Consider the following 67384-nt stretch of genomic DNA (forward strand, 5'->3'; position numbering starts at 1 on the left):
AAGGACTTCGGTTTTTACTCTGAGTGGACAGGAAGGCAGTGGAGGGACGTGACGTGAGATGGCTGGATTTAAACCTCAGCAGGAGTGCCCTGGCTGCTGAGCTGAAAGCACTGAGGGGGAAAGGGGAGAGATGGAGAATGGCAGGGAGCGTGCAGAGAGAAAACATGAGCAACAATGGCAACAGGAGCACATGGGAAACTGCAAGGAAATGGGCAAATTTTTTGAGACTAAGCTGACAGGATTTGGAGATGGTTTTGTGCTTGGAACATTAGAGCAGTCAAGGATCAGTCCAGGGTTTTAGCCAGAGCAATTCAGAGGTGGAGTTGTAGCCATCAGGGAGGGGAGAGTGTGAGCAAAGCTGGTCTGGGGGAGAAATGGGGAGTTCTGTTTCAGATAACGTTAGTTCTAAGATTCCTGTTTGCCTTTGAAGTGAGTTGAGGAAGGTGACTGGAAATTCAACTTTGGGCTTCATCAAAATATCAATGACATTGAATGAAATCCACAGGGAGTAGAGATGAAAAGAGAACAAAAGCTGGGACTGCAGCTCTCCAGCCTCAAGAGGCGAAGGGACCAGCAAGGGCTAGAGGGCTGGGAAGATAAGGACAGACACAGATCCATGGAACAGAAAAGAGATTCCAGGGTTAGACCTGCACCTATGTGGTCAGTTGGGTTTTGAGATGCCTAGGTTGGAGGAAAGACCATCTTTAAAGAATAAATAAATAAAGGGGGGTGTGGGGTGGGTGCTGGGACAATGGGGTATTCATATGTAAAAACATGAACCTTGCCCCATATCTCACAGCGTATACAAAAATCAACTTGAAATGGACCATAGACCTAATTGTAAAACCTAAGGCTATCAAACGTCTAGGAATAGACATAGGAAAAAAATTTTGTGATCTTGGATAGACAAAGATTTCTTAGGACGTGTAGGGCACAAACCATTGAAAAGAGTCTTTAAAGGGCCTTGTCAAAAATTAAAATCTCTACTCTTCAATGACATCGCTAAGATAAAAAGATGAGCCACAAGTGGGAGATATGTTTTTTAAAACATATTTGTATCTAGAATGTAAAAAGACCTCTTACAGTTCAACGATAAGAAGACAACCCAAAAAAAAAAATGGGCAAAACATTTGAACACTTCACCAAAGAAGAAATATGATTGGCAAATAAAAACATAAAAGATATTCAACATCATTAGCCATTAGGGAAATGCAAATTAAAACCACAGTAGGCTGCCACCTCACACCTGGTGGGGATGTAAAATGGTACAATCGTTTGGGAAACAGGTGGGGGTTTCTTATCAAGTTAAGCATGTGGTTACGCCTGACTCAGCAATCCCACCCCTGGGTTAGAAAAGAAGATATATCTACACAGAGACTTGCACCCAAATTTTCATAGCAGATTTATTCCTAATAGCCAAAACCTGGAAAGAACTCACCTACCCATCAGCTAAATAGATAAACAAATTGTGATCAAGGCATACAATGGAATGTGAGTTAGCAATGAGAAGTAATGAACAATTTATACACACACAACATACACAATGCAATGTGGTAAGGGAAAGGAGCCAGGCGCAAAAGGCTGTGTGCTGTAGGAATCCATTTTTGTGACCTCTAAAGAGACAAAACTATAGGAATGAGAAGCAGATCCACGATCACCAGGAGTTGACAGCAAGGAGGGAACTGACCACACAGAGGCACAAGAGAACTTTCTTGGAGAGAGAAAATGTCCTGTATCTCATGTGGGTGGTGGCTACATAACTTCTACAATCATCGAAGCTCACTGATAAGTTCTTCTGTTCATGTTTAATTTATGCTTCAATATATCTCACTTAATATAGATAAAATGGGAGGAGAAGAACTGGGGAAAAGAGCCCCCATGGAAAGGTCCTATTTACACTGGGTTCACACCCACAGGAACGGATCAAGATTAAGAACGTCTTTCTGGTGGACATGCTTCAATCTGCCACAGTCTGTTCTTTGGACCCCAAAAAGACATGTTCTTTCCACAGGTGAAATACATTCATCCCTTCACGGCACCCCAACGGCCTTGTGCTATTTTAGAACCATGCTAAGACTCACCCCAGTCAGGTTTGGATGTGGTCCATTCTGGAGCACAATTCTTCCCTCTGATGGACTTTTGGAGCCTGGTTATTTCCTAATGAGGTATCTGCTTCCACTATACAATGGTGGGACAGGCATAGGATAAGCATTTCCATTCCAGAAGGGAGAAAACTGGAAAGAAAACAGGGGTCATGGGTCCCAGACAAGTCCAAAACCCAGCAGGGCAAGCCCCACTAGATTTCAAGGTCTGCGAGTCATCTCTGGATGGATGCCTCAGCCTCTAGGCCCTGTGCAGCACAGCCCCACCCCTTCCAAGCACTTTCTCTGGGACATGCTGTCCACAAACAAGGCCCTACTCTTTCAGAGCTTTGGGATGGTGGCCAGGCTCTCCGCAAATGCCTGTACACAGGTTCCATGTCCTCTAGCACCAGGGTGGCAGCACTCTCCCTGCAACCAGGGTGGTAGGCCCATCTCCTTCCAGTGCCGGGGGAGAAGGCCTGCTCTCTCCACATGTGGAAAGACTGCTGTCTTGGCCTGTGGACATCTGTTCCATCCAGACCTCTGCTTTCCCAGTTCCACCCTTGAAATCATGCTTCCTTCAATTTGTCCTTTCTATGACCCTTTCAGTCCAGGTTGGCAGTGGCTCTACACATACAGATTTGGGGGGGGGGGGGACTTGTTGGCTTTGTTTGTAGATCAAGGGGGTCCAAACCGTCAGATGAAAGAACTTTCCGCAGATCCTTCCTGGATAGCTGCACTTCCAATTCTGAATCTCCCTGACGTGATGGACTGGATCTGTGTTCAATCAACACCTCTTTAGCAAAGGGTTGTTCAGTGAAGCCCTCACATGGAGCCCTGTCCTCTAGCGATGTCCTTCCTGAAAGCTCAAGGAGGTCCCTGAAAGAGCCACTTCTGTCTCTAGTCTCAGAACACGCTACCTGAATAGACTGAGAATTTTCAAAATCATCAGTTTCTGATTCCTTCTTAAGAGCTTAATTCTCAGCTTATCCCTTTCTTCTCACACTTTACGATAAACTGCAAGGAGAAACCAGGCTACACCTTCTACACACTTAGATTGAAAATCTCCTCAGCTAAATATCCAAGTTCATCTCTTTCAAGTTCCATCTGCCATCTAAAATCAAGACACAATTTCTCCAAGTTCTCTACCACTTTACAGCAAGGATCGTCTTTCCTCCAGTTTCCAATAACACATTCATCATTTCCTACTAAAGCCACATTAGAAGTATCTTTTACATCCATATTTCCACCAATGGTCTCTTCAGAGCAATCTAGGCTTTTGCTATTAAGCACCTCAAAATTCTTTCAGCCTCCACCCCTTACCCAATTCCAAAGCTGTTTCCACATTTTTAGGTATTGGTGATAGCAGCATCCCACTCCTGGTACGAAAAATTGTTTTTGCTTCCAGCTGCGAAAAGAAATACCAGTGGATTGGCTTGAACAACAGGAATGTATTGGCTTATGGCTTTGCGGCCAGGAGAACTCCAAAATCAAGACATCAGCAGGGCAACGCTTTCTCCCATCCCACTGTGGCACTCTGGGACTGGCTGCCGGCAATCCCTGGTCCTTGGTTTATCTGTCACATCACAATGCACATGGCACTGTCTTCCCCTTTCTCCTCCAGTTCCCTGGACTTGCTTTCGCCCCTCCATGTGGTTTCTCTATAAGGCCTTCACTTATAGGACCAACACCCGCCCTGGTTCAGTTGGCCACGCCTTAACTAAAAATAACCTCATCAAAAGGTTCTGTTTACAATGGGTTCCACCCATAGGGGTGGATTAAGAGTAAGAACATGGGCTTCTGGGGTAGGATCCAGCCTTCCGTGGACAGAAAGGCTGAGTGGGGTGAGAGGGGACAGGCAAGGTGTGGAAGACTAGAAGATGCATTGAGGACATGGTCCTTGATAGGGAAGGGGCCAGAAGGGCTGCTGTATCCTGAATTGCCTACAGGGCTCCTCACAAAATCTCCCATACCACATGCTTGGAGGAACCACCTCCTCTACTGCCCCGAGGCCGTGGCACGAGGCCATCCCTGCTGTGTCCTCTGGGCCTGATGCTCTCCTGCTTTCCAGCCCAGCTCTGCCCAGCCCTCCTCCAGGAAGCTTTCCGAGATAACACCTCCCCACTCTGCTCCTTTCCCTGCTGCCCTCGAAAGCAGCCATCTTCGCAGGGGTTACTTCTAGGCTCCTTAAGGAAATTTAGCCGAGATTTTTCATTGTAAGTTTAAATTATTGCAAAGCACATAATTTCTGAAATGTAGATATTGACATTTTAAAATAAAACTGTTAAAAACTCTATTGCAAATGTGTATTCAATGAAATCTAAACATTATGGCAATGTTTTAGTTTCCAGCTGCTGTAACAAATACCATCCAATTGGGTGGGCTTAAAACAGGAATTTATTGGCTCATGGTTTCTAAGGCTAGGAGACTTCCTTCCCCCAGCCCCTCCTCCCCCATTACCCCTACAACCCTGCCCCCTCCCCCCTGACCTTTGACTCCCAGCTTCAGGCTGCTCCCCAAGGCTGCTCCTTCATCTGACTTTCACACTGCTTATAAAGGACTCCAGCAGTCCCAATGAAAGCCCAGCCTGAGCTGATTCAGGCGGGTCATACCTTTACTGGAGTAACCCATCCTGTCGATCCAGTTAAGGTGTGGCCCAATCAGAATGCGTTCCAAGACCAAGAACTTGTCCAAACGGTTCCATCCACCACAGATGATTCGATACCGTCCACCATCCATATAAAATGCATATAAATATATGGCAGTGAGTTCTCCTTTACCACTCAGTCGGGATGGTGGAGCGTATTTGAGACAGGTAAAGGCTATGCCTTTCATTTTTAATTGGGGAAGGGTTACTGGAAAGGAGAGGTGTGGCATGATACCTTCTCTGCAGGCCTGTTCTAAGACAGAGCAATTTTAGAAGATTGAGGTTCTGTAAATGGATTCCAATTAGACTATCTGCGCCTGCACATCTCTTAGAACACCCTTGAACCTTGGCCTGTGCTGCCCCGGATCGTAACCGCTGATGCCGAGCTCTGCTGCCTGGACTTCCTGCCCTGGTTTTCCTCTTGGGCTTTGTGTCATCTCCAGACAGGCAGAGCTGCCTCTGCGCAAGAGCAGGGGAGGACCAGCAAAACTGGCATTGCCCCTCCAGCAGCTGCATGCCGTGGTTTTCTCTCCTCCAAGTTGCAATTCCCTCGCTCTTGGCCCCTGGCTTTCCCACCCCACCAACTTCTCTGAGGATTGGAATAATCCAGTAATCCAGGGGAACAAATGACAGGTTGGTGTGGGTGGGCCCTGAAATGAAGCCACGTGGCAATCATGAACCAGGCCTCAGGCTCCTCGGCTCAGGATGGTCCTGACAGCCTGGAGACTTGTGGAGCTGCAGTGAGTGCTGAGTGAGGGAGACCCTGTGCCTGTGAGTTGAGAACCAGGCTGAGCCCGAGCTGTGAAAACCCAGCCATGGGGATGAACTGTGAAAACCCAGCCATGGGGACGCACAACCTCGGGGCCTTTGTGGAGCAGGAGGGAGGGAGCTGCCCCCCCCAGGGCTGCTACCACCTGCTGGGACCTGAGATTTCTTGGGATTTCTCTGTGAGATTCCTGCCACCAATCCCACCCCTTGCCAGGACCCAGGACAAAGACCACCAAGGCAGGCGGCTAGCCCAACAGGTGGGAAAGTTTTAATGAGCATCACAGAGGGGCGGAGTAAAAGGAAGACAATCTCCACATACCACTCTTTTTGCCACGCTTCTGGCCAGGCAGGAGGGAGGGGGCCCAGCCCTGCTTTGTTTGCTCTTTCCCAGGCACAGAGGCAGCTGGAGGGGAACCCCAGCCGTGCTCTTCCCAGAAGAAGAGCTAAGGGGAAGGCAGGAGGTCTCTGTTGCTGCTTCCAGGAACAAGGAGCCCTTCAGCAGCAGCTGACCTCGGGGGGTCGGGATAGACCCAGAATCGGGGGTGTCAGCGGGATCATCAGCTATTGGAATGGTAGATGGACCGAAAAGACGAAGGAAATTTTGGGGTCCCCTGACTGCATTGAGATGTCACAAGGGCCCCCCCCAGGACCAGCTAGCTCCAGGGACTGAGACCCTCACGGAGGCATCCCCAGACTGAGACACTCAGATGGGGACCCCGACTTCTCCCCAGAGGTCAGGAGAAATTCCCGGAGGAAGCTAGGACAGAGGCCCGGCCAGGGGGAGGGAGCTGGGGAGGGGTCTGGGGAAGGCTGGAGGCGGGCTGGTGCCTGGCAGGGTGGGGTGGGGGGCCCTAGCTGCCACCCTGCTGCTCCTGCTGGCGGACGAGGTTGGCGATGGGGCAGGTGATGCCACCAATCAAGGTCCAGTACTCGTCGAAGCTGATTCGCCCGTCGTGGTTGGCGTCCAGGTTCCGGATGAGCCTGTCAGCCGCCTTGCGGTTCCCCGTGTCCTGAGGGAGAGGCCAGTCACCAGCCACCCTCCCGGCAGCCGCCCCCGAGGCGCCCAGGCTGGGCTCCGGGCAGGGAAGGAAGTGGCCGGGCAGCCTCTGCCCTCGGAAAACACCAGCAGAGCCCTCAGCAGCTCGGGCCTGGGCCCGCCGGAGGGCAGAGGGGGGACGCCCTGCGGGAGGGGGACCCTGGAAGGACAGGGGCCCTGGGGGAAGGACATCCTGAGGGCCGGGGTGGGGCAGCCTCACCGTCAGCATGTGGTTGAGCTCTTTCTGAAGCATCTTGCGAAAGCTGCTCTTGCTGATCTTGTTTTTGACCAGGCTGTGCCTCGACACGTATTTGTAGAAGTTGTCCACCAGGACCACGACTGCCTTCTCCAGGTCCGTGTAGCAGTCCGCCATCTGCCCCCTCCTCACAGGGCCTGGCGACACCAGGGGGTGGGTGAAAAGAGCGCCCGTGGGCTCTACCCCGCCCCGCATCCACATCACCGCCCCGGGCCGCTGGGAAATGGGGAGCGATGACAGGTCGATGCGGGGGTGAGCCCTGGAATGAGGGCTATGCGGCTCCCCTAATCCAGGAACTCCCAGCTCAACTGCCTCGGCAGGTTCTCCAGGCCCTGCCCGAGCCCCAGGGGCCGGGGTGACAGCTCCTCCAAGCCCCAGTGAGAGAAAGAGGCTCCCATGGGAGGAGGAGAGAAATTGCGACAAAGCCAGAGGTCTAGGGCCCAGGGCCTCCCCAGTCCCTTCAACCCAGACGCCAGAGCAAGGAGTGCAGGGTCTCGGGCCAGGCTGCCCCTCTCTGGGAGAACACGAGGTCCTGAGCCATTGAGCCCGGCCCTGCAGGCCCACCAGCTGCGCCCCACTAGCCCCTCCCCCTTCAAAGCCACCCCAGCACCCAAGGAGGTCCCCGCCCCCAACCCCGCTACCTAAGGAGCCAGGCCCCGGCTGGAGATGGGCCGTGGGCACAGCGGCTGCCTGCCAGAGGCCACACACGGCCCCCTCGCCCCAGGACAAAGGGCACTCACAGTCCCAGCGGATCCAGCCTTCTGAATAACAGGATATGAGGGAGCAGGCGGATCTGGTCTGTGAGTCGCCGCCCATGCCCAGAGCCCCCCCAAGTCAACCCGGGCAAATCAGGCTCCCTCCCACCCCCAGGCCCCTTAATGAGCTGCAGCTGCCCTTGCCTGGCGGGTCCTGGCGGGGGGAGGTGGACGCAGCGCCGGCAGAGCCGCAGTCTGATTTAGATGGGGTGTGCCCGTCCAGCTGTCCAGGCTGCCACCTGCCTCTACCCCCTCCCACGCCGTCCTCCTGCCCCTCCACTTTCCGGGCTTGCACCCTGTCACCCGCTGTGGGCTGGCGGACCCCTCCTCAGTGCCCCCTCGTCTGCTCCCACAGACACGCCCGTCCTCACGGCATCTCCTCCAGCCCGCAGTGCCTAGCCCAGTGCTGTCGGGGCAGAGGCTCTGTCACTCTCACTCCTGCCTCCGGGTGTCTGAGGCCCCTGACTGCCCTTCTCAGCAGGTCTGGGCCCATGCTTTTCTGAAGCTCCTTCTGAAGGAAGGGCGAGACCCTGAAGGTCCAGGCCGGAGAGTGGAAGGGGAGAGGGGTCAGGCTGGGGCAGCCCCCACCGGCCCCCGACCTCCTCTCCCGGCCTCACCGGCCTGGCCCCTCGGGCACCGTGACTGCAGGAAACCAGGCCTTCCTCCACAGGGCAATTTGTGAAGCGTTAAACCGTGTGGCCCAATGCCTGTATCTTTATGAGATGTTCGCACAAATCCTCTAACATCCACACAGGAGAAGGAAACGGATGTTTTAGTCCATGAGCTGCCTGCTCGGCTGCCCTTGGATGGTGTGGTCCAGCCCAGGACCAGCGTTCCCAGGGCTTGTTGGAGTCAGACCCATCTCAGAGGGTCTCAGGAGCGGGCCTCGGGGGCCAGGAGGGAGCTCAGAGGACCCCCACCCGCAGCCATCCCACTCCTGGTTCCCCCGTTCCTGCAGATGAGGAGTCCTGCAGGAACTACCTGGGAGAGGGAAAGGAAAAGCAGCTGCCTCTGCCCCTATCCCCTGCCCGCCCGCCTCACCTACCATGCCTTCTTCATCTACTCCCTTCTAACAGTCTTATTTCCTCTTTCCTCGGGACCCTACCCACACCCAGCCTCTGGCAGCAGCCAAGCAGGCGAGACACAAGGTTTTTCACACCCGCTGCCGGCTGTGCTGGGTGATCCCAGGGAAGGAGCTCAGTGTCTCTGGGCTTCTGTTCCGAGATCCTCTTCCCATAAACTACCCCCACCCCTTCCTGTGATCCTGGGATCTGACCATTAGACACGTGCTTTCCTGAAGCTTTTTCTAAAGGAAGCTTGTCAGAGTTGGAGTTGGACAGTCGGGTGTCCTCTTCCTTCTTCCCTCCCCTCGGGACCAAACCGGGCTCTGCCACCTCACCCCACCCATCCCTCAGCCAGGCCTGAGGGTTCCCAGGCAAGAGGTGGGGCCTGCTGCCCCATAAGCCTCTTCCTGGGAAGGATCAGGCTGCAGGCAGGACCTGCAGTGACTTTGCCATTGAGGTGAGAACAAAGGAGTTCAGGCGCAGGTTTTATTTTAGGAAGAAACAGAACCTCCTGGGCAGTGCTCAAGAGAGAAGCCACTGCTGTAAAGTGGGAATGGGGGAATAGGGTTTTTATTGCTTGGGGGAGTTGGGGACAGGGGTTAGGCAGGTTTTCATGCTTTTAGGAACGGGGCTAAACTGGGAGTTGGCAGCCTTCAGCTGGTGAAGTTTAAAATGTAAGCGCTGCCTTGGGTATATAGGGCTGTAACTACTGGAGGGCACAGACTGAGCAAGGGGAGTTTAGGCCTGAATGCAGCTGCTGGAGGGTGAAAAGGTGTGGGCTGAGGTGGGGGCAGCCCTTTGGAGTCTTTGCCAGGGTTGGTCACATCCTGGGGAAAGGGGCCTTGTCCTCCAGGCCTAGCAACAAGGGCAGATCCTGGCTGCACTGGAGTCTCCCAAAAAATCAGGAATGGGGGAGCAATTGTCCCCCAAAGGGCTATCTCACCTGGGGCCCCCAACCCTCTCCCCACAATGTGCTCATTGTCTCCTCGGCTGAGTCATCAGTGAGCAGCCCAGAGGCTTTCACCCCCGCCTGCCTCACCCCAGCTTGCTGACTTCTCCAAAAACCCGGCTGCAGCCGCACCCTCCCACCCCCAGGTTCTGGGCCCCACCCCCTCCCAGGGCCTCCCAACCCACTCCCACCCCTCAACTCCCCAGGCCCCTTCAGCCCAGAGGCCCGAGCCTCCACCACACCCTCCGAAGTTCGCCTTCTCGTCCCACCTCCACACATGCTTTCTGCACCTTGAATCATTTCTAAGAGCCGGGTAGGCCCCTGGGCTCCCCACTCCCATCACTGTTCACTCCAGACCAAGGTCCACAACTGACCCACGTTTTGATTCTCCGGGTCCCTTCCAACGCCCTGGGATTCATCCGCTCATTCATTCGCCATTCTTTGGCTCACTCATTCATTTGTGGACTCATTTATTCACTCTCATGCATTCACTTACATATGCATTCATTCACTCATTCCTTCCCTTGTTCATTCATTCATTCACCTACATTTCCTTTGATATGCAGAGATGGTGTCATCTAAAAGGCACTGATAATGCTTTACTCTTATTTGCCAGGCTGTTTGAAACAAATCTCTCCATCTACCACAGCCCCATTCTCAGCTCCTCTTTTTATGCTCTTCCCAGTTCCACGAAGCTGAATTCTCAGCCTCTCATAGTTATGCGCATGCCTCATCACTCCTACCGCCAAAGGACTTCCAGATGTCAGCTCACCCGCGCGCACACACACACACACACACACACACACACACACACACAGAACAAGGAAATCTGCCGTTCCTTATCCCCTCTTCCTCGGTAACCTGTCTCCCTTCCATCTACTGCTCTCGGAGAACCCGGCTCCTTTGACATTTTTTCCAGAAAAGAGGAATTGGGAGAGTTTGGTGTGAGTGCACACGTGTGCACACACATACATATGCATGTCTGCCCCGGCCTCACCCACACTCAGCAACCTCCTCACCAGCCAGTGGGAAAGGCTTGGTCTCCCGGCACCTCTGCCCTCACCTCCACCTGTCAGGGCTGGGCAAGGGCACTCCCGCAACGCTGGCGGCTCTGCCAAGCAAAGCAAGTCAAGCCAGGACCTGCCTGGTTCCTGAGGTAAAGGAGAAGCTGCGGAGGTCCGGCCCTCACCCTGTCCCGGGGCTCCCAGACACCCCCAGGGCCTCACCCAGGTTTCTGCCACCGTCCATCCCTGCCAGAGTCCCTCCCAGAGTGCACTGGGGCCTGCCGGGGGGCCTGCCTGAGTCCCGAGGTGGAGGACAAGCCCCTCGGCCCCTGCCCCTCTCCAGGGCCCTCAGGCTCCCTGGGGCCTCGCTGGCTCCTCCTGGGCCCTGTCCCTTCTCCCCAGCCACGGCTCCCAGAGCCCACTGAGGCCTGTCCCTGAGGTCTGAGCACCAGCCCCCACCCCCACCTGCATGCTTTGCTGTTTGGCTTGTTAAAGGAGACTCGGAGCAGCTGTGGGCCTGTCTCCGGGACCCACTGCCAGGGCTTGGGTTCCTGGACAGGAGCCCAGTCTGCTACGAGGTTGGGGAGGGTCAGGGAGGGCCGGGGAGGGCCTTCCCAGTCCCCCACTGCACCAGGACTCCCCAGTCTGGACCTCTCAGGAAAGTTAATAATCATCAAAATCTTCCAGCTCTGCCTCTGGCAGGCCCCTTTGCCTAGCCCTGCTTCAGTGGCCCCCTCTCCCGGCCTCCCGAGCCTGCTGGGCCTCTCCGGCAGCCCCCCGACCTCTCAGGCTGGGCCCGGGGCGCTCACCTGCCTCCTCAGCCCACCTCCTCTCCAGCAGGGCTCCGGGGCCTGTGCTCCGCCAAGCTCCCCGCGAAGTCCGTCCGGCTCCCGCTGCACTCCCAGAATCTGCCCCACTCCCACCGGCCTGGCCCTCCGGCTCCTCCCCGCTGCACTCCCAGAACCTGCCCCACTCCCACCGGCCTGGCCGAGCTGGCTGGGTGGGGAGATAGCGACTGAGCTCCCTCTAGACTTGGCCCTTGGGTTGGGCCCTTGTTAAAGGAAAACACACCTTTTTCACACTCCTCCACCCCACTCCGGAGGGAGTGGTGGAAGCTGGCACTCCCCCAACCCCAGCCTCCTAGCCCCCCAGGGCCTGAGCAGAGCAGGACAGGGGAGAGAAAGGGAGGGACTGTCACCTGCCCTCCTCGCCTCGGTCCCTGGGAGCCCGGTTTCGGGGATCCCCAACAGGTCAGTTCAGTTAGCACCCGGCCAGCCTAGCGGGCCACAGAACCTTCCTTGCTGTTGGACTTTAAGGAACGGCCCCTGATTTCTGTGGGCTCAAGACGGAGGCAAACGCCAGGAACCGGAGCCTGGCTCCTTGGGCTTCCATGCCCAGTTTGCTCCATCAGGGGCTTTCCTGAGACTCTTCTCTAGGATCTCCCAAGTGCCGCAGAGGGCTTCTCCAGAAGGCCCCTCCACTCCGTCCCCAAGATCCCCAGGGAAAAGGTGTGATGCGGCCTCCTTGCGGAGAGGTCACAGCTGAAACCCAGAGAGAGGAACCCACTCCCGCTCCAACAGCATGGCTTCTGATCCCTCAGCGCTCCCTACGTGCCAGGCCCCCTGCTAAGTTCTCACCCCTAGCAATCCTGTGAGGGAGGCACTAGTAGTAGCCCATTTCTCAGAGGAGGAAACTGATCATCTGAGAGCATTGCTCACTGAGAACCCCCCAGATAGTAAGTGGCAGAACTGGACGTCAAACCCAGCCCTGTTAGCAGCGTTCTCAGCCCCAGGTTTCCCTTGGCCAATCGTCGACCAGGCCCCAGGACACCTGCGTCCACGTGCTTTTCCCCGGCTGTGCTGGCACCACCTCGTCAGAGGGCCAGGCCACTGGCAAGGAAGACTCTGTCCTTCAGAGAGGACCAGGGCTCCCACCTTTGGGGCCTCTGGGGTAAAGAGAAAAGGAGGATCCCCGTCCCGTTCTAGTGCCAACGAGCCCACCCCTGCGTGTCCCACCCCACCCGTCCACTCTCTGCCGTCCCCCTCCAGCCCCTCACCTTGGCCCTCTGGGGCGGGAGAGGCAGCCAATCAAGACAACACCTTTCATTTTTTCCATTTTTTATTAATCAAATGATAAAAATTTAAAAAAAGAAAGAAAAGGAAAAACCATCATTCTATAAATGCCCAAGCACCCAGAGGGCCCCCTCACCCCCAAATTCACACCCTCTTCTCTTCTCACCCCAGAGCCCCTCTTCCCTGCCCTCGTGCCTGCAGCTCTGCAGGGAGGGAGGGACAGTACCGGGTAGATTTTTACAGTTTGGACTGGGGGAGAAATCAGGAAGAGTGGGTTCTCGGAGACCCTTTACATTACCAAATATCTAACCCTATTCCCAGCCCCATTCCTCAAATCATTCCCCAGATCCCAGCTGCTCTCTGCTCCCCACTACCAATTTCCTTGGCCCTTACACCCTTCTTATGCCTCGTGGTCCCTCAAGATCCATCTCTGGCCCCAACCCCCGCCCCCAGCCTCCCTCCGGGTGGACCACTGGCCCCATTAGCGCCATACAGCTCCCAGGAGCAAAGCCCGGGGAGACCCTGGAGCGGGTAATGGCTCTGAGCCTTGAGAGGTGAGGACAGGTGTAGACTGAGGAGTAGGATGGCGAGAAGAGTTTTATTTCCAGGCCCACAGTCTCTAAGGTCCCCTTTCCCCAACATCCCCCCTAAAATTGCAAGGCCAGGATCTCAGCTCCCTGGGGCAGGACTCTCCAGTTTCACACTCCTGGCTGCTTCTCCGATCAGCTCCCAGAAACTCCCAAACTCCAGCTTCGAGTCCTTACAGCCATCCAGGCTGGCGATTTTCTCTTCCAGTCCACAGTTGCTCTGAGGGAAGGGAAGGCACCCAGAGGTTCAGCCAAAGCAGGTCTCCAAATCTTCCCACTCCACCCTGCCCCGGGGCGGACGCAGCACCTAAGTCTCCCTGGCACTGGCAAGGCGGAGGGGATGGGGGTTGCCAGTGCCGGGAGTTGTGGCAGCAGGGGTGGGGGCCCAGAGCACGTGCTTAGGAAGTCAGGGGCCTGGCTGGGGCAGGGTCCCCTCCTTTAGTACCGGCATGAGGTGGGGCAGCTGCTGGGTGACCAGGTCCCGCAGCTCGGAGGGAGTCATTGTCTCCTTGCCACCCTCCACCGAGTACTGGTGGAAGTTCTTGATGAGGGTCTCAATGGCTCTCTCCACGTCACTGAATTCCTGGGCATCCTGAGGGCAGAGAGCAGCACCCACAATCAGGCTGGGGCCCAGCAAAGCCAACAGAGCAAAAGAGAACTGGAAGGCACCCAGGCTGCCACCCACTCCCCAGCCCAGTGTCCAGCACCCTGCCCCACTGGCCTCCCTGCTGCGGCGGCCTCTTCCCTGAGCCACGTTGGGCTCGGCTGCTCCCCAGCACCTCTGCCCCCGCCCTCTCTCAGTCCCCAGGCAGGGCAGGTCCCAGCACGCAGTCTGGGCCTCCTCTTCCTGGGAAAGCTGCACCGGCATCAGCCTGTGTGGGCATCAGGGAGGGGGTCCGCTCTCAGGAGAAGGGTCTGAGGGGCAAGGCCAGGCCAAGGGGAGGGGCCAGAAGCCAGCGGCCAAGCACAGGCCCTCGAGGTGGAGGAGAGGAGCGTGGGAGCAGGAAAGCAGGCCAGGGGGACCGGGCCCACCTCGGCGTTGGCTGACCGGCACTGGCCCATTGTGACCTGGGTGCGTCTGTCCCTCTGCAGAGAGTGAACTCGTCCTACAGCCGGCCCCAGAGGAGCCGATGCTTCATGGTTTGCCTAGAGGAGGGGGACCAAAGTGAGGCGAGAACAGAGCATTTCCTTCTCAATACCTCCTTCTGGCTGTGCCCCATCCAGGGTCAGATCCAGACTCGCACAGGCTCCTGACCAGGCTCCGGGAGCTAAAGTCACAGCCCCCAGCCCAAGCCACGCGGAGGGAATCCCCGGGACCTCACGCGGCTTCCTTCCTCCCACCTCCTCCAGCCACCCACCTCTTTCTACACGCACGCACGCGTGCACACGTGCACACACACGCACGCCAGACTCCAGGACCTGCCCCCCCTGAGCCCTTTCCCTAGGAGTAAGGGGTAGAGTGGGCTCTGATTGGGGGGCAGCCCATTTAGGTGACAAGCCCTGGGCTTCCTTACCTGCCGGCCGCTGCTGAGACAGGACAGGAGGAGCCAACACACCTGAACTCAGCTCTTATACCTGGGGGAAGGGAGGGGAGGCAGGAGGCCAGGCCTCACCCCTAGGCCACCCTGCGATGACTGTGCTGGGTGCTGAGCCAACCCTATGGGCTCCACCCTCCATGGCCAGAGCTGCAGAGCCGCTGCTGCCCCCTGCTGCGGAGGGAGCCATGAGGGCTGGGCTGGGACGACAGGCGAGAGAGAAGAGGAGGGCTTTAGAAATCCCACGGGGTTGAGCCTGGGACGTGGAAGGGCCCGGGCGAACTGCGGGGCAGGGAAGTGGAGGTGGGATGAATAAGGGTCAGGGTCCCCAGTGAGCATGCCTACACACACACACACGCACACGCACACGCACGCACACACATGCACGCACATGCGCACACATGCACTCCTTCCAACCAGGGCCAGTTTGGATAAGGACACTCAGGCCTGCCCAGACTCTGAGACCCCCAGCCTCTCCCAGGGAGATGAATGGGGGGGGGGGAGGGTAGGAGGAAAGGCCAGAGAAGGGCAGCCTGGTAGGGGGCCCAGGGAGGGTGGAGTGTCCCGACTCCTCCCTCCTGGAAAGCTCAGCGGCTCAGGGTGTGCATTTGTGGGGCCCACGTGGGTTACCTGGCAGCTATTTACCTCTCCTGACTGGTTTGGCTGCCTTCTCCCTCCCTCTGAACCCACGCTTCCCCTAACCGGGTGACTGCGGAGCAAACGCCACCATCCCTGTTCCAGAACCCAGGCGCCCTCCCACCCACAGAGCGCCAGGGAGCCTGGGCTGCAGGTTGGGGAACCCAGCCTCAGTCTACCTCCAACCTTCGTGGGCACAGAGGCCGGGCACCTAGTAACTGCGGAGTGGGGGGTGGGAAGGGCAGAGGAGTCAGCACAGGTCAGGGCGAGGATGGGTGAGGAACTTGACCTCTGGGCTCCTCTCCTAGATTCTGAGACCACAGTACACCTCTCCATGGCCCTCCCCAGGTCTCCTTCTAAGGCACTTGCACTTTTCATCTTAGTCGGGGCCCTCTGAGAGCTACTCCGTGCAGGGACTCCTCCAAGAATGTCTCCTTCTGAGGGTCTCTCAACCTGGGGGCTTCTCGGTAGTGCCTCAGCCTGTGAGCTCTCTGAGGGATCTTGGTCTAGGGGTCCGCCCCTCCCAGGGCTTCTCACTGTGGGGTCCCACAGGGCAGGAGCCTCTCTGAAAGGTCTCAGCCAAATGGGCCCCCATGAGGTCTCTCGTCCGGCCACCCTTAGATGGGAGGTTTCAGTCTGAGACCCTTTCTTGGTATGTGGTGGGGAAACTCATCTCAGCTACAGGTTCCTCTGGACTAACAGCTGTCCCCAAGGGGTTCCACCCCACAGTGCTGTGGCATCAGCCCCTGAAGGCCGCGCCCTCTGAGCAGCCCCACCCCTCCTCCCCCTGGTGGAGAGCAGTGCAAACCACATGGCCCTCAAACCACAGGGGAAGCAGTCGCAATGCTGTACCCCAAGTCCACTTCTGGCAGCTTTGCCAACCTCATCCCAAAGTCCCTGAGTCAGAACCTCGTATCCATCCTTCTCCTCCACCCTTGCCGTGGACAGAGTGAGAAAAAGAAGACCTAGTGTTCCCAAACGCCCATCCAGGGAAGACTCAGAGGCTCTGAATTCAACCCAGATCTGCCTATTCTTGTCTTTGCTACTTAAGGCCTCTAAAATCTGTTTCCTCATCCTTAATACAGGACTTAAAGATAGTACTTATTTCAAATACCTGTGAGAATTAACTAAGTGTGGGGAAAAATCTTAAGCACTGCCCCTGGCACATGGTAAGCCCTCACTTTCATACATTCATTCATCAACCATTTATTTCATGAACTCCTACCATGTACCAGACCTGGAGTTAAGTGCTGCAAAATATTCAAAAAGGAACAACATCCCCAACCCTCTAGGAGCTCATCGTTTCCAGAGCCATCTATAAGTCACAGCAGAGCTTGCCCACCCCCTGGTCTTAGGAAAAGAAATCAAGTGGGCTTGAATAAGTGCTGCATTTGTATTTCGAAAGGGAGGCTTTATTTCATTTGGGGGGCGGAGGGTCCTGCCAGCCCTGCCCCACCCAGCCCACCCCAGCTGGCTTTACTTCTTCTGGACCTCCTGCACCTTCTCCTTCCTGATCTCCTTGGCCAGCTCCCCAATCAGCCTCCAGTACTCGTTGAATTTGAGCTCCGAGTCCTGATTCACGTCCAAGCTTCTCATCTTCTCATCTAGGGAGCCCACATCCTGGGAGACACCAAGGAGAAGGGTCAGGTCAGAAATGAAGGTTTTCGAAACCAGGAGAGACAAGAGAATTGCCAATGCCATTCTCTGAGGGAAGAGTCCGCAGAGAGTACCAAGGTAAGCGACCCTTGTCTTACAGATGAGGTCACAAGCCCAACACCGCACTGCCACGGTGCCTGACTACTGGGGAAGATGGGGGGATCTGATGTTTGGCACTTCACTTCCAGGAAATTGGAGGAATAGGGAGGAAGCTGCAGGAATCAATCCCCTCCCAAAAGCAGCAAGAGGATGGGCAGAAATTGTCCAAATGAACCGTTCTAAGGCTCCAGAGACCAGCGGAGTTCTGTGCAGCATCCAGGGAAGAAAAGGATGGAGAGACAGAGAAGCCACGATCAGACACTGCGAGTTACTCTTGGCATCCAAAAAACCAAGTGAAAAAAAAGCAGTTCAGCAGTGTAAATGAGAAATAAGAACCAATCATTAAGTAATAAAGAAGACATTCATGATAGCGACAAGAGAAATCTCAGTAGCATGGTTAGAATGAAAACCTGATGAGAAAGGTTTCAAGAGGAAATTACGGGTGGGGATTATTGGGAGAGGAAAAAGTGGAAACATTAAGTATAAATAACTCTTATTGCTTTTGAGGAGATTTTGCTATAAGGGGAAGCAGAGCTACAAAGTATGGCTGGAGGGGATGATAGGATTAAGGGGAAATTTATTCTATTTTTTTTAATGGAGAGATGATAGCGTATTTGTAAGGTGATTAAGAATTCTGATGATGCAAGAAAAAGGTCTATAATTGCAAGAGTGAAGTCTTTAAATAAGCGACAGGTTTGGGATGCAGGGCCCCAGCAGAGGGGATCAGAGGAGCAGAGACAGCATTCATGGTCACAGGAGGGCGTAGAATTTCCTTGTTGCTCCTATTTTCTCAGTAAAGAAGTAAAGTCAACAGAGAGACAGGGTGGGGTGGGGGGCAGGTAACGGAATTTGAGGAGAGGAATGTTGTGAAATCAGGATCTGAAAGAGCTGGGGAATGAATGGACCAGGGAAATGAAATAGAATTGCCGGGCGGGCGGTGTCAAGAGTCCCCTTGGGGCTTGTGGTTATAGATTTAAAGTGAGGCAAGTGGGCCTGGCTGAGTGCTTTTCTCCAGCCACATTCAGCTACACGGGTGCAGGCGCAGAATGTTGGATTTAACCAATAGGTTAACCAACAAGTTAATTTAGGTGGAATGTTGGATTTAACCAGGATTGAGAATTTGCGGGGCAAGTAGGACAAAGAAAGAGACAGAAGCAAAAGAGGTGAAGGAGTGATGATACTGAACCTTAGAACTCAAGCTGAATAAGAAGGGAAATGAGGACACAAGGGATGATGATGAAAAAAGGGTCAAGAGATTGGCAGTCCCAGTGGAGACAAGGAAATGCTGAAACGGAAGACGCAGATAGAGGAATAAAAATGGAAAGACAGGAGATGGAAGTTAGAGAAAGGAAGGCTTGAAATTGAGGTATTGGACGTGGTATAGGGTTTTGATTTACTTCTTTATTTTTCTTTTAGTAAAGAGAAGACCTAAAGCATGAATATAGGATTAGGATGCTGAGATACTGGAGGACAGAATCTTTGGAAGTGATTTAAGAAATCAAAGGGCTCGGGTGTCAGATGAATTGTCTGAGTGGGTTCTGAACCCACTGAGAATCACGCCAGAAGCAGTGATGTGATAAACAATAAGCTAAGGGCTGAAGGGGTACAGGGGAGAGCAATGAGAGAGGGGCAGGAGTATATGATCTTCCAAGGAGCCGGGAGACTTAGGAAGAAGGAAGAACTAAGACATGCAAACAGCAATGAAAAGCAGAAAGATCACCTGGGGCATTTCCGGGCCTGGAAGGAGGTGGAAGAATAAAACAGTTCAGGCTTGACAGGGCTGGAGGAAACGCGGCACCTTCAGAAGAGAGCCAGGCTTCCAGTAAGAAAACAAAGGGAAAACTCTAAGCCTGAGGACAAAGGGGGTTTTATAGCAGATAGACTATGAGTTTCAGAGATTCGTGTGTGTGTGTGTGTGTGTGTGTGTGTGTGTGTGTCTATGTTTAAATCCACATTCACACACTTTTATCTGCCTGGGAATTTTCAGACAAATTCTACAAGACCCTGTTAACAGCTTGTGAATAACAATGAAAGAATTTGAAATCCTGACTTCCACCTGTTAGGAAAGGGGTCAGGTGCACAGTTGGGGGGATTCTTAGATGGGTGGGAAGCACCCCAGCTGCTGCTTCAGGCCCCTCCTGCACTGAGATTCTTCCATTCCATGCATTTGGCAGTGCCCTTATTTCTGACAAGCTCTTTCCCACCGCCTCAGTTTCCAACACATGAAGCGAGGAGGTCAGGCCATGTTTCCTCTCTTGGCTTTTCTTCTAATTCTGCCTGGTGTCTGAACCTTCTGGAAGCCCGCTCTGTGCTGGGCAGCAGCAGAGCTGCGCAGGCAGAACACAGAAACCCAACAGGCATGGGGGGGTGGAGCACAGCGTCCACCGCACACTCCCGCTTGCACGGACACAGTATTCCTTGCTTACCTAACCACACACACAGGCACACGGCACACGCCAGACGAAAACCCAGCACCATGTACACACGGAGCCACCCACACCCTTCTCCCCATTCACACCTGTCGTCACACGAATCAGCTCACACGCGCAGGGCCTTAGGTACTCTCAGGCCTGCAGACCCTGGCCTACCTTGAGCAGGTGAGGCAACTGCTCAGTGGCCAGTTCCTTAAACTCCTGGGCGCTGAGGCTGCCCTTCCGGCCCTCCCGCCCTGCAAAGGTGAAGAAGGTGGTGACAACCGTCTCGATGGCAGCCTCCAGCTCAGTCAGCGGTTCGGCCGCCATTGGGGCGCTGGGCTGGAGCTGCCGCCCTCCAGGGGCTGACCTGTGGGATGGGGAAGGCACAGAAGGGAGAGTCAGGGAGCCTGGGACCTAGGACCAGGCCAGAGCGCTCCCTGCCCTGGCACGGCCACCTCAGGAATCTGCCTGGGAAGGGAGAAGGGGCCAGGGGGCCCGGTAGCAGTATCTCAATGTAGGAGGTGGGGAGGTGGGTTTTCATTTCCAGAACCCCTTCCTTGAGAGGCCGCACAGTCTGGGGATCCTTTTTTAAGTGTTTATGTCTGTTGTCAGTCTGGAGGCCCCTCGGTAGAGGCAGCTCTCATCTGGGCACCCCTTTGTGGAGCAGTCCCTCGGGGGGTTGTCCAAGAGCCGCTTCCTGAAGTCTCTCACCCGGCCAGCCGCAGAGGGTCATAAGGTTGTTTGTCTCCGAAACGTGTTTGTGTTCAGACCCGGGCGTGCACCCGCAGCGCTCCGCCCCCGCACCCTGACCACTCTTCCCAGAAGAGGAGCCCAGGGTCTGGCCGGTGCCCAGCTGCAGCCAGGGCGGCTCAGGCTGTCTCCTCCCTAGTCCCCGCCCGCCTCCCCTCAGGCACAGGTGCTGGGGCGGCTGCACAGAGGGCTGAGCCCAGGCCCCCGCGGCCCCCCCCCCCCCCCCCGCACCCGTCTCCAGCTGCAGGGGGCCTGGGCAGGACTGTGCTGGCCCTCGCGCCCACAGAGGGCCTGGGAGGGGAGGGTGTGGACACCCACAGCCCCGGGGAGGGGGCTCGGACTGAAGCAAGGGCACGTGCCCGGTCACCCCTCATGCGCCCATCCGTCCACACCCGCCACCCATCCCTGCACAGACTGCTGCTTGCTCTCTCCAAGCCACTTCCGGGATCCCCGTCGGAGATGCCTCCGGGGGAGGGAGCTGGAGCCCCGGGGAGGAAAGAGGGTGCCCAGGTTCTCCGGAGAGGAAGGGGGATGCGACTCACCAGGGCTAGGAGATGGGGTGCAACGAGCAGGAGCCTCGGGGCTGAGGTTTATAGGCGTCTGGGGAGGGAGGAGCCAGCGGCTCGCAAGCCCCGCGGGGCGAGTTTCCTCCGCGGGTTTTCTGGCGGGTGCCGCCCCGCCCCGCCCCCGGCCCGGAGGCCCCGCCCCCGAGCCCCCCCCCGTCGGGGACGCGCCCCCCCCCGCCCCGCCCGCCCCGCCCCCACTTGGGGCTCCCCGAGCTGCCTGGACAGACCCCGCCCAGCGGGGACCCGACCGTCCCAACACCTGGGAGCGCGCTAATCACCCCCCGCCCACCCCCACCCACCCCTGCCCTCCAATCGGGAGCCCAGAGACGCCCCATCAGAGAAACACCACAAATGCCCCCTCAGAATGAAACCCCACAAAGAAAGAGGTCCAGACTGACATCCCCAAGGAAGAGTCCCCGCATTGAATCTCTCAGAGGGATCACAGCCTGAACCCCAGGGAGATGCCCTAAAACTAACTTACTCACTGAGGGTCCTCAGGGGTCCGCGTGGAGGAGACCTGGGCTCCGAGGCCCTCAGAGTGGTCCTCGCTGAACAGCAGGGCTCAGCCGTGGCAGGGGCTCCACTGCCCAGCGCGGGTGAGGCGCCCCAGGGTCCCCCCCAGACCTGCCTTCCCCACCTCCCCTCCTCCTGTGTGCCCGCATGCTGGTGCCCAGCGAGGGAGAAGGGGAGCAGAACATGGCTGGGGAAGAGAACACAGGGTGGCCTGTTCCAGCCTGGAACACAGAGGGCGCCTCTGTCCACTCCTGGCCCCTTGCCCTACTGGGTGTCCGTGAGGGGGTGGAGCCGCGGGGGGGGCAGCGGGGTAAGGACGACTGAAGACAGGTCTCCCCACACAGCTCTGAAGCCACATTAGCAGCCTGGCCTGGCTGTCCAGAACCTGCTGTCATCTGCAGCCGGAGCTGACCGTGAGTACCCTGCCCCACCGAGCCAGGTCCCGGCCCAGGCCAACTGGGGGATAGGGGGCTTCAGAGGGGCTCCAAGGCTCTGGGGACAAGGACATTGTGGCAGACTGAGGGTCCAGGAGGAGTTCATCAGGATGGCAACAAGGTGGGGTTCGGGGGAGATAGGTTTTGGAAGGTGGTAAGGAGAGGCAGGTAAAGGTCAAGAGAGATGTGGGAGCATGGCAGGCAAGGAAACCAATGAGGTGCCTGCCCCTGAGCCCCAGGCCACAGGCCCCCACCAAGGAGCCCTCGAGTCCCCTGCCAGCTCTCCCTCAATCTCCCAGGAACCGAGGTGGGCACCCAGCCCTCCCTGTGCTTCCACTGGGTTAGAACAAGAGAACAGATAGACCCACTGCTTCTGGCCCCAGCCTCAGTCTCTGCCACCTCTGCCCACCCTGCCAAGAGCTCAGGTCCCAGGGAAGTCTGGAGGTGGCAGGGTGTGGTCATGTGATACCAGGAAGAAGGGGTACAAGGATATTGTACCCACTTCCAATTCCATCCCCACATGGCCTCCTCTTTCTCCTCCTCCCCTCTCTTGGCCTAGAAATCCAGACTCCTCTTTCTCTGTTCTCTTTGTTTGCCCATACCCACCCCCACCCCCACACTGCCGAAGAGCTCCTTTCAGAACTCCCCAGCACAAAACCCCAGCCTTCTCGAGGGCTCCAGGTGCCCCTCCTGGATGAGGCTGGAAACCGAGCCACCAGCACCTTCCCTCACACGCCCCCTTATCCTCTCCATCAGCCCCAGCTTGGATTCCATCTCTCCTCTGTCTCTGTGACAAATGCTTCTCATGTCCGGAGTTCAGGTGACACTCACAAGGGCCCCATTGAAGAGTTGGGATGTCATACGATCAGGGCCCATTGTTCAGCCCCCCACCCCGGGAAGGATGGGGACATCTGATCTGAGACATCTGAGCTGCCCCCTGAGACTGGGGAGGGGCTGACAGCCCCAGAGACAAAGGAAAGAGACCCACTGGCTTGACGGTCTCCCCTCTCCAGCCTCAGCAGTCCTCTCCATTCTTCTTCTCCCTCCCAGCCCCTCAAAGGACCTCAGGAATTGAGTCTTTATCTTCCCCAATACACACCGGCCCCATTCCCCCTTCTCTCACTGTCCCCACATCAACCAGGCTAGGCCTGGGGAGACAAGGCCCTACAGGTCTCCCCTCCCCCTCCCTGGGAGCCCTGGCTCCAGGGATAAGCCTCAGACATTCCTGTCCGTTCCCACCATTCCTCCAAGGGAAAGGCTGATTCTGCAGAGATGCAAGAGGAGCTGAACCAGAGGCAATGAGAGGCCTACCTCAGGGAAGCCAAAATGACGTGTTCTGGAAAGAACAAAGTTGAGGGACCAAAAGGAGCCCCCAAGCTGCTGACAGATAGCTTAATGGCTGTGAAAACCCCCCAAGGAGTCTTAGGCCACTCACTCCGACTGTCTCCCCTCCATTCAGGCTCACCAAGAATAGCACACTGACTCCTTGCTAATGGTGGGCCACAGAGTCAAGACCATGGAAAGGACCCCAGCTCACTGTCCCCAATAGCACACAGAGCCCGGCTATGCGGGCAAATGAGGCGCAGGGTAAAAATAGATTCAGAGGCAGCCTGGCCAGGCCCTGTGACCACTTCTGCCTGCCCCACCCTCCTCAGGCCTCTAGAGCCAGCCCAGTCACTCTCTCTCCAATGCCCCAAACCCTGTCTGGCTGGAATATGGATTAACGGACCCAAAGAGCAGGACTGGATTTAGTTCTGCCTGAGTTTTCCCTATTATAATATCTCAGTGAAGGGTGAATTGCTGTGGGGCTCCCATCTCGTGAGGGTTCGGACTGTGGGGTAGAGCCAGGCTTGAGACCAAGATTCCTCCCCGCCACCCCAACCCCGGATGCCCTGGGTCTGGTCCCCCACTCACTTCCATGGCGTGTGTGCTTGTGTGTGGGGGTGAACAGGTGAGCTGCCGCAATGGGCTCTGAGCTGGAGACGGCCATGGAGACCCTCATCAACGTGTTCCACACCCATTCCGGCAAGGAGGGGGACAAGTACAAGCTGAGCAAGAAGGAGCTGAAAGAGCTGCTGCAGACCGAGCTCTCCGGCTTCCTGGACGTGAGTGGGCAGAGGGTGGGATGGGCAAGTGGGCAGAATGGGGTGGACACGCTCCTGTCATCTCCAGTCCCGCCCCACCCCACCCCCACTCAGCCCAGCCTTCTCCCTGCTCTCCTAGACCTCTCCTGAATTTTTTCCAGGCCCCCCTACTCTTCCTGGTGCAACTCAAAATGCCCTGGTTTACTTGCATCTGATGCGCCTTTTATCTAGCATATGGATAGAGGAGTAAAAAATACGGATACAAAATAAACAAATAATTGGGGGGGACAAAGGTTAAAATAAATCAGGCAGTTGGAAATACTAGTGGTCAATGAGAGGGAAGAGTAAGGAGTATGGTATGTATGAGTTTTTCTTTTCTCTTTTTATTCCATTTTCTGGAGAGATGCAAATGTTCTAAAAATCGATCATGGTGATGGATACCCAGCTATGTGATGATATTGTGAGCCACTGATTGTACATGTGTGGAATGTATGTGTGCTAAGATTCATCACCGAAAATATTTTTTAAAAACAACAAAAATGCCCTGGTTTCTTGATCACCTGTTAAGTGAAGGCTGTGTATAGATTCATCAATAACAAGGCCGGAAGTACAAAGAGCTCTTAGAGGTACCTGCAAGGGGATGGGAGAACATTAACCTGATTACAGTGGGATGGCTTTTCCAAGGACATGCCACTTGAGCCATGGATTTCCACTGGCAGGTTATTGGGGTAAATGAAGACATTTTAGGAGGCAGTATCAGCATGAATAAAAACATGAGAGAAGAAAAGAAGGTGGAGCATGCTAAGTTTAATTTGACTGGAGTGAAGGATGCACAAAATTAGGCCACAAAAGCAAACGGGGGCCCTACGGTAAAAGAGAACCTTCAGGATACAGTAGGAAGTACACAGACACTTTATTTTTATTTATTTATAGACCCAGATTTGCATTCTGACCCTATCACTTTCAAGCTGTGTGACTTTGGCAGCTTGCTTAACCACTGACTGTCAATTCGTTTCTTCTCTAAACTGGGAATAATGAAATCTACCTCTCATAAAAAAATCTATTTTTGTGAGGAATTAGACAATGCCTGTGGAGCTTGGCACATTGAAGGCACTCCGAGGATGGTCACAGCTGTGACCATCGTTACTCCGCGCTGTGGAGGAGCTCATCCTGTGGGCAACAGGAGCCCATGGGTATTGGGGTTTTGAGGAGGGGAGCACAGGAGTCCCATTCGATGTAGTTCTGCCTCCTTCTCAATCAACGACCCTCCTTGCTCCTAACTCAGCGTCAGGCACGCTGGACTCGCCGTGCCACCGCCTCTCCCCCTCTCCCCTTCTCCCCCACCCAGGCCCAGAAGGATGCGGACGCGGTGGACAAGGTGATGAAGGAACTGGATGAGAACGGAGACGGAGAAGTGGACTTCCAGGAGTACGTGGTGCTGGTGGCCGCCCTCACCGTGGCTTGTAACAACTTCTTCTGGGAGAACAGTTGAGCAGACACCCCCAGTGGGCAGCGCCCTTCCCCTCCACCCTGGCAGATCTGCCCTTTGATCCGGCTTACCTCCCACCCCCTTTCCCCTCCCCACGCTCCTCCCATCCCCATCAAGGGCACAAGAGTAGTGGGCCAGGCCTGCAAGTGCACTTACATTAAAGGCTCTTCTTTGGCCAGCCACCCACTGTCTGCCTCTTCTGTAGCCCAAATGTTGGAGAGCTGCTTACTTCCAATTTGCCTAATTTGGGGAGAGGCCTTACGCCGCCGGGAGGTGTCTTACTGGGGGGAGGGGGGGGCATATACAGTCCTACTTGAGAAATGCTCAAGGCCCATGAACGTGGGGTTTCAACTTTCCAGCTGGAAGCTTCTAAGCTATAGAGCCAGAAGAATCTCTCCCTCAACACTCAAGAATATTTACTGAAAACCCTAAGCTGGTGTTCTGAAGGAACCGGGGATAGAGCAGTGAACAAGACACAATTCCTGTCCTTACTGGACTTGGGCCATGTAAAGTCTAAAACGTGTGTGTGTTTAGACTACTAAACACACACAAAGCCACGTTCTAGGAAGGAAAATAAATGGCTCCTCATGAGTGCATACGGGGTAAAGGAAGAGATTCAGGATGAGTTCATTCCCTCATTCCTCAAACATAGGAGCACTTTGTTATGGACCAAACCACAGGGAAAACCCCACAGGTCTAGGGATGGGAGGTCCGGAAGGCAAGGGGGAAGGAGGGCGCGGAAGGGACACAAACGTCTCCCCTCCTCCCCAGTAAGGCTTAAACAGCACTCAGACCAACTGCGGGAGGGAAAGAAGTGGAGAGGAAAATACGGACGGGGATGTGTGTGTCCTAAAGCGGCCTCCGCGGCCCCGGCTGGCGGCACTTCTCAACGCTGAACCGGGCTTATGAGGATAAAGGAAAAAACAGTAAACGCCCCGGGTCCGGGGGTCCGGGGGAAAAAAACCGGGGAGAATCTCCAGTAAAGACTTTTAGATGGTCTGCCTTAACTGGGGAAAGGGCGACAGAACACAAGTTTCATTTTTCATCGGGGCACAAGCCCCTCTCAGCGTCCGTGACTAGCCACGACCCAGGGAGAGTACGGTGCTAAGTCCTGACGCCACGGGCCAGAACACCCGTCCGCCCCGATCCCGGGTCCGCTAGCCACGCCCCCTCGCCGTCCGAGCGCGGCGTAGTTACGCAAACGTGCCTCGGCAAAACCCCACCTTCTCCCTCGAGCCCCACCCCTGGCCCCCGCGCGGGCGTACCACAAACGTTTCCCCGCCCCCCGGTTGTGCGCGGATCTGACGTCTGATGTAATGGCGTCGACGCCATTTTAGCCGGCCCCACTCCGCACCGGGCGTGGCGGCCATTTTGTTTTGGACACCGAGCGGGAGTTGGTGGCAGCTGTGGTAGCACGGACGAAAGGAAGGAAAGGGCAGGCCGGGTGAGCACAGAGACCGGCCGGCCAAACAGCCGAGGACAACCACGAGCTAACCTAGCAACCTACCGCCTTCGTATCTAATCAACCGCCCACCAAGTTAACCCGAGCTCCCCCGCCGTCAACTCGGGTTCGGCCGGTCTCCGGCCTGCCTGCCTAGCCGTGGTGGCCGCCCCGGGAGGAGCACTGGCGTCCGTTTCCTTCGGTGCGTTTCTGCGGTGAGAAGAAGAGGGGAAAAGTGTTGGGGAGCGGGCCGAGCTGGCGGGCGCGGAATGGGGTAGTGGGGTGTGGGAGAAGTTAGGTTGCCATGTTGGAGCGTGGAGGCCCAGGGAGGGGGCGGAGGCCCGGAGGAGGAAGCGGGGGAGGGGCGGAACTGGAAACTGGTGGGGTTTGATGGAGAAGTTTGGGATACAGTAGTGGAAGAAAGGAAACTTAGCGTCTTGAACAAAGTTGGCGGCCTTGACGGGACTTTGAGATGGTAGGGAGGTGAAATGAGGACTACGGGGCTTTGGGGAATGTTGGAATGATGACTTTAGGGTTAAATACTGTGGAGGGCTCTCTGGGAGCTAACTTCCTGGTGAATGCCCATTTAGGAAACCTTTTCTCGTCCTTCCCTTAGGTTCCTAGTTCCCTGTTAAGCTCGCTGCAAGTTTTGGAGTCGAAAGTCAGTATTGAAACCACTCATGGTCATGCTTGTATCTTCCCTCTAGATCAGTAATTCTCAACTTTGGCTGCATATAGGAGCACCCAGGTAGCTTTTTTAAAAAAAACAAAAAAGCAAACAACAAAAAAAAAACTATTGCTAATCCCCAGATCCAAACCTTAGAAGGTGGTAGTTTAATTGGTCTGGGACCAGACTTCGGTGTTTTTTTGTTTGTTTTTTTCTTTTTGACTCCCAGGGTAAGTCACATGCAGTCAAGATTAAGAATGACTACTCTAGACTGAAAGCCAAAATTAGCACTTATTTAGTGCTCTCTGGCTCTGCCATCTTTGGAGACTTGGCAGATACTTTCTGTTCTGTAGCAGTGAAGTTTTTATAGTTTGAGGTAACAGTCTTACAAAGGTAAGCACCTGAAGTGAGTTTTGATATGCTCATCATGATAACAATTGTCAGTGATACAAATCTTTTAATTCATTGTTGGTGTGGGCCTTGGCCCTTGTAGAAATGGCCATTCTGCTTTTCTGCTCATTCTGTCTATTGTCCTTTGTAGATTCTCGGGATTTGAAGATGGCTGCACAATCAGCACCGAAAGTTGTGCTAAAAAGCACCACCAAGATGTCTCTAAATGAGCGGTGAGGCAGCCAACAGCAACTTCAGCGCGTTCATAAGAAAACATTGTTAAATTGGCCCTGGGGTCCAATGCACAAAAACCGGTTTTAAACTAACTAGATACCAACAGAAGGCTACAGACCTCTGTTCCTAGTTGCATCTTATGTGGTACACAAAACAAATTGGGCGGTTGTTTCAAAACCCCTTATCAGTAGCTTTTTATGTTAAGCTGTCTGAAACATTTATCTGGTGGGATGTATTTGAAAAGGACTCCTCACACCCTCCCTTTTCTTCACATTTTTTTTTACATTGATACAGGGGTGGTGCAGCGTGGTAGCATGGTACCCTGGCTGCAGTTGGCTTGTTGCCCAGTCCAAGGCCAGCAGTGTTGTGTTTGGCCTGTAAGAGGCAGGTAGCAAGCCGTGAATCTGTCCAAAGGCCCTTGAATGTTGTTCTTGGACCTTGTAAGAGGCACTTGCTTTGCTCCATTTCACTTTCTTTCCATTCTGCTTTTAATTTGTTTTTGTTTTGTATTCTGTAAACATTACGTGTTCTCTTCCATTTCATTAAACTTACCTTGACAGGAGTAATAGAGAAGTGTCTTCACAGGCTCCTAAATGATTCAGCTAATGTCACTTAATATAACTTTATCAGAAGTAATCATATGGAGCCAGAAAAGGTGATCATTCAAAACTGAGAAAAGGTGTGTAAAGGCAGTTTCTATCTTGAGGAGCTTTATTCATTGAGTGCCTTTGGTCATTTTATTAAGTTGATGATAGACCACTAAGATTTATTTAATATATGTTTTTGCTTTTCTGAAACATATGTGCTTCTGTCTTTTAGGGTACAGTACTATAATTAATTATCCATGTTCACATGCAACTAAGTGAATAAATATAGAAAAATGTGATATATTCCTAAAATGCATGTGGGTGTTTGTATATCCCATTAGTATGGCTTTGAAGGTACTCTAATCCTTCTTCATATTTGCCCTTAGAATGCACCCTCGGGTCTTCCAAGGTTTTGGTTTTCTTCATTTGTCTTTGAAACTACATTTTCTGTCTCTTGTCATCGTATCTGCTTATTGCGTGTTTTTCATATTTTCCACCTCTCTAAAAGCCGTTACCTGAGCCCTTGTTATCACTTTTGATTGAATGTGCCGCACTTAGCTGCATTTCTCAGTTTCTGATTCTTGCAAGTTTGTGGAAACAGAGGAGTCTTTAACCCACATCAGCCTTGATCTAAGTGTACCACTTTACTTAAAAGTTCGTGGGATCTGGAGCTCCTGATCTAGCAAGCCATGAAAATGCCAATAAATGTTTTATAATAAAGCTTTTATTTAAACATCCATTTTGTTCGACCTTGAAGCTTTACTAATATGCTGAAGAACAAACAACCGATGCCAGTGAATATTCGGGCTTCGATGCAGCAACAACAGCAGCTAGCCAGTGCCAGAAACAGAAGACTGGCCCAGCAGATGGAGAATAGACCCTCTGTCCAGGCAGCATTAAAACTGAAGCAGGTGAGAGAATGGGTTTTAATACTCCAGAAGCAGCTGGTGATCTCCGTCAGGCAGTCCACTGAGGCTGTCAGGATGTGATGGTTGGTTACGTGGTGGCTCAGGGCAAAAGCTAAACCTTCTCTGGAGGAAAGAGAAGTTCAGAGAATTTCAATTTTGGCAGGTACTGATAAGTAACTTTTTTTAATATATTGTCTTTCTCTTTTGGGGAGTTTATCATCAGTGTGGCCTATTTCTGGATTATCGATGAGTGTTAATCTTTTTTGTTTTCCGATCCTTTACCCTTAAAGTATAATGCACCCTTTTTTCCACAAAGAAATCTGCTTTCTGTAATTTCTTCACTCCCTGTTAAATGGTTTTCAATTAGGGAAGTAATTTTATTATTTTTTATCTTTTAGTGTAGGATGGCTGAAAGGTCTTAGTCAAAGCTTTCCAGTGCTAAAATATGGAGAGTTGCATGACCCTTGTCTCCACAGCACCTAAGGTTTTATCAGTAGGATAGTAATTTAAGAGTTAGTGGGTTCTCTTTCAAATTTCCAGTAAAAGATAATCCTATTCAGACCTAAAATAAAACCTCCTCTTTATTATTCATAGACCTTATATGCAAGTCCGGACAGTGGCTGTGGAAGGATTTGTCCAAGCTGTGGCTGGGCGTCTGGAGGGCGGTGCCATGCAACTGTAAGGACTTTAACTGGTAGCGCTGCATGGCTGTGCATAAATTCAGCAGTTAAATATAACAACCCTCTTACCCCACCCTGAACTATTGGGCTCACTGATCAAAAATAAACGAAGCTTTCCATTTTGGCTACCATAAGCCTTTGGAGTGACCGGATCTGTCTCCGACCTAGGAAAGCAGTAAAAGGCACCACAATTTTCCAGGAGTAAATATTAAAAATTACTGAAAGTTAAGCCCTCAAAATGTAACTAGTGCTGTTACGGAACTGGGTTTTTAAATTTTTATTTCTTTTGAAATATAAATAGCCACATGTGGCTAATAGCTATATTATGATACGACACAGCTCTAGAGTGCAATCTGGTTAGTATAGTTGGCTTCTTTAAGCTTTCTGTCAGTGTTTGAGACCAGTATTGGTGCCACCTCAGGATTGAGAAGGGAGAGCTCCTAAGCACTGCATGGTTCTCCTTTTACCTTCTCTAAGCACAGCACTCAGCAACACAACGAACTTTTGAGATGAAGTCCTGACCTCATAATTGTGTGCTGTCCCGGGAATAATGTGAACAGGCCATTATCATTGGTTACACCTGCTGTCTGCCTGTTGGTAGATACACATTGAAAACTATTTAAGATCTTGTGCTAGTAAGTTAATTGTGCCTTACAGCATCTTTTTTGAGGATTTGATGGAAGAAAAAAAAAACGTTGGTAGTCAGTTGAGTTGAAACCTGAGGACACTTAGGATCTCTTCATTAATGCTGATTGCATTAGAGAAAGTCAGGTTTACTGAGGCCTTGGTTTTATTCAAGGCAGTATTGTCCCCTTTTCCTTTGAGGAAATTTAACTTTCTTAAGATAGGTCTTTATAAGTTTTTTTCTGAGGGACAGATCATTGAAAATCTCTGTCTCTCCAGTTATGCTTGTCTTCCGATGTTGCCCTGAAGTTTTGTGATTATAGACCCCGTCTTGATGCTAACATGAGTTTTGGCTGGCTCTCCGTGAAGATGTATTTGAGTTACATGTTTATTTTGAACTAAAGGACATTATGCTGGCTTATTGGAGTTGTTTGCAAAGATAGACATGGAACTCTGGATGTTTATGAAATGTAAGAAAAGAAAGTTTGACTTTTTTGTGTTTATTTACACCTTAAGGTAAAAAGTAGACTGTCTGGAGATAGATGCTCAGAGGGAAAGTGGAGCACTTTGGCCTCTTTGAGAAATCAGTCTTGTTCTTAAATCACAAGAACTCAAATGAACTTGTAATTTAAATTTTGCCTCGAGTGTGATGGCCTTCCTATGGTGTTTGAGTAAGCCTTTGGAGACAGTGTAGCCCTTGGGCAGGTATGAATCAAATCATATCATGGTCAACCTGTGGTTCAAAAATAGCGGAATCCAGGATTTGAACTAGTGTTAAGCTTACATGAACTTATTAAAACTGAAGTGCCAGGTGGTGGTGTGTGACTTCTGTAGCCAAACTAGATAATTTGTGGTGATGCCGATTTCATGGGACCATACTCACGCTTCTTAGAGTTTCTGCTCTGGATCAGAGTTCTGCTTCTTTTATACCCATGTTCTGAGGTAAAAGCTTGCTTCTGGTTTGGGATACTTCTGTCACCCACAGCAGGTTTATCTCCACACCAGGCATCTCACTTGCTTCTTTTTCTCTGCACTTTGAGTTGCCAGATCCTTTTGGCTTGCTTTTTTTGATCTCAATTCCCCAACACCTTTTTTTCCAGAAGAGCTTAAAGCAGCGTCTGGGTAAGAGTAACATCCAGGCACGGTTAGGCCGACCCATAGGGACCTTGGCCAGGGGCGCAATCGGAGGACGAGGCCTGCCCATAATCCAGAGAGGCTTGCCCAGAGGAGGACTACGTGGGGGACGCGCCACAAGAACCCTCCTTAGGGGCGGGATGTCGCTCCGAGGTCAGTGCTGTGTACTTGATAATTGTCAGACTCTACCCCTTCCCTTTTCTCTTGGGCTGCTTATGGACACATTTGTTTAACATCTTTAAGCCTGAATTTGTATTAATATAATTAATAACTTTTGAAATCACATATTTTTAATAGTGCTGCATGTCTTTTATCGATACCATTCCTTTTCTGGTAATATGCAATGGTGAGAGGCTATGACCTGCGTAATAACAGGTAATTCACGTCATCTCCATTCCATTTTAAAACACTCTGCTGCTTGAATCAGAGCACATTCACGTTCTAGAAATCAGTCAAATCTGAGAAATTTTATGGGTCACTTGGCCATCTCTATGTTCCTGGTGCTCATGAAGCAGTCTGTTATATCTGGAAAAAAGGACAAGTTGACCCATAGCACTTAACTGTGTTTCATTGTGGGCACTGTTACACTGTTCCCTCTATCATTCTCAGCCCCTGCGAGAACAAGAGCAGAAACAATGTCAGGTTTTTTTTTTACGAGCTAACATAATGTTAGGCATCTATCTGAATACTCAGTATTTATTAAATATATCTACTTACTAATTAACTTATTCCCACCTTCTTCCAAAAATGGATTTGTGGCCAGATTTGTTGACTTGATTGAATAAACAGCAGCTTAATCTGTTCATGCTCAGTGTGCAGCTTGCCCCACCAGACTTAAAAATTAACGAAAACTCATTTAACCCTTACCGCCTTCCTTTGGTTAGAATCTACATTGTCTCTCTTGGATTTACCTGCATATACATTGTATGCCTCCTCTCCAAGGTCAAAACCTGCTTCGAGGTGGACGAGCCGTAGCTCCCCGAATGGGCTTAAGAAGAGGTGGTGTTCGAGGTCGTGGAGGTCCTGGGAGAGGGGGCCTAGGGCGTGGAGCTATGGGTCGTGGCGGAATCGGTGGTAGAGGTTAGTCAGCTACCAACTTCAGAGAGTAGCTCCCCCTTTATTTCTCTTCCTTAAAAACTCAGAGCCACTTTCTGCACAGCTTCAAGTCATAGGCAGGCTTATTTGTTTGTCTCGTTCTGTTTTAAAACTGACTTACTTTCCAAATTCATTTGCTGGTAGTGGGAACATCACAGGATTTTACCAAGAACCAGTCAGGTACATGCTACAGAGCCAGATTATATTCAGTCTTGTTCCTGGCTCTTATAAATTGAAATTGTGTTATTAAAATGACAAAATGGCCAGTATTTGGTTTTACCTTGCTCTGTCCCTGCCCCACCACCACACCCCCTCTAGCTCAAAACCCATTTGAGTCAAATAAGCATAAGAAAAGAGGGAGATATACAGAGGTGAGTCAGGATAGTGACACTTGGAATGGGGCATCATCTCTGCAGCCAAGTAAATTCAAGGTAAAGTTGGTGCCTATGAGGAATGAAAGACTTGACTTTTTTGATCAAGGTAGAGAGCAAGATGGTATCATTGTCAGTTAACTGGCTCTAGGTAATCTTACCTTTGAGACCTATTGATACTTGTCTTGTGACCTCAAGGCCCAGATTGGGGAATAGTTTTATGGTGTTGCTGTTGTTAATGCCAAATCTCGCGGGAGCTTTCTGTCTTAGAGCTTAGAGGAAAACTCCCCACAACACCTGTTCAAGGAAGAGAAGATCTGTTCTTATATTCCCTGTGTTTATTTGCTTTGATCCTTTTAAAGTGTGTGGTGGTTCTTCTATAATGTATGACCTTGAAGTTGTCAGGGAATAAGTTAGGAAAGGTAATTTGATCACTGAGGGCCTGTTTTCCCCTCTCCCATTAAATGCTGCTTAGCTAGTTTGAGTTTCAGGATGAAATAGCATGTTTCCAGGTTGTCTTTGACTTGATTTCTGAAACATCCATGGTGGTGGGAGGGCTAAAGTAGCTTTTCAAGAAGATAGATGGTAGCAAGTGAAATGAAACCACCTCCAGTTGACTGTGCTTGTCATAAGGTGGCCAAAGTTGAACGTAAAAGTGGCTGAGACTACTTAGTATTTTTCCCCATCTTCCCCATTGTTTCTGTGTCAAAATAACTTCTGTCTCTTGACTTGGGGTCAACTCCTTGGGCTTAAATATTTAAGGAGAAATTAAATGGCTTTCCAAACGGAAGTAAAGTTTAATTTTAAAACTGTCTAGCTTCACACCCTTGATTCTCTGTGCCCTTGTTACTCCTCCCTGTCTTACTAAATGGGGTTATCTATCGTTAATTGTGAACGTAATGAGTCTCACTTTAATTTCTTTGTCTTAGGACAGATTAAGATTTTTTTTGAATTGTTCTAGTTTATTATTCTCTCTTATTTGGGATGAATAATTTTAAAAAAAAATAGCATTTAGAGGTGAGCATGTAATAAGGGATTCATTGTATGTGCTTTCCATGTGTTGCTTTCTACCCAGTGTGTTTCCTGTATTTCCAGATGTCTCTTCTTTGCCCTGCCCTTCAGCCTTTCTCAGCTAGGCCCCATTGCTCTAAGGGGCATTTACCGGAGCACCCATTAGACTTACTTGTAACCATCTACTGTTTTTTCTTTTCTTGGGCCAGGTCGGGGTATGATAGGTCGGGGAAGAGGGGGCTTTGGAGGCCGAGGCAGAGGCCGTGGCCGAGGGAGAGGAGCCCTTGCTCGCCCTGTGCTGACCAAGGAGCAGCTGGACAACCAGTTGGATGCATACATGTCGAAAACGAAAGGACACCTGGATGCAGAATTGGATGCCTACATGGCACAGACAGATCCTGAAACCAATGATTGAAGCCTGCCCACCCTCCCATGAGAGACTCTTGTTTAAGTCACCATATCTGTAAATAACCTTGAGAAAACAGATGAGAAGAAAACTGATTGATGCTGGAAGGACCTATCACAACAGGCTGTGGACTGATTTGCCACCAGTTTGTGCATTTAGTGTGTTCCTTTTACGTTTTGATACTGTGTTGTATGAAACCCGTTTTTCCTTTGACTTGGTTTTTTTATATTATATATATATATATATATATATATTTTTTTTTTTTTTCTTTCCAGCCCAGACTTCTCTTTAAATAAGAATGTGTTGGCCTTGTGGCTAGGACACCCTCTTCCCTGCCTCCCCTCATAAATGCTCTGACATTTTAGCATTTCCTTTGTTCATCCCTGTGCCTCCAGGAAGACCATTTAGGGTACACTTTACAGTCAGTGTAGTTGGGAGATTAATGTTCCTCCCAAATGTCTAGGTTGCTGAGGTATAGTCCTACATCTTCAGTGTCCTCTTAGAATATATCAAAAATCTGAAGCTCAAAAATGCATTCTGCTGCATTTAGCCTAGCAAATTGAGCACAATGACTTCGCTGCAGGGCCACATAACAGGTTTCAGGTGGTAGCAGCTCTGATCTGGTGAGATTATTACTACGTGTGTTGACACTACATAGTTGATAACCAGTGTGCTGGGTTGGGCATGTGTGCTTTCTGTCCTTGAATGAGATTAGTAGAGTTTCCGCTTGGCTTTGTGTCATGTCCAGAGGGTACTATTGGCTTGGCCTACAACTGTAATATGGAGGAAGGAGCCGTTTGGTTTGGCAGATGCTTCAGCAGGGCGTGGGGTGGGAGAATGAGGGCAGACTAACTGCTGGGAGGGGTCAGAAGATACGCAGGCAGAAATGCCCTTATGTTTATTCCAAACCAATCTTGGGCTTCTCGCACTCACTGACTTTGTTTTAACCCACTTCTTATTTCCTTTAACGGTTTGAATAAGTTCAGCGTATTCTGTCAGTTCCAGTTTCAGTGGAATCTTGTATTTCTGGTTCACTATAACAAGAAATTGTTCTCTTAAATCCAGTCAGGACTTTGTCTTTATTTGCTGGGTTCTTTGAAATGCTGTGGCCAATTTCACAATATCTTGATATACTCATGTAATCAAGAATCCTTATTGTATTAAAATGGGGGCATGTGGATTTGGGACAGGAAAAGTGAAGGATTTCTGTAAAAGGGAATGATAATATTTGATTGGAGTGTCTGCTTAAATTTAGGTTCAGTAACTACCCTCCTTCACTGAAGCCCTGGAAAAGATGATCAACCCCACCAAGTAACAAAACTTTTTTGGCCCTGTAGGAAACTAAGGGTGATTTGGGGCAACATCCTGGATCTTGGTACTGGTTTCCTTTTTCCCTAAGCTATTAACTGTATGGAAAAGAAAGGCTCTCAACCACACTAGTTACCATTGGGCTGTCTGGTACCCTAAACTGCTGGGGATTTGGGAGGGAATTTTGGCCCTGACAGCTTCAATCTCATCCACGTTAACCTGAGCTATTTAACTACTAATACTTCAAGATTGTGAGGCCAAATGGTTTAGTTACTCCTATCAAAGGGAGTGCTTAAGACAGGCCAGATGGGATTGGAGGAAGGGACTGTGTTAGGATAGTCAACCAACCAGAACTGGTTTCCAAGTGTTTGTACTCTGTCATTATTTCTTCATTTTAAGCTGAACAGAGTTCTTTTGCCCATAGAGGCATTCATAGTCTTGGATTTGAAGGAAATGAGAAAAGGGATTTTTGTATGAGCAAGGTCAGTTGTAAGGGTGCCTCGTTAGATCACAGGGTTTCTGGGAGGGAGATGCTGATTGGCAGCTGGCTGGCCACCACTTGACACACCTTATATAGGTTACTTGATAGCAAGAACTACAAGACGGCTTTGGGGAGGGAACTGCAGATGTAAGTGGCTTCCTTACCCTCTTTCAGGACCCACATTCCATGACCCATACCTGTGGGTTTTCTCCTTAGCCATCTCATTCCCCAATATTTTGCCCCTCCCCCAAGGTGGCTAACAAGCAGGTCCCCCAAGTATGACTTGCTCTTTGTACCTGGATTCTGCCCTTAGGATGTTTTTAATTTGGCTTTTGAGCCTTTCTAAGCCCACCGTAATCCACTGAGAACCTCTGTAAAAGAGTAAACTGGCACCAAGGCCTTTGGAGCACGTGTGAGGAAAGGGATTCTTGAGTGTGCAGAGATTTAGCAATACCCCAGGCTGAGGGCCAAAGAGATGAGTTAAGGGGAGCTAGGGGATGGGTATGGGTGCTGCTCACAGACTGGTCACTCAGCGGTCATTGAATCTAGAGCCAAAATAACAGATCTAAAAACAGGGTAGTAGTGAGACCTCCAGCAGAAGTCCAGCCCTCACAGTGCCCCTTCCAATGCCATACAACCCCACACACCTACGCCCTATTTTCCTTGCCCAGGGGACCTTTTGGCAAGGTTCCAAGCTAACACTGAAGTGTCAGGAGGTCTGGAAATGGGGAGAGTGGCATGAGATGGCAGCACGCATCAGCCTTAACTCCCCTTCCACCACTGCCTCTGCATCCACTGATGGGCTTCTTTGGGGTCCATCTCAGGACAAATTCCCTGGAGGTCTCAGGCCTCTGGGCTGAAAGAAATAGGAGCTGGAGCCAGGATGCCTGGGTCCTGTGAGAAACGGGACTTCACAAGATGCTGGGTGAGCTCTAGCTCCTGCCATTCTGAAGGGTCCCCCTGCCCAAAGTGCTCCCTCCCACCAACCCCATCCTGCTGCCTCAGTACCCTTGCTGTCCACGGGTGACTGGCCATAAGGGACTGTCCCATGTCCTCTGCACCCATCTCTTGGGTTTGTCCGACCTGCAGTGCTGTGAGCAGCTGTGTAGATTTTTACTACTGGGGCATCCTGGCTGAGGAGGGTGGGGGAGGAGTGGTTTCTTCGAGGCCCAGGAGAGAGGGGGGCTTAGCAGAGGGCCCGGTTTTGCACAATGCTTCAGCAGAGATGAGCCAACACACACATACACACCCCTCAGCACCCTCCAAAGCTTCCAGGACTGAGGCACAAGGAATGAGCTAACCCTCCCCTCCCACCCCAGCAAGAACAGGACGCCGAGGTCCATCCCACCAGAGGAAGCTGCTGCTCAAGGCAAGGTCTGGGTAAAGGAGGTTACCCCTGGGCCTGGGCACCCTCCTCCCTTTCTGCTTCCTGCCTCACGTATGACGGTTTGAAGCCGGATGTACCTTAGAGAAGATCATGTTCTTTTAATCCATTCCTGTGGGTCTAGACCTGTTGTGGGTGGGGCCTTTTGATTAGGTTATTTCAGTTGAGGAGTGCCCCAGGATGGGTGTTAATCCTCCTATCCTTTCTAAGAGGATAAAAGAACACACAGAAAAAGGCTCCACAGAAAGTAAAAGACAAGTGTTCCGAGAGAGAAATGTGCAGATGCTCAGAAAGGAAGTCACTGAAACCAGAAGCTGGAAGCAGTGAAACTCTGGAGGGAAGGACCAACAGACATCGACATGTGCCTTGCTATCTGTAGCCAGTCTTCAGGATCCAGGTATTGTCCTGTTGATTTGGATATTTTCACAGCCTCAGAATTGTTAACCTGTGAGTTAATAAGACCCAGTGTAAAAGCTGGCCCATTTCTGGTAAATTGCATTTTGTCAGCTTTATCAAACTAAACATGAAAACACCATGAAAGAAGAATTAATGCCAACAGTGGGCACATGTAACTCCCTTACCAGCCATAGGCCCTCCAGGCCCACCTGCTGCTAACTGCAGCTCCCAGAATCTCCTGAGGCCCTGCCAGCCTCTTCTGTACTCAGTCCCAGCGAGTGACCTGGATGGAGTGCCACAAAGAGTGTGAGCCTGGCTCTTAGGGTCAGCCCCTAACTCAGTCAGCCTCCATCTGTTGAAGGCTTGCCATACAGACATCAATAAGTCGTATTGTTTGTATGAAAAGCAGCCCCCTGAGGAATATAACAGAGGAGATAGAACTTAACAAATGAGTATGACTGTTGAATCATTATATTGATATTCCTTTTAGTCTCCAGTGTCTTGGAACAGCTAGAAGGAAAAACCTGGAATTGTGCAATTGTAACCCATACCAAACTCTGAAATCTGTTCATGTTACAATGTACTTTGAAATTTATTGCTTTTTTGTATGTATGTTATATTTCACAATAAAAAACGTTAATTAAAAAAAAGAAAGAAAGAAAAGAAAGGCAGTCCCAGCACAAAGAAAAGATTGATGAGCTGGATTTTGAAAGTCAAGTTTAACAGACAGAGAAAGGGGAAGAATATGCCAAGCAGAGGGAACAAGTGCAAAGGTAGAGAGGCCTGAAAGAGCATCAGGTCTGCCCTGGGCAGTCAGCAGGCCTCCAAGGGAGGTTGAGAAAAATCACTGATCAGATTGTGTAAGTAGCCTGGAGCCTAATTGTCTGCTAAAGAGTGTGGGCTTTATGCTTTGGGCAATGGGGAAGCATTGAAGGAATTTAAGCCAGAGTGGGGGGCATGTGGTGATTTACACAGAAAACTGGTGGAAGCTGAGGATGAGCTAGAAGGAACAATAATGGAGGCTGGGAAACTGTAGTCCAAAAAAAGAGGGTCCAAAGTCAAGCAGTGGCCAGTGTGGATGGGAAGAGTCTAAACCCTCAACAGTTTCTTAGGTATTAGGTGGCCGGGACGTCTGTATGAGAGAAAGAGAGGAGGCAGGGGTGGCTCTGGGTCTCTGGCCTGAACAACCGCCTGAGAGAAAGCACGGGCATATGCTGCCCGCTGGCCTGCTCCTGCCCTGCCTCCCTGGTGCTCAGTGTGGTGGCTCCAAGCCCTGACCTGGAACCAAGGGGAGCACTGCTGCCCCGCATCCCGCCCCGCTGCCACAGCAGCTGCCTGCTCCCTACACCATCATACCCGGGAGAGAGCCAGACACGTCAGCAAGAAGGGCTGGCCCAGGACTGAGCCTGCAGTCTCAAAAGCCCTGATGGCGCCTTCCTCCTTTCTGCAGGCTCCTGCAGTTCCAGCTACCCAGCCACCCCTAGTAGCCAAGCAGCACCCAGACTGGTACTGAGAGTGGGGCGGGCCTGGGAGGCAGGTGAGGGACCCAGAGAGGCTGGGACCTGGGGAGAAGTCTAGGCCCAGCCCGTGACCTGCTTCTCTCCCATGGCTCTCCCATCCACTGCTGCCCCCGCCCTCCCGAGCCTGGAGCCCCTCCCAGTGATTCTCCAGGGAATGTGGGAAAAGCAATTGTGCCCAAGCTTCCATTTCCCTAGGCTCTGGGCACTTCTAAGCGCTCACCTGTCCTTTGTCTCTCCGACTCCCACGTGCACACACACACTTACACACTTGTCACCATTGCCACAATGGAGGCACATCTTCTGGTTTCTGACCCTTCACCTTTGCCAGCCACCACCCTCCAGCCTCTGACAAAGAATCTCCACATCTCCAGATTCCCTGTTGTGCTGGTTTGAAAGGAAGTATGCCCCCTAAGAAAAGCCATGTTTTAATATGGATCCCATTTCTTAAAGGTAGAATAGTCTCTATTCAATGCTGTGTATTTGGGACTGTGATGGGATCATCTCCCTGGTTGATGAGATTTAGTTAAGAACGGTTGTTAAACCGGATTAGGGGATGACATGTCTCCACCCATCTGAGTGGGTCTTGATTAGTTTCTGAAGTCCTATAAAAGAGGAAACATTTTGGAGAATGAGAGACTCAGAGAGACTCAGAGAGAGCAGAGAATGCTGCAGCACCATGAAACAGAGTCCACGAGCCAGCAACCTTTGGAGATGAAGAAGGGAAATGCCTCCCGGGGAGCTTTATGAAACCAGAAGCCAGGAGAGTAAGCTAGCAGATGATGCTGTATTTGCCATGTGCCCTTCCAGTTGAGAGAGGAGCCCTGACCGTGTTCACCGTGTGCCTTTCCAGATGAGAGAGAAACCCTGAACTTCATCGGCCTTCTTGAACCAAGGTATCTTTCCCTGGATGCCTTTGATTGGACATTTCTATAGACTTGTTTTAATTGGGACATTTTCTCGGCCTTAGATCTTTAAACTAGCAACTCATTAAATTTCCCTTTTTAAAAGCCATTCCATTTCTGGTATATTGCATTCTGGCAGCTAGCAAACTAGAACACCTGTGCTCTGTCTCCTGCTTTGTGCCGATGTGCCTGTGGGGAGGTGCTTCAGGTGCTACCTGGCTGACCTCTGTCACTGTGGATGGACATTCTGGGCCCAGCTGGGATTGAGGAGGCGACTCCTGCTTCTACCTGGGCAGGCATTCCAACGACTGTAGTTCCCTGGCCGGTGAGCTGAGCAGGACTGCTGGGGCCCCCCGCTGACCACATGTCCCGGGGCGCCGTGGGCCAGGCTGGAGCAGAGTGGAGCGGAGAGGACAGGCCCTGAGAGTGGAGGCCGCAGCCTGGGCACAGAGCTCTGGGACCCGAGGTGACAGCAGGAGCCCCTAGTCACATGCCCCTTACTGTGTGGGTGGACAGATCTGAGGGTCTGGGGCAGCTAAGGCCCCACGAGACTTCTTTAAAGGAGTCACTTGATTCACCATTTAGATTTGTTTTATTTTAATTAATTTCTTTACTCTAGGACTATTACCAGCTTCAGATTTAAACACATCCACAGGGGATGAAAAGGCCATCTAGATGAGTCTTGAGTGAAACAGCTTTCCCCAACATATCTTAAAGCTTTCTCCTTTAGATTTTTTTTGGGGTGCATGGTCCAGGAAAAACCCGGGTCTCCCACATGAAAGATGAGCATTCTACCACTGGACCACCCATGCACACTGGATTTTAACTGAAAGCAGATCTTCTTAAGGAATTTAGGTTGAGGGGGAAGGCCAGGTCAGAGAACAGAGAAGAGCAAGCAGACAGAGAAAGATGAAACAGAAAGTCCACAGCACCCAACTCAGCCCTGCCAAGGCCAGGTCCCATGCTCAGCCTCTGAGCCCTTTGTGATAAGCAGGAGTCTTGGAGTCTGACCTGATCCCGGTCTGACCAGAGAATTTGCCATGTGGGGTATGGGAGATGGCTGCGTTCCAGGGGCACCAATTGTTAAGCTAAATGGAATCTCAGACCTCCACGCTGCCTGCCCACACCTTCCTCACCCCACCCCTACTGCTGCCCCCTTCAGCTCCTCCTTTGAATCATTGTAGGGCTCCCCAGACAGACTTCTGAACTACCAGAAAGCAGGGTGTATCAAGGATACCCCTGTCCCTTATTTGGACTTGACAGAGGTCCAAAGAACTCGGACTCTCTTCCCTCACCCCCCAATTAATGCCATCACCAGACTCAGTTCTGGCCTTGCCTTACCTCTCAGGTCCTCTCCTTTATCTATTTTCTCTCCATCCCCTGTCCTGTGTCCTTCTCTCCCACAAAAAGAGTGCTCTGTGCCCTCCTCCCTCCCCAGCCATGGCTCCACATGGGGTGCAAGGTGCAGGCAGAGGTCACTATGTGGCGGTGCTGCCTGAGCCAGCACAGCATGTTCCTGTAGAGCTTCCTCATGGAATGACAGGCAGGCCAGGGGCCCAGGCTGCTGTGTAAAAGGTCTACCCCAGGACCCACCTTAGGTAGCTGGCAAGGTAGGAGCAGGTCAACCTGGGCACAGGACAGGAGATGGAGAGAATATAGATAAAGGAAAGGACCCGAGAGGTAAGGCAAGGCCAGAACTTCCAAGAGATGGAGGCAGATCTGAAGTCTAGCACAGAAAGACTTGCAAGCACTGAAACTCCAACAGCACCCAACCCAACACCCCCAAGAAAAAAAGTTGCTCTAGCATTCTGATGGGCTGAGAGTTGGCAGTGTGGGCATAGTTGGATTAGGAGGGTGTCCCCACCACCTGCCTCCTGCCAGGGTTTTGCCTGTGGTAGACATAGCAGCAGGTGGTTACATGGTCATGCAGCAGTGGCCGTGATGGGTAACACCCCCAGTCTGATTCACTGGGGAGCATTAGCCCTGCCATGGGGGAGGGGAGAAAATGGGCTGAGGTTGTTAGATGGAGGCAGGCGTATCTGGTCCTGTTTTGGTTTGTTAAATGCTACCAGAATGCAATATACCAGAAATGGAATGGCTTTTGTAAAGGTAATTTATTAAGTTGCAAGTTTACAGTTCAAGGCCACAGGCTGGGAAAGTGAATGTTGATAAAGGGGGTAGGGGTGTCACTGGTTTCGTGTAGTGATTTTAAAGTGTTTTTTGCCTACAATTCAGTAAGAAAAATGTTTGTATGTGATTGAGAATACCCATCCATTACTAAATAACTTAGTTTGAATTGCCAATACAAATTTTATTCACCTTTGGGTTACCTGCAAGTAATGAAAATGAAAATATGCAGAATTGTATCACTTGCTGCTAAGAAGTGAAGAACATGTAGCAAAGTCTACCTGCTGTTTTTTGAAACACCAAATCCCCACACCCCCTCTTCCCTGCTCGCAGAAGTCTGATGCTGTTGAGGGTAACACCTGCCAACTCCAAGATGTCAACAGAGACTGTTCTAAGTCAGCCAGCCTTTTTCAAACTGTGGGTTGGTTGTGCTTCAGACGGCTCTGAAGTCCATTCAATAGGAAAGAATAGCCCCTTCAACAAATGGCTCTGGGAGAACTGTATATCCACGCGTAAAACAATGAAAGTGGACCCCAACCTTATACCATTAACACAAAATGGATCAAAGACCTTGATATAAGAACCCAAACCCTAAAACTCCAGGACAAAAACAGAGAGAAACATCTTCAGGACGTCGTGGTACACCAGTAGCAGCGACGCCTCCTCTGTCTAAGCCTTGAGCATGGCTGGGACCTGGAATAACCGTACCTGGTCATCACCACCCTCCCTGCCCGGTGGAGATGTGCTGAGCCAGTGCTACTCACCAAGCTCACTGCTCACCTGCTCCCCGGCCCAGCTGCCCCTGCTGTGGGACTGCAGGCCAGGGTACCCACTGCACTCGACCGGACGTCAGTCTGCCAAGCGTCAAGGACGCTATGAGCACCAAATGGGACTTCAGAAGTAAAAATGCGTATGAACTTGTAAATCTCCTATGCTGGGCTATCATAGGGAAGACTGGAAACCAAGACAGGCCCCCTGAGCCAGTCTAGAGAAAGTGGGCTTGGCACATGGATTTTTCCTGTATACTTCCCACTAATTTTGCCCCTTTCTGTCCTTTCCTTCTGCACCCCTGCCCTTTGCTGCTCATACTTTTCCACTCCAATCAATACAAGGACATTAAATACTTGGAACCCAAAATGGGGAAGTTGGAAAACAAGACCCATTAGAGAGGCTCTGTGAGTGGTAGTCAGGCCTCAGGCTGCGTGGGCACCAACAGTCTGTACAACTTGCACCCAAGTGAATAAACTATTTTAGATTTAGAGCTTTCTGCTGGCACAGACCTGGTGAAGTTGACAGATAGCGAGTAACCAGGAAGACAACCTTTCAGCTACAAATTGATCCTCTTTACCTGTGCTATGAAAATCAATCTGTAACCAAGAATTAAGAGTTACAAATGCTTATATTTACTGGATCCTGGAACAATGACTGGGTAAGCAGATCTTCAAGGCAAAAGTAGATCATAAAGAAGGTGAAAAGGTCCGAGCTCCTGGGGCCAAGTCTGAGGCTGTGGGTCCCACTTCCAGACAATCTTCCGCGCGCTAACCACTGGTCCTTCCCTGACTTCCAGGTGACATTGCATGCTAGGCTCAAGTCCCAGACTGAGTCTGTCTGCGGAGCACACTCCTGGAGTATAACAGAATAAGTAGTTTAATAACGGGTGAAAAGATTCTACATGTTACTTTGGTTAAGAATTTTGACTCACACTGTCTATACTGACTGTGTTGTATATTTTATTGTTTGCCTGCTCCTAACTTCCTTACTAGAATCTTTTGTCTGTTTTTTGTCCATTTTTAAATTTTATTTTTGTTTGCTTTCTTTTTTCTTTTTTTTTTTTTTGTATTACTAGAATCTTTTGAGATGAGAAATTCCAACACTCCTAACAGCATATTTGAGTACAGCCTGCTGGGTTGCATTCTATGAAACTGGCAGAAGTTTAGTGATAAATTCATGAAGAAGCGAAGCTTTTTTTTTTCTCCTGTAACACTGTTTGGCCTCAATATGATTTAGAACCAGGAGAAAAATGGCCTGAAGGCACATCTATAGATACAATTACTACATTAACGATTAGACTTGTAGAATAAGAATTTGCAGAAAAGGGTGCAAAATTAGTTCAAGCTAGTGAGTTTTATATTTCTGTGTTTATTTGTGTATGCCTGTTTTATACATATTTTCCTACCTCCAGATAGTAACACCAAATTAACTAATAAAGATCCTTAGGCGAACTCTATTCAAATTGCTTAAAGATAAATAAGTGCATATATATAAATTAGTACTCCTGGGGTCCCAGAAATTGGGGAAGCTGAGCTTCTGGTGATCTTTGAACCCTTTCTGTCTTCCCCCTCTGTATCCTGGCCTAGCCTATTTCTCCCTATAACAAGATTTCCCAAATCCTACAGAAAACTCAGTGGGTTTAGCAAATAATTCCATCTTGTCATTCAGACTTAATGAGCCTAGATACTCAGACCTCTGCCAATTAACTCGCAGGTCTGATAGGGAAGGCCAGGTAGAATACTGGGTAGACAAACTAGCTAAAAAACTGAAAAAGAAAAAAATATATTGAGAAAAAGAAATCCACCTGAGCTAAAACAGCAACTAAGTAAGTCCTAAAACTAAGCACCAGAGTTCAGAGCATTAATACTTGTAATATGGATAGACTAGGGATGGAGGAATTGAATAAAATCCAATTGCCAAATTTCAAAAGCTTTTGTAAGTAAAGGAAAGTGTTCTTGAAAGCTATAGAAATGTTTTCCTGGATTCTGCTTAGGCCAATTAAACAATTGTTGTATATTTTTCAGAACCTGATTATATGCTTTTAAAGTTATTAATAATTTTTAAACATTATAAGGAAAAAAGAAGTTTTTAACCTTCAATGGAGAAAAACAAAGCATTTCTTGCATTAAGAAATTACTCAATACTATACTATTACCAAAGGTTTTAGCTATAATTAAAATTCATGGTCATTCTTAGGCAAATATAGAAGAAATCACTGGCAAAAACTGCAGCTGCAAAAACTGCAGCAATAAATTCTATTCCTATTCTTTTTTCTATAATAGCTTTTGAACCAAACAACTCTACTGAAAAGAAAATAATAGAAAAATGCTATTTGCTTCTATAAGCCTGCAATTAAATCATGGCTTCAAACCAGCTCTCCATATTTGCCTCCAGAAACCTGTTTTGAAAATTATGTATAATATACTTCACTGAGATGCTGATAAAATGGTAAGCAATACTTCTGGAAACCATCCCCTGAAAATACCTAGGTCCTCTGAACTGCCATTTTTAAGTACAATACAAACATACAATTTTATTCTACTTGGGTATGTTCTTCCTAGATTTATACAAGTTTACTGACAAAATAAATTAGGATTATATCTATTAAATCTTTAAGATGATGGAAATGTAAGTTTGTATTTAATAAAATTAAGTTATTTTGACAAATTTTATTTTAAGGATAATTTGCTTTGTAGAATGTTTAAAGACAGTTCCAAAGATCTTTTCAGTAATTTAAGATATGCAAGTATGTAAAGTATACATGGTGTGCTTTGTTACCGAAAAGGGATGTAGTTTTGTCCTAAAGTAAAATAATTGATTTTCCCAGAATAAGAAGCAGGAATATGTAGGACAAAATCTAGGTGGATATAAACGGTTATAAAAGATTTATATAAATGAATTTTATTTGTTATGGTCGATGCTGATTAGGATTTGATTAAAAGCTTTTATATCAAATAATGTATTCATGCAAAACTAAAATTGTTTTCTCTCTATTAAAGTAATAAAATTTTCTTAAATTATTAGTCTAGTCTTAAAAGGTTATAAAAAGTTTTTCTTAACCATCTGAGCATTATGTTGAGAAGACAAAGATTCTATGTCATGTCAGGATAATATCATCATTGATGTTTATGCTAACTTATCATCCTTTATTGTTTTAAGAAGACAGTTTTTCTTACGTTAAGAAAACTAAGTTTTGTTTTACAATCATTTTAACTCCAATTTTACTCTTTCATTGTCAGTTTAATTAGATAAGGAGACATATATTGTTTCACAGCAACCCCTTTTTATGTTTAGCATAATGTTCGAATCCGACAACTTTTGACATCTGCCTTCTCAAAAACCAAACCCTTGAGGATAACTTTTATTTTAAACTATTACAAAGGATTTGTTCTTCTCACCTTGTAAAAAGAGGTGGTAGAAATAGTCAAGTTCATTTACTATATTATGAATTGCATGGGAAATGTTGTCAAGTTAAAAGGGATTTTCTAACCTTCTGATAGTTAAACCTGTGTTGGTGAGATATTATTCATATAAATATTTAGAGATTATATTAAATTCCTAGAGATTAAGTGTTCTCCCTGTCCATGATATGTCTGATACCTATCAGCATGATATTAGACAGCACTATAGTGTTAATCATAGTTTTAGTTATTCTTAGAAAATATTAGATATCACAAAACAATCAAATTTCTCTGTCAGTTATACTGTTTTACTCTGCTGTGCCTCTGAAAATGCATATAAACAGCTACAGAGAGAATTTCATCTTCAGCAATAAGAAACTTCAAAAGAGAAGACAAGAAAGTAAATAAATTACATTCTACCTGTTAATTAACATGACCCTAGCAAAAAAAAAAAAAATGTAAAGGAGAAACAAAAAAAACTTCTGTTATGTTCTGTAGTTGATAACTTCAATATAAGAATATAAGTTAATTGTCAAATGTTTTGTTTCTAGAAATAGCTTCATTTTTTGCTCTATAACTACTTGTTAAACCGTCCTTTGAATTTATCACTTTTTTGCATATATGTCATATCTCACAATAAAATGTTAAAAAAAGAACAGCTTCATTTGGAAAATGCTCATAAAAGAGATTGTAGAGCTCTTGCAGCCGTCACAATTGATTGTAAGCTCTTGCAGCAGTCACAGTTGTTCCTAGACTTTAATTATTATTTCTAAATTTTCAAGTGCTTTGTTTTTTATGTGTAACCCGGTAGCTTCCTAAAATTTGAGTGTCTGTGTGACACCTGAGACTCAGAATTGGAGTCTCCAGCCTAGAAATACTAAAGGAGCTACATTAATTCTGGAAGATGATTCCAAGCAGCAACTATTGAAAAGGTTCAAGAAGGGATCAGACTTCAATTGGGAATGAGAATGAGGCTGATCTAATTAGGACTAAGGTGAATAAGAATACAGGATATAGGATGATATTGCCTGTATTTTGGGACTTTAGTTTCTATAGGAAACCAAAGGAGGAAAAATTTATTTTATCCAAAAATTTAAACTTTCTGTGGCACACTATCTGATTTAATCCGTTTGGTCAATTTATTTAAAAACCTAATTCAGTTTTATTTGACATAAAACCTAAGATAGGGAATGAGATCTTGGTATTCTATACATGTTAATGGGATACCCTGATAATTTTCAGAGTGTTTTAAGAATGAAATGAAAAAGTGTGATGTTTAGGTTCTGGTGTCAACTTGACCAAGTGATTATACCCAGCTGCCTAGTCAGGCAAGCACTGGCATGACCATTGCTGCAAGGATATTTCATGGCTGGTTGATAAACTGGAAAGCTGGTTTATTAAATAATCAGTCTGTTGATCACATCTGTGGCTGATTGCATCTGCAATCAACTAAGGCACGTCTCTCACCAATGAGATAATCCAATCAGTTGATGGCTTTAGAAGAGAGATTTTTTTCACTGCTTCTTCAGTCAGCAAATCTCTTGAGGAATTTGGCCAGACCTTTCATCAGAGCTGCCAGCTTCACAGCCTGCCCTACTGATTTTGGACTCTGCCATTTGCACGACTGCGTGAGACACATTTACGAATCTCATATTTACAGATATGTCCTGTTGGTTCTGTTTCTCTAGAAAACCCTGACTAATACAATAAGATCCTTTGAGAGACCTGGGAAGAAATGCATGGAACTATTAAACTCTCCCACCTGGGACTTCCTTCTAGTCTCTCAAGCAATAGGAACTCCCAATTACTGAAACTGTCAAGGTCTAAATCTAAGATCCATTCCTTTTGGAAAACATAAATTATCCCCATATAAACATATAATAGGGAAACCTGTGAAAAATAAACTCTGGAATATATGAGTCTTGCCTTATGAAAAGAAATATGCTAATGAGCTAAGCCTTAGATCTTGAGGCTTGCACTTATAAAACTTATTTTTGTAAAGACAAAACTAAGCTTCATTATAAGAGTCACCCCCTGAGAACCTCCTTGTTGCTCATAGAGGCCTCTAAGCCAAACTCTGCAAATAAGCTCACCACTTTTCCCCCATGCGAAGACTCCCATGGGCGAGCCTCCCTGGCACCAAGGGATCAATACCAAATGTTAAGCTTTCAGAGAAGGATGAAATAAAGGGGAAAATATTAAATAAAATAGTTTCTATGGAAAAAAAATTCAAAGAGTTTGGAAGTCATTCTAAAGGTACTTTTATGCAGACTCAGCCAGATACCACAAATTGCCACAATAGGCAAAGTTTCAAGCAAGAGTGCTCCTGAGGATGTAACGGGTACAGCCACTGTGGAGGATGGTTTTGGCTGTTCCTAAGAAAGCTACATAAAGAGTTGCCTTATGACCCAGCAATCCTGCTATTCATGATATACCCAGAAGATCTGAAAGCAGGGATGTAAACAGACATCTGCACAGGATAGAGGCATTACTCATAGAGGCATTACCCACGATCGCCAAAAGGTAGAAACAACCCAAGTGTACATCAACAGATGAATGGATAAATCAAATGTATACAACTCATAGATGTAAAATATAGTATACAGGTTACCAGGATATAGAATGAGGTTAAAGAATTGGGAGCAAGTTGCTTAATATGTGCAAACTGTTTAACTAGGGTGAACTTAAACTTTTGGAAATGAACACAGGTGATGGTAGCACATTATTGTGAGAATAATTATCAGTGCTGGGATGGCATGTGAATGTGATGGAAAGGGGAACTTCGGAGTCAGTCATGTATGTCATGAGAAAGAAAGTTTGTTAAAACATGGGAATGTATAACAGTGAATCTTATCGTGGACCATGCCCATGAGTAACTGTACAAATATTTAGAAGTTCTTTCATATATTAGAACAAATGTATGACACTATTAGAAGGAGTTAATAATAGAGGGGTTTATGGGGGAAAATGTACCAATTACAAGCTATGGACTATAGTTAGTAGTAACTATTTAAAACTCTTTCATCAACAGTAACAAATGTACTACAACAATGCTATGGGTCAATAATGGGGGAATTAGGGGTATGGGAGAATTTGGGTTTTATTTTTATTTCTCTTCTGGACTAATGAATATGTTCTAAAATTGATTGTGTGGTTGTATGCACAATCATGTGATGATACTGTGAGCCAGTGATTGTACACTTTGGATGGTTTGTATGCTGTGTAAATATATCTCAATATATGTTTTTAAAAAACTGCTCCTGAGAAACGTACATGGCAGTATTAAATGTCCAAGGGGCATTATGTATGCAACTTACACTCAGGTGTTCTGAAAATAGACTGATAAAAAGGGAGGGAGGGGTGGCTCAGCAGGCAAGAATGCTTGCCTGCCACGCCAGAGGACCAGGGTTCAATTCCCAGTGCCTGCCCATGTGAAAAAAAAAAGGGAGGGAGGGAAGGAGGTAAACAGATAGATAGAACAATATGGCAAAGGTGGCAAAATGTTAAAATTGGTGGATCTGGGTAGGTGGTACAGTGATATGTCTATGATCTGTGGGGTTTGTATTATTTTTATAACTGTCCCATAAGTTTGAAAATATTTTTTTTTTAAAGCTGCTCCTGAAGGCCCTGGGGACATCTGGACAGTGATAAAAATCTTCATTTCATTCTATATTGCAAGTTAGATTAGCAATATTCCTTATAAACATCATAGGAGTTCTAGTTTGCTAGCTGCTGGAAGGCAGTATACCAGAAACGGAATGGCTTTTAAAAAGGGGGATTTAGTAAGTTGCAAGTTTACAGTTGTAATGTCCCAATTACAACAAGTCTATAGAAATGTCCAATCAAAGGCATCCAAGGAAAGATACCTTGGTTCAAGAAGGCCAGCGAAGTTCAGGGTTTCTCTCTCATCCAAGAAGGCACATGGTGAACACAGTCAGGGCTTCTCTCTCAGCTGGAAGGGCACATGGCAAGTAAGGCATCATCTGCTAGCTTTCTCTCCTGGCTTCCTATTTCAAGAAGCTCCCGGGGAGGCATTTTCCTTCTTCATCTCCAAAAGTCGCTGGCTTGTGGGCTCTCGTGGCTATGTCCTTCTTCTCTGGCTCTCTCTGCATTGCTCTCATTCTCCAAAAATGTTTCCTCTTTTATAGGACTCCAGAAACTTCTCAAGACCCACCCAAATGGGTGGAGACATGCTGTCACCTAATCCATCTTAACAACCACTCTTGATTAAATCACATATCCAGGGAGATGATCTAATTATAGTTTCAAACATATAATATCGAATAGGGATCATTCTACCTTTATGAAATGGGATTTTGATTAAAACATGGCTTTTCTAGGGTCCGTACATCCTTTCAAACCAGCACAATAGGTATTCTTATTTTTAAAACATTTCTCTTATTCCAACCCTGACATAACAGAATTGCTGAAAAAGTATTAATGCTCCAGCCAAAACATGAAGTTAAGGAATATATACAACTACAATCTAAGAAGTTCCATTCCCCCAACACTAAGATCAACACCCCTTTTAAGCTTGAAGGAGTTAGAGTGGTTATCAACCAGGGATCCCTTAAGATTGAGGAACAGACAAACAAAAGGGGGGAATGTAACCAAGAGTTAAGTGGTAACAAATTATTATAGTTACTGAATCATTATATATTTACTTTTTCATTTTTTAGTATATTGTAGACTAGCCAAAAGTAAATACCTGACACTACTGAAACTAATGAAGCTCACTGAACTGTAACCCAGATGCCTTAATCTTTGATGATGATGATGCTTTATTTTATAACTATATATTTTTTACCTTGTAACTGTAAAGCTATGATAACTCATGACTGGCTCCACTTGTAACCCAGTATCTTGTTTTAAAATTTTGAAGTCTTGTGATCACGTGGATGGCCCCTTCATATTTATTAACGAAGTCAGCTCAGAACTAACCCATCCCAATTCCGAGGCTATCTTACTAAACAAAATTAGTTCTAACCAGAATTGGCCCAGCTGGCATAAGCAGCAGCTTAAACCTTAACCTATACATGACCTATAACTCATTATAATACTAAAAATGATGAAGATCATTATGTTAAGTCACCCTTTTCCTATTAAATTCTGTGGCTAAGCATGTAATCAGTCCAGGCATGCTCAATAATTAAACTATTTCTAACTTTGTCATTTTGAGCCATGATACTCATTGTCCTTAAACTACCTGTCTTTGGATATTATAAAACTCTCAGAGTTACTGAAGTTCAAGAAGACATTTCTGAGGTCCATAACCCTCCTTTTCTCCTTATTTTACACTTTTCAATGAGAGCTCTTTCTCTCTTTGCAAGCCCAGTGTCATAGACTGGCTGTTGTGCACATCAGGCAGTGAGCCCAGCCTGGCAACAGGTCTAGACCCTTTGAATGTTTTTCCTTAGCCAGCTGGCACAGTATTAGCTGTCAGTAGAGAACAGAGGAGAGCTGGTTCAGAAAGAAGCATCGCTTCCTGATTCTGGTGGGCCTCTGAAGCACATGGCTTCTCCAGCACTTAGCACCTGCAGTGCACAGTTGACAGTGGGGCCCAGTGGCCAGAAGCTCCCCCCCCCCCACTGTTCCATAGCAGAAGGGCTGCGGTGTGACACCTCCCCATACACAGCTTTCACAGGTACTCCCGAGGGTAGGATTCTGGCAAGCTCCGGAGGGCTCATTTCCAGCAAGTTCCCCCAGTAGGGCACCACAGTGACTTCTCAGCCATTTAGTGATCTATGGCTGTGCCCTTTCCCACAACATTTGGCTCTCAGACCTGGGGGAGGGGGTGTTTCTAAGTTTTCTTTCTGATCCTAGGTGTAGTGACTGCTCCTAGTATCTGCTATTCCTATATTCTTTAGAGTTTTCTTTACCTATTAGTCAATCCCTTGTTACTCTAATCCTGTTATACATAACAATTCTTTAGATTAGACTTTCCCTAATCAAACAATTGTCTGGTTTCTCTTTCCTCGTTAGATCCTGACGGATCCAGCAGCACAGTGGCAGTGGAAGTGGTTTTTATGAATTACAACTCCTTCGGTCTCTGTGGAAAAGCCAAGGACTGGTGGGCCACGGCTAAGAGGAATGGGTACAAAAAAGGAAGGAGAGGAGACATCTAGGAAGACGGCACAGTAGGGTAGGCTGGGTCCACCCCTGCTCCGTGGAAAAACAAGGGGACACAGAAAAATGACCGGGACTACTGTCTGGGGGGTGAGTGATTGGAGAGCATCTTCTACACTTCACAGGGAGGTCCTGGACAAGAGAAGCGGGGAGATCAGGGTGGGGAGAACGGGGTGAGTCTGTTCGGCTGGGAACCCATCAGAGGCATGCAGTGGCATGTGGGGAAGTGTGGGTCCAAGGGAGCAGACTATCACTCTGCTCCAGCCTGCCCCTGCAGCTCGCTTGGGAAACCTCCCCACATGGCTTTGCAGCTGGCAGCACCCATGGGGAGCCCAGAGGCACCCCTAACAACCTGCAGCAAAGAGCTACCCTCCAGACGCTGAAATAGTTGCCCACTGGTACCGTGAAAAGCCATCCCATAGGGCTCCATAAACAGTGGCTCAGTGGGGTGTCAGGCACTGTGACCAGCTGCCCAGTCCTACACGCCTGGAACAGCCACGCCACCATACACCAGAAACAGTCGTCCTGCCACATGCCACCTTGCTCAGTCAGTCACCACAGCTGGGGAGGGGTAGGCCTGGGGAAAGAGGGGGCTCAAGGCTGCCATCTGCTGGGTAAAAGCAGTAAGTGCAATCTGGCAAACTCCCGAACTGCTAATTTTTTTGTTTTGTTTTCTTTTGTGGGGTGCATTGGGCCAGGATTTGAGCCAGGGTCTCCCACATAGCGAGCAGGTGTTCCGCCATTGAATTACCTGTGCACTCCTGCCCAGCTTTTAATAAACCAGTAGAATTGTATCCCTTCCATGAGATCTAAGCCTTGGTCTGGCAGGGAATTACACACCAAGCGCAAAAGGAGATCTTCAGTGCAAACCCTACCAAATACAAAACCTTCAACGTTTGAAGGAAATCAACTTGCAAAATAACCTTATTAAGATAATCAAATGCCCTGTACGCAACAGAAGATACAAAGCACCTGAAGATTCAGGCAGACAAATCCCAGCCAAATGACAAAATTAAATCACAAGGGAAAAAAGAATTTGAAACAACTAAAAAGAATGTTCAAAATGACATAAAGGATATCAAGAAGACACAAAGCGCATAAAGAAGAATTTGAAAGAATAAGTAGAAAAATGGCAGATTTCACAGATATGAAAAATACCATAGACCAAGTTAGAACACTTGCTAGAAACACACGATAGCAGATCCAAAGAAGGGGTAGAAAGAATAAGTGAGATAGAAGATGGGACAATTAAAATTCAAGTGCACAAAAGAACAAGTGGCAAGATAGATGGAAATTGATTTCAGGGAAATGATGGACAATGTGAAGTGCACAAATGTATCGGTGTCCCAGAGGGAGAAGAGAAGAGTAAAGGGCTAGGAAGGTAATTGAAGAGATAATGGGGAAAACTTCCCAACCCTTATAAAAGTGATAAATATGCAAATCAAAAAATCCCAAAGAACCCCAAATAAAATAAATCCAAACAGGCCAGCACCAAAACACATACTAATCAGACAGTCAAATGTTGAAGAGAAGCAGAAAGTTTTGAAGGCAGCAAGGGAAAAGCGATTCACTACATTCAAGGGAAACCACATAAGAATGATTCAGATTACTCAACTGGCACCATGGAGGCAAAAAGGAAGTGGTGCGGCATATTCAAGATCCTGAAAGAGAAATACTTCCAGCCAAGAACTCCTTACTGGCCAAACTGTCCTTCAAAATTGAGGAAGAGATTAAAATTTTCTCAGACAAGCAAGAGCTGTGAGAATTTGTCAACAAGAGATCTGCTCTACAAGAATACTAAAGGGAGTCCTCTCAGCTGAAAAAAAAAAGACAGGACAGGTAGATCTGGAGGAGGGCACAAAACTGAAGAGTACCAGGAAAAGTAATTTAAAGGATGAAAAGAGAGAGAGAGGGAAAAGAATATATAGATCTAACAAATAAGAACTAAAAGATAAAATGGTAGATTCAAGAACTGATTTTGTATATTATTACAGTAATAATTTTGAATGTTAATAGGCTAAACTCACCAATTAAAAGATACATATTGGCAGAATGGATTAAAAAGTGTAATCCATCTATGTGCTGTTTACAAGCGATGCATCTTAGACCCAAGGATACAAACAGACTGAAAGTGAAGGGATGGAAAAAGATGTTCTATGAGAGCTGTAACCAAAAGAAAGTAGGAGTAGTTATACTAATATCAGATAAAATAGACTTGAAATGTAAAGACATCAAAAGAGACAAATTAATAAAAGGGACAATTCACCAAGAAGAAATAACAATCATAAATGTGTGTGCTCCATCAAGGGACTCCAAAAAGCACACGAGGCACATACTGACAAAACTGAATGGAGCTATAGCTGTTTCAACAATGATAGTGGGAGACTTCAATACACCACTCTCCACTATAGATACGACAACCTGAAAGAAGATCAAGGAAATCGAGAACTTAAACAATGCAATAAATGAATTAAACCCAATAGCCATATATAAATTTTTTCACCCCAAAACACCAGGCTATACATTCTTCTTTAGTGTTCATGGAATGTTCTCAAAGATAGATCATATGCTGGGTCACACAACAGCTGTTTATAAATTTATAAGACTGAAATTATCCAAAGCACTTTCTCTGATCACAACAGAAAGAGGCTGGAAATTAATAATCATACACACACAAAAAAAGGACTTTCACAAATATGTGGAGATTAAACAACACACTCTTTTTTTTTTTTTTTAAAAAAAAACATTTATTTGAGTCATACAGAAAAGCAAGCTGGTTATGTTGCCTCTTTGAAAAGCACCTGTTAATTAAAGATAACCAATAAGAATATATTCAAATCCATTTTCCTGTTACATTTTTCCTCATATATAAGATCCCATCTTTCCTTATTTTTTTATTTTTTATTTTTTTTATTAATTAACGGAAAAAAGAAAAAAAAGAAATTAACCCAACATTTAGAAATCATACCATTCTACATATGCAATCAGTAATTCTTAACATCATCACATAGATGCATGATCATCGTTTCTTAGTACATTTGCATCGGTTTAGAAGAACTAGCAACACAACAGAAAAAGATACAGACTGTTAATATAGAGAAAAAAATAAAAGTAATAATAATAGTAAAAACAAACAAAAAAAACCAACCAGACAGACAAAAACAAACAAAACAACAACACACTCTTAATTAATCAGTGGGTCAAAGAAGAAATTGCTAGAGAAATTGGTAAATATCTGGAGACAAATGAAAATTAAAATACAACACATCAGAACTTATGGGATGCAACAAAGACAGTGCTGAGGGGGAAATTTATTGCCCTAAACGGCTATATTAAAACACAAGAATGAGCAAAATTCGAGGATTTAACTGCTCACCTGGAGAAATTAGAGAAAGAATAGCAAACTAACCCCAAAGCAAACAGATGAAGAAAAAGAACAATGATTAAAGCAGAAGCAAATTAACTGGAGTACAAAAAACAATAAAAAGAATCAACAAAACCAAAAGTTGGTTCTTTGATCACAGAAATGAGAATATTTGAGCTTTGTATTCTAGAAAGCAATATACTAACTGAACTGAAATGAATGCTTATATATATTAAGATAGACTTAAACCTTTTTTCTCTAATGACTGAACTGTCAAATAATTAAAACTTTAAAAGCATAGGACTATATACTTAGCATGCTAGACTGAGGTAAGCATTGATGCAGTTTATGAGCAGGTGCTGATGTGTCAGTATTTAGGACTATGGATTTAGCTGTGTTTCTGCTACGAAGTGCAATATTAGACAATAGCTAGCTAGTACTGCTGCTTCTTAACTCCAAAGAGGAGAATAGGAACTGATTAACTAAATGTACATATTTGTTTAAATTACTCTACTCTACTATCCTTTGCTTGGATGCAGGGCATGCAGATTTATGTGGCTGCTATTTTTATTTACTTTGCATTACTTTCATTAACACCTTACTTTGAATGGAAAGCCAAATATTTCCCTCTTCAACTGACCAGTAATGGCCCTTAAACTGGAGTAGAAAAAAATTTTGTGTGAAAACTGGTGGTAACTGGCACATAAGATCAGAAAAAATAAATTCTTTATACTGGATGCCTTAAGATGCTGTCTGCAAAACTTCTCAACAAAATACTAGGAAATTGAATCCAATGACACTTCAAAAGAATTATGCATCATGACCAAGGGGGGTTTATACCAGGAATGCAAGGGTGGTTCAATACAAGAATATCAATCAAGGTAATACAGCACAGTAAGAAGTCATAATGGAAATATCAACAAAACCAAAACTTTAAAAATTATTCAACAAAATTCAGCATCCTTCCTGATAAAAACACAGCAAGAGGTAGGAATCAAAGGAAATTTCCTAAATATCATGAAGGGCATATTTGAAAAACCCATAGCCAGCATCTTAACAGTGAGAGAGGGAAAGTATTCCCTGTAAAATTGGGAACTAAGACAAGGATGCCTATTGTTACCACTATTATTCGAGATTGTACTAGAAGTTCTAGCTAGAGTGATTAGGCAGGAAAAAGAAAGTATTTCCATCCAGACAGGAAAGGAAGAAGTAAAGCTTTCACTATTTGCAGATGATATGATCCTATACTTGGAAAATCCTGAGAAATCCACAACAAAGCTACTTGAGCTAATAAATTCATCAAAGTGGAGGGATAAAAGATTAATACACAACAATCAGTAATGTTTCTATACACAAGTAATGACCTAACTGAGGAGACAATTAAGGAAAAAATTTCATTCAAGATAGCAACTAAAAGAATCAAGAATCTAGGAATAAATTTAACCAGGGATTCAAGGACTTGCACACAGAAAACTACAAGACATTGCTAAAAGAAATAAAAAATGACTAAACAGATGGGAAGGCATCCCATGCTCGTGGACAGGAAGGTTTAATGTCACTAAGATGCCAATCCTTCCCAAACTGATGTACAGATTCAATGCAATACCAATAAAAATTCCAACAACCTACTTTGAAGATGTGTTAGTTCGATTCAGTTGTCAACTTGGCTAGATGAGCATACCTAGTTTTGTTGCTGCGGACATAAGCCAATGGTACGTGAACCTCATCTGTTGCTAATTACATCTGCAGTCAGATAGGAGGCGTGTCTGCTGCAATGAGTGATGTTTGACTTAATTGGCTGGTGCTTAAATGAGAGAACACAACATAGCATGGCCTAAGCAGCTCGGCATTCCTCATCTCAGCACTTGTAGCTCAGCCCAGGCCTTTGGAGATGGAGAAAGAAGTCACCCCGGGGAAAGTTGCTGGAACTCAGGGGCCTGGAGAGAAGACCAGCAGAGATCACCCTGTGCCTTCCACGTAAGAAAGAGCCTCAGTGGAAAGTTAGCTGCCTTTCCTCTGAAGAACTAACAAAATAAATCCCCTTTTATTAAAAGCGAATCCGTCTCTGGTGTGTTGCATTCCGGCAGCTAGCAAACTAGAACAGAAGACTTGGAAAAATTAGTTAATAAATTTATCTGGAAGGGAAAGAGGCCATGAATAGCTAAAGACATCCTAAAAAGAAGAGCAATGTGGAAGGACTAACATTTCTTGACTTCAAAGCTTACTATAAAGCCACAGTAGTCAAAACTGCATGGTACTGACACAAAGACAGAAATACTGACCAATGGAATTGAATCAAGAGTGCAGAGATAGACCACTAAACCTATGGTCAATTGATCTTCGATAAGGCCCCAAATCCACTGAACTGGGACCAGAATAGTCTTTTCCATAAGAGGGAATGGGAAAATTTGATGTCAATAGCGAAAAGAATGAAAGAGGATCCCTACCTTATACTCTGCACAAAAATTAATTTAAAATGCATCAAAGACCTAAATGTATGAGCCAATATGATAAAACTCCTAGAAGAAAATATAGAGAAACATCTACAGGATCTAGTAATAGGAGGTAGCACCTTAAACTTTACACCCAAAGCACAAGCAATGAAAGAAATAATAGCTAAATGGGAACTCCTGAAAATCAAGAGCTTCGGTGCCTCAAAGGGCTTTGTCAAAAAGGTGAAGAGGTAGCCAACTTAATGGGAGAAAATATTTGGAAACCACATATCAGATAAAAGTTTGACATCCTGTGTACATAAAGAAATTATACAACTCAACAACAAAAGAACAAACCACCCAATTATAAAATGGAGGAAGTTTTGATTTGATATTTGGTGAGGCTGTGTTTATCAGTTCTTTTTCTCTTTGGACAAATGAAAATTGTCTAAAATTGAGACTGCTGCTGATTTTACAACTAAATGAGGACATTGTAAGACACGGTTTATTTATTTTGGACATTATCCATGATGCCCAATGGATGGAGGGGGCCAAAGGATACAATGACTGAAAAGCCAAAAGACAAACTGTGACATACATATACATGATGGAATATCGTGTGGCTACAGAAAGGAAGGCTGTTGTGAGGCACGCAATGAACTGAATGAACCAGGAACAATGTGTTGTGCAAAATAAGCCAGAAACAAAACAACAAATATTTCATTCAAAATAGCAACTAAAAGAATCAAGTATCTAGGAATAAATTTAACCAGGGATTCAAGGACTTGCACACAGAAAACTACAAAACATTGCTAAAAGAAATAAAAAATAGTCTCTTTCAGAAATATTTTCAAGAAAATTGGAGCCTAGGTTGTAAGCTCTTACAGCAACCACACTTAGTCCAAAGTTGTAAGTGTTATTTCTAGATCCTGAGTGTAGAGCAGATATTTCCCTGGAACTTTGAGTGCCTCTGTGACACCTAAGACTCAGAACTGGATTTCTGCAGCCCTGAAAGTCAGCATTGCTACATAGAGTAACAGTTAAGTAACCAAAAAGAGAGAGAGAGAGATCGGGTTTCAAATGGAGATTAAAAACAAAGCCAATCTGGCTGGGGCTAAGGTAAACCAGAATACAGGATAAACAATGATAGTATATGTATCATACAGCATATGTAGAGCTTCACCTACTATATGAGATCAAAGACAGAGTGGTTATTGGGTCTAGAACTTCAATTTTCTGTAACAGAATCTAAATCACCCTGTCTGGAGAGCTCATTTAAACAACCCCAAAATTCATGGAGCTCAGAACGGGAATGAGGCCTTCTAATTCTCTATATCTTAAATCTCAGACTATGTTGGAATGATAATTTAAAAGTATTAGTAGAGTCACTTGAGGGACTGAAGAAAAAAAAAGGAACTATTAAACTTTCTCATGTGGGACACCCCTGGTACCCTCTCAGACATTGGGGACTCCCAAGAAAATAGGCCAAGTCCTTGGTTTTGAGGCTTGTCCTTATGAAACGTTCCTGTGGTAGAGAAGCTAAGACTACCATAATGAGTAGTAAGAGCTGCTTTGCAGGAAACCTCTTTCGTTGCTCAGATGTGGCCTCTATCTCTCTCTCTCTAAGCCCAGGAAAGTCATTGCCCTCACCCCTATGTGGGACATGAGGGTCTCCCTGACAACGTGAGTCATGATTCCCAGGGGTGAGTCTAATCCTAGCACCATGGGATCAACAATGCCTACCCGAACAAAAGGGAGAAAGGAAGTGTGTGTTAGTTTGCCGGCTGCCAGAACGGGACATACCAGAACTGGTATGGCTTTTATAAAGGGGAATTTAATAAGTTACAAGTTTAATAGTTCTAATAAAGTGAAAGTATCCAAATTAAAGCACCCACAAGAGATTTCCTTCACTCAAGAAAGGCCAATGGATCAGGAATACCTCTGTCAGCTGGATAATCATGTGGCTGGCATCTGCTGGTCCCTGGCCCCTGGGCTCCATTGCTTTCAGCCTCTGTTCCTGTGGGGGTTCCTCACTTTACTTCTCCAGGGCTGACATTTTATCTCTTGGCTTCCCTTGGCTCTCTCCAGGTTGTGGCTTGCTTAACATCTCATGGCAACATCTGCTGGGCTCCAGGTATCTCCAAACATCTGTGTCTCTCTTCTCCACATGTCTGCATATCTGTCAGCTCTGCTGTGAAGTTTTTCTCGGCTCTGAGGCGTCTGCTGCTTCACTAGTTTCTGTCATTTCTGTATGTTCTCTCTGCTCTGAGCCCTCTCCAAAATATTTTCCTCTTTTAAGGGATTCCAGTAAGCTTATCAAGACCCACCTAAATTGGGTGTGTCATATCTCCTTGGAGAAAATCTAATCAAAATATTCCATCTATAGTACTAGGGATAAAAAGAAAAGGTTGCTCCTACAGGATTGGATCAGGATTAAAACATGGTTTCTCTCGGGTACATAATAGATTCAAACCAGTACAAAGTGTAACATAATAATGCACCAGTGGGTAAAAGATGAGATGAAGTTGAGAGGCTGTTCTGGAGGCTACTCTTATGCAAGTTTCAGCTAGATATTGTTGATTGCCATGGTTTTCCAAAACCCAGCCAATGTCATTACTGTCAACTCTTAAGAACACCTAGGGCTCTGAGACTTTATAAAAATTTCATGCACTAAGTTTACTTTCCCGAAACCTATAACTTCCAGAGAATTCCGAGGCCAGATAGATCCTGAAATCCAGAGAGACCAGCTTCTCCAAGATTATCAACTAATTACATCTCCCATCACTTATTGTCAACACCCCTTCGCAACATGAAAAAATTAGAACGGGCACTGCCCCAAATCCCTGCAGACTGAGAGAAGGATCAAGGAGGAGGGAGTAGTCATAACAGAGAAAATAGGATTTAACAAATGAGTATGACTGCTGAATCACTATACTGATATTTCTTTTAGCCTCCAGTGTTTTGGAGCAGCTAGAAGGAAAAAATCTGAAATAATGGAATGATAACCCAAAACAAACTCTGAAATCCATTCTGCAGCTACTTGTTGAAATGCACTTTGAAAATTATTCCTTTTATATATTGTATAAAACAAAAGACGTCTAAGAAAGTGAGGAAGGTGTGATGCTTACATTCTGGTGTCAATTTGGCCAAGTGATGGTGCCCAGTAGTCTGGTCAGGCAAGCACTGGCCTGACCACTGCTGCAAGGATATTTCATGGCTGGTTGATAAACCGGAAGGCTGGTACATTAAGTCATAAATCAGCTGATCGCATCTGTGGCTGATTACATCTGCAACCAACTAAGGTGTGTCTCCCACCAATGAGATAATCCAATTAGTTGAAGGCTTTTAAGGAAGAAGAGAGACTCTTTTACTGCTTCTTCTGCCAGCAAGCCTCTCCTGTGGAGTTCATCCAGACCCTTCATTGGAGCCGCCAGCTTCACAGCCTGCCCTGTGAATTTTGGACTCATCCATTTCCATGGTTGCGTGAGACACTCTATAAATCTCATATTTACAGATCTCTCCTTTTGGTTCTGTTTCTGTAGAGAACCCTGACTAACATGGAAGGTTTTATGCTCAATACCTTCTGTCATGTTGCCCGATATTTGATAAGTATTTAGAGAAAGAATAATTGAACCAGCACTGGGCTTCACCAGATTACCAAACCTTAAGGTTTCTTCAAGATCCTTGCCCACCTACCTCACAGGTGTCTGAGGAACCAAGGAGAGATACAAATTCTAAAGTCTCTTCCCACGCTTATTTTCTCTGAACAGGGATATCACCTAACATGACTGGTATTTTAGAGTGCAGGCTGACCTGGAAAGTGGAGAAACTAAAGGCGAGGAAACCAGTTAGGAGGCTGTGGCAAAAAAAAGCCTCACAAGAGATAAGGGCTAACTCAAGATGATAAGAGGAGGACTGGAAAGAAAAGCATAAAAATGAAACACAGAGATTTTCCCGAGAAAATTAGCCTTTGAAGTAGGATTAACAGATAAAATACTTATACTAAAAAATAAATTGCTACCTGAAATTCAAGTCCAACTGGGTGTCCAGGGTTTTTGTTGGCTTTGTTTTCTAAATCTGGCAACCCTACTTAGAAGAAGTTCCTGAGAAGACTGCGGCTTAATTCAGCGCCTTCTTTTCCAGGCACTGCACCATCACCCCCCAAGACCTCCTCCCAGCCCAGTACAGCCCCTGTTCTCTCTTCCCAGTACAGGCTTCAGGGTCTTGGCCCCTTTTCCCTTTCCTCTTCAATGCCGTCACCACTCTCCCTTCACCCTGGCTTCCTCCTTCCCAAGGCCTGACTGTGGAGTGGGCTGCAGAGGCCCTAGCTGCCCTCATCTTTGCTTCTTGCTCCACAAATAAAGAAGGAGGTCACAGGCCCCTGATTCTTTGTCTTTAGTCTCTCTACCCTCCATATCAGCCTGCACTCTAAAATACCAGTCTGAGTAGGTAATACCTCCGCACAGAGAAAATGAGCTCTGGAAGGGACCCCCAGAGATAAACCTCTCATGAGAGTTTTCTCTCCAACTGTTGGAGACAAAAATAGATGGAAATAAACACAATAAAAAACAAAAAGTATACAAGGCTTTGAAAGTTGTCACAGTTGGGGGTTCAGGTTTATCACTACTGCCCGCCATCTCCCCACTATAATTCAAACACCTTCTCTTTCTTGATTCCTGAGGATGAGGGCTAAGTCTCTTGTGAGAATTCAATGACAGATGTAAAATATCTGGAAAGCCACGCCAAAACGTAACTAGGGAAACTTTCGAGAGAAGAAAATACATGAAGTTTTGTACGTATTTTAGTGTCATTAAAAATAAACCCTTTGGACTTCCGGAGAAGATGGCGGCTTAGTAAGACGCACGGGTCTTAGTTCCTCCTCCAGAAAAGCAACTAAAGAAACAGAAACAATACGAAACAGCTCCCGGAGTCACGACAGAGACCAAAAAGACAGCGTACCCCATTCTGGAACAGCTGAACAGGCAGGGAGAATCTGCTGCGGTGAGATACCCGAGGGGCGGCTGGCGACTGGGGTCCCCTCCACGCACGTGGCTCCCCGGTCTGACTGGGAACGTTGGATAGCGGGGCCCTCCCGTCATGCTTGGCGTTTCGGGCCAGCTGGGCAATTAGGACCGGCACTCTCCCAAGCCGCGGCTGCCAGCGACCCCCGCCTCCACGCGCGGTTTCCCGGGCCGACTGCCGTGCAGACAGACGAGCGCCACGAGCACCACCTACTGGGCAGGAAAAGAAAAACAGAGCCCAGAGATTTCACAGAAAAACCTTTCAACCAGCTGGGTCCCACACCCAGGGAAATCTGATCAAATGCCCAGACACCAGCAGAAAATAATGGATGACGCTCGGAAAATTGAAGATATGGCCCAGTCAAAGGAACAAACCAATAGTTCAAATGAGATACAGGAGCTGAGACAACTAATGCTGAATATACGAACAGAAATGGAAAAACTCTTCAAAAACCAAATCAATAAATTGAGGGAGGACATGAAGAAGACATGGGCTGAACAAAAAGAAGAAATAGAAAATCTGAAAAAACAAATCACAGAACTTATGGGAGTGAAGGACAAAGAAGAAAAAATGGAAAAAACAATGGATACCTACAATAGTAGATCTAAAGAGACAGAAGCTACAATTAGTGAACTGGAGGATGGAACATCTGAATTCCAAAAAGAAACAGAAACTATAGGGAAAAGAATGGAAAAACTTGAGCAGGGGATCAGGGAACTGAATGACAATATGAAGCGCACAAATATACGTGTTGTGGGTGTCCCAGAAGGAGAAGAGAAGGGAAAAGGAGGAGAAAAACTAATGGAAGAAATTATCACTGAAAATTTCCCAACTCTTATGAAAGACCTAAATTTGCAGATCCAAGAAGTGCAGCGCACCCCAAAGAGAATAGACCCAAATAGGCGTTCTCCAAGACACTTACTAGTTAGAATGTCAGAGGTCAAAGAGAAAGAGAGGATCTTGAAAGCAGCAAGAGAAAAACAATCTATCACATACAAGGGAAACCCAATAAGACTATGTGTAGATTTCTCAGCAGAAACCATGGAAGCTAGAAGACAGTGGGATGATATATTTAAATTACTAAAAGAGAAAAACTGCCAACCAAGACTCCTATATCCAGCAAAATTGTCCTTCAAAAATGGAGAAATTAAAACATTTATAGACAAAAAGTCACTGAGAGAATTTGTGACCAAGAGACCAGCTCTGCAAGAAATACTAAAGGGAGCACTAGAGTCAGATATGAAAAGACAGAAGAGAGAGGTATGGAGTAAAGTGTAGAAAGAAGGAAAATCAGATATGATATATATAATACAAAAGCCAAAATGGTAGAGGAAAATATTATCCAAACAGTAATAATACTAAAAGTTAATGGACTGAATTTCCCAATCAAAAGACATAGAATGGCAGAATGGATTACGACCCGGCAATACCACTGCTAGGTATCTACTCAAGGGACTTAAGGGCAAAGACACAGATGGACATTTGCACACCAGTGTTTATAGCAGCATTATCTACAATTGCAAAGAAATGGAAACAGCCAAAATGTTCATCAACAGACTAGTGGCTAAACAAACTGTGGCGTATACCTACGATGGAATATTATGCAGCTTTAAGACAGACTAAACTTATGAAGCATGTAATAACATGGATGGACCTAGAGAACATTATGCTGAGTGAGTCTAGCCCAAAACTAAAGGACAAATACTGTAAGGTCCCACTGATGTGAACCGACATTCGAGAATCAGCTTGGAATATATCATTGGTAACAGAGACCAGCAGGAGTTAGAAACAGGGTAAGATAATGGGTAATTGGAGCTGAAGGGATACAGACTGTGCAACAGGACTAGATACAAAAACTCAAAAATGGACAGCACAATAATACCTAAGTGTAATGTAACTAGGTTGGAACACTGAATGAAGCTGCACCTGAAATATGGTTTTTTGTTTGTTTGTTTGTATGTTTGTATCTTTTGTTTTTGTTTTTTTTCTTTTTCCTTTATATATATATATATTATTAGTATTATTATTTTAATTCTCTTCTCTATATTAACATTCTATATCTTTTTCTGCTGTTTTGCTAGTTCTTTTCCTAAATCGATGCAAATGTACTAAGAAATGATGATATTACATCTATGTGGTGATACTAAGAATTACTGAGTGCATTTGTAGAATGGAATGATTTCTAAATGTTGTGTTAATTTCTTTTCTTTTTTTTGATTAATAAAAAAATTAAAAAAAATAAATAAATAAACCCTTTGAACCTTGCTGTGGACAATGGACTAGGGTTAATAGTATAAGAACGTTCTTTCATGAATTATAACAACGTATAACACTAATAAGAGTTGTTGATAACAGGGTGGTATACTGGGGGAAAAAATGCACCTAACGTTAACGGTGATGGCTAATATTCCTTCATCAATTGTAACAAAGGTACCATACTAATGTCAACAGTAGGGGGTATACGGGAACACTGTAGTTTTTACATGACTTTTCTGTAAATCTGTGGCTTCTTTAAAGATAATAATTAATATATATAGTCTTTAGTTTAGAAATATAAAAATACACTATGAATATAACCTGTTTTTCTCACAAAGTGAACATAGGAAGGCTATGAAAACTAAGGAGATTAGGATTTATTGTTCACCTTTCTAGAAAACAAAAGATACCCACCCCTAGCAACGGTCCCCACACCCAGGCCGCACCGCTGGGGACCACGGCTCTCGAGCCCGCCGCAGGGTCACAAGCAACTGCCGCTGCCGGGGCTCTCGGCCGGCGGGCGTCCTGCCCTGTTCGTGCAGATTCCATCTCCCAGAAGCCCCAGCTTCCGGGTGGGCGAGCGTCCTGCCCTGTTCGTGCAGACTCCATCTCCCAGAAGCCCCAGTTTCCGGGTGGGCGAGCGTCCTGCCCTATTCGCGCAGACTCCATCTCCCAGAAGCCCCAGCTTCCGGGTGGGCGAGCGTCCTGCCCTGTTCGCGCAGACTCCATCTCCAGAAGCCCCAACTTCCGGGTGGGCGGGTGCCACTTCCCGAGCGCCCCCTCGCGGCTACCCGCGGCCGAGCTTCAGTTCCCGGCGGCCCCCGCGGCATGCTCCGGACGTTCGGGCAGTTCGTGATGGCGGGGGCTAGTTCTGCTGCGGTGTCTGGGGCGGGGACCCCGGTGGCGGGACCCACAGGCCGCGACCTCTTCGCCGAGGGGCTCCTAGAGTTT

At 47.4% G+C, this 67384-nt stretch overlaps 6 protein-coding genes and 1 long non-coding RNA gene across 13 annotated transcripts in view; 4 read left to right on the forward strand and 3 right to left on the reverse strand.

Moving 5' to 3' along the window:
• Positions 1–5740: 5740 nt before the first annotated feature.
• S100A16 (S100 calcium binding protein A16) lies at positions 5741–11586 on the reverse strand. Of its 4 annotated transcripts, none has more exons than XM_077156210.1 (3): positions 11387–11586; positions 6753–6925; positions 5741–6506 (listed from the first exon to the last, which is right to left on the reverse strand). In XM_077156210.1, exons 2-3 carry the CDS (start codon positions 6903–6905, stop codon positions 6348–6350), a joined length of 312 nt encoding a protein of 103 aa, XP_077012325.1. In that variant the 5' UTR covers positions 6906–6925; positions 11387–11586; the 3' UTR covers positions 5741–6347. The 4 variants fall into 4 exon arrangements, with proteins under 4 accessions (XP_077012325.1, XP_077012324.1, XP_077012323.1 ...); XM_077156209.1 differs by having other exon boundaries at positions 11370–11583; XM_077156208.1 differs by lacking the exon at positions 11387–11586 and adding an exon at positions 7529–7618.
• A 1074-nt stretch (positions 11587–12660) lies between these two features.
• On the reverse strand, positions 12661–14865 carry S100A14 (S100 calcium binding protein A14). The gene is made up of 4 exons (XM_077155688.1): positions 14734–14865; positions 14252–14365; positions 13665–13811; positions 12661–13439 (listed from the first exon to the last, which is right to left on the reverse strand). Exons 2-4 carry the CDS (start codon positions 14279–14281, stop codon positions 13302–13304), a joined length of 315 nt encoding a protein of 104 aa, XP_077011803.1. The 5' UTR covers positions 14282–14365; positions 14734–14865; the 3' UTR covers positions 12661–13301.
• Positions 14866–16820: 1955 nt separating this feature from the next.
• S100A13 (S100 calcium binding protein A13) lies at positions 16821–20999 on the reverse strand. Its single transcript, XM_077155689.1, has 3 exons — positions 20852–20999; positions 19734–19926; positions 16821–17010 (listed from the first exon to the last, which is right to left on the reverse strand). The coding sequence occupies exons 2-3, from the start codon at positions 19884–19886 to the stop codon at positions 16867–16869; spliced, it is 297 nt and encodes a 98-aa protein (XP_077011804.1). The 5' UTR covers positions 19887–19926; positions 20852–20999; the 3' UTR covers positions 16821–16866.
• Positions 21000–21670: 671 nt separating this feature from the next.
• Positions 21671–25577, forward strand: S100A1 (S100 calcium binding protein A1). Its single transcript, XM_077155690.1, has 3 exons — positions 21671–21801; positions 23774–23927; positions 25255–25577. The coding sequence occupies exons 2-3, from the start codon at positions 23787–23789 to the stop codon at positions 25396–25398; spliced, it is 285 nt and encodes a 94-aa protein (XP_077011805.1). The 5' UTR covers positions 21671–21801; positions 23774–23786; the 3' UTR covers positions 25399–25577.
• Positions 25578–26721: 1144 nt separating this feature from the next.
• CHTOP (chromatin target of PRMT1) lies at positions 26722–36007 on the forward strand. 4 transcript variants are annotated; one of them, XM_077156214.1, is made up of 7 exons: positions 26722–27051; positions 28045–28126; positions 29472–29625; positions 30217–30300; positions 32027–32213; positions 33003–33140; positions 34747–36007. In XM_077156214.1, the coding sequence occupies exons 2-7, from the start codon at positions 28062–28064 to the stop codon at positions 34950–34952; spliced, it is 834 nt and encodes a 277-aa protein (XP_077012329.1). In that variant the 5' UTR covers positions 26722–27051; positions 28045–28061; the 3' UTR covers positions 34953–36007. The 4 variants fall into 4 exon arrangements, with proteins under 4 accessions (XP_077012329.1, XP_077012328.1, XP_077012330.1 ...); XM_077156213.1 differs by having other exon boundaries at positions 26724–27038; XM_077156215.1 differs by lacking the exon at positions 30217–30300 and having other exon boundaries at positions 26731–27038.
• A 5102-nt stretch (positions 36008–41109) lies between these two features.
• Positions 41110–54160, forward strand: LOC143679859 (uncharacterized). Its single transcript, XR_013173971.1, has 2 exons — positions 41110–41259; positions 53216–54160. It is a non-coding gene; the product is annotated as an uncharacterized LOC143679859 (long non-coding RNA).
• A 13058-nt stretch (positions 54161–67218) lies between these two features.
• The window catches only part of SNAPIN (SNAP associated protein), a 1844-nt gene continuing 1678 nt past the window's right edge, over positions 67219–67384 (forward strand). The window contains exon 1 of the mRNA XM_077156217.1: positions 67219–67384. This exon is cut by the window's right edge and continues 47 nt beyond it. Within this exon, the coding sequence (XP_077012332.1) occupies positions 67262–67384 (123 nt within the window). The 5' untranslated portion in view covers positions 67219–67261.

Source organism: Tamandua tetradactyla, chromosome 4 (assembly GCF_023851605.1).
Source record: "Tamandua tetradactyla isolate mTamTet1 chromosome 4, mTamTet1.pri, whole genome shotgun sequence".
Taxonomy (NCBI): domain Eukaryota; kingdom Metazoa; phylum Chordata; class Mammalia; order Pilosa; family Myrmecophagidae; genus Tamandua; species Tamandua tetradactyla.

What these genes read in the sequence shown, in the direction of transcription:
- S100A13 (XM_077155689.1), bottom strand. Translation starts at nt 19,886, where the DNA reads ATGGCGGCCGAACCGCTGACTGAGCTGGAGGCTGCCATCGAGACGGTT. An exon ending in AGTTGCCTCACCTGCTCAAG is followed by an intron (nt 17,011 to 19,733) that starts GTAGGCCAGGGT and finishes GGTGTCTCCCAG; the next exon opens with GATGTGGGCTCCCTAGATGA.
- CHTOP (XM_077156214.1), top strand. Translation starts at nt 28,062, where the DNA reads ATGGCTGCACAATCAGCACCGAAAGTTGTGCTAAAAAGCACCACCAAG. An exon ending in GAGGGCGGTGCCATGCAACT is followed by an intron (nt 30,301 to 32,026) that starts GTAAGGACTTTA and finishes CTTTTTTTCCAG; the next exon opens with AAGAGCTTAAAGCAGCGTCT. An exon ending in GGGCGGGATGTCGCTCCGAG is followed by an intron (nt 32,214 to 33,002) that starts GTCAGTGCTGTG and finishes CTCCTCTCCAAG; the next exon opens with GTCAAAACCTGCTTCGAGGT.
- S100A1 (XM_077155690.1), top strand. Translation starts at nt 23,787, where the DNA reads ATGGGCTCTGAGCTGGAGACGGCCATGGAGACCCTCATCAACGTGTTC. An exon ending in AGCTCTCCGGCTTCCTGGAC is followed by an intron (nt 23,928 to 25,254) that starts GTGAGTGGGCAG and finishes TCCCCCACCCAG; the next exon opens with GCCCAGAAGGATGCGGACGC.
- S100A16 (XM_077156208.1), bottom strand. Translation starts at nt 7,604, where the DNA reads ATGGGCGGCGACTCACAGACCAGATCCGCCTGCTCCCTCATATCCTGT. An exon ending in AGGCTGGATCCGCTGGGACT is followed by an intron (nt 6,926 to 7,528) that starts GTGAGTGCCCTT and finishes TGGTGTCGCCAG; the next exon opens with GCCCTGTGAGGAGGGGGCAG. An exon ending in AGCTCAACCACATGCTGACG is followed by an intron (nt 6,507 to 6,752) that starts GTGAGGCTGCCC and finishes CCTCTCCCTCAG; the next exon opens with GACACGGGGAACCGCAAGGC.
- S100A14 (XM_077155688.1), bottom strand. Translation starts at nt 14,281, where the DNA reads ATGGGCCAGTGCCGGTCAGCCAACGCCGAG. An exon ending in GCCGGTCAGCCAACGCCGAG is followed by an intron (nt 13,812 to 14,251) that starts GTGGGCCCGGTC and finishes CTCTGCCCTCAG; the next exon opens with GATGCCCAGGAATTCAGTGA. An exon ending in AGCTGCCCCACCTCATGCCG is followed by an intron (nt 13,440 to 13,664) that starts GTACTAAAGGAG and finishes CCCTTCCCTCAG; the next exon opens with AGCAACTGTGGACTGGAAGA.